Source organism: Megascapheus bottae, chromosome 13, assembly GCF_031878675.1.
Source record: "Megascapheus bottae isolate mThoBot1 chromosome 13, mThoBot2.hap1, whole genome shotgun sequence".
Lineage (NCBI taxonomy): Eukaryota > Metazoa > Chordata > Mammalia > Rodentia > Geomyidae > Megascapheus > Megascapheus bottae.
Window position 1 is genome coordinate 40,688,040 of NC_143521.1, and position 72,089 is coordinate 40,760,128.

Here is a 72,089-nt window from a genome sequence, read left to right on the forward strand (position 1 = left end):
GAATTGAACCTGGATCTTCTTGCATGCTAGGCAAGAACTCTACCACTTGGCCAAACTCCCAGCCTATCTCTCTCTCTATAACAATGTGTATATATCTATAGATGAATACCTGACGTCATGCTCTGTCTCCACCATGGAAGCTATGACCCCAAATATTTTTCTTTCATTTGTTTTTAGATAGGGTCTTGATCTTTTTGTCCAGGTCTATTTGCTTTATCCCTTTGATAAAATACTTCCAAATGTCAGAAGTGAACTATGAATAAAAGGGTTCAAGTATGTGTTGGTTTGTTACATCCATTAGAGTCCAAGTGACCACTAACAAACACTTTTGAAATTATATGGCAACTTTATATTGGAAAATCATGAATTTATCTTATTTTAGCAAAAATGAGTTACAATTCAGAAATTTTATTGTTAAAAGATGAAATCATAAATGTAATGTTTTTGAATATTCTCATGTATGAAAGTGGTTTGTATACAGTTAACTCTTTGTAAACACTAATTTTCCTTCCCTTTCTTGTTACTTACTTTGGATTATTGCAGGAAAAGGATGTTAACTTTGAAATTACAGCTGAGTTTTAATATTAAATACAGGTAGTGGCTCCTAAAATTGTAATCAATTATATTTTCTATTATCATTAATTATTTTGAAAATTGAATTGAGTGTGAGAAGAAACATACCTGCCATAACTTATGAATAGTGTCTGAAAAGGCTCATAGTTGTATTCAGTCTTTCTGTGAAATTTATTCATGCTTTCTTATACTCAACCAGTTAACAGATTTGTTCCTACTGCTATCATTAGATCTCACTACACTTGCTATTTCACTTTTCTATTTCAGAGCAGTTTTGAAAGGAACTCTGTATCTTGAGTTTTATAAATATTTAACCAGTTAAATCTGAAGCCAGGTATGAATAAAGGTAGTGTAATTTTGAGAAAAAAGATGAAATACCACAAAAACTGAAGCAATGCTTGGAGAATTTAGTAGGAAAATAAAGGGATTGACAGACAAACTTATTCCCTTTAGGAGCTAGTTTCCATGCCCTCCTAAAAGTTGAAAGAACACACACACACACACACACACACACACACACACAAATTCTTGTGAGGTTCTATTGAAATCATTTATTTATAGGTCTAGTATAATCACATTCTGTTTTATAAGTTTGGATCTGCATTAGGATTTTAGTAACAATAGACACATTTAAATATTTAGTAGATATCTGTTTTATTTTATTTAAAATACATGTTAGTTGTTTTAAGTTACTTATAAACTCCAAATTTCACTTCTTTCAGGAAAAAAAGAAAATGACTCATCACAAAGTTGCACAGTTTAGTAATTATAAAAACAGTGAAAGATATGTTATCACATATTAAATGCAATGAGTGATTCTGAGTGCTGGAGATTCAAGGACTCCTAAAATCATCCTCCTAAATTTGGTCTTATCACCCACATTTTATGTTTGATGCAAGTATTATTTGCAGGGCCAGAAGCAAAGCCTAGTGCTTGCCTAGCATGCATGCTCTGGGTTTGATTCCTTGGTACCACACACACAGGAAAAGCTGAGTATTGCTGTGGCTCAAATGGTAGACCACTAACCTTGATAAAGCCCAAATACAGTGCCCAGATCCTGAGTTCAATCCCTAGGACTGGCAAAATAAAAAAGTATTATTTATTTTTTATTTTTTACTTTTTTTCATATATTTTAATTGCAATTAATAGAAGGGTTACATTATATTCACCAGATAGAAGGTGCATTACTTCACAAACATTGATACCCTTTCTCATGTCATGGTCCTCATTTCCTTCCCCCATCCCAGCCCCTTATCTTGTTCCCCCCTCCTCTATCTTTTTTTCAAATAACCAAATATGTATATATACAATATATCAGATAACAGGATGAAATACTGTAATAATATGAGATAACCAAGGGATAGCAAAAGAGATGAGAGATAACATAGTACATTAAAGACAACAATCATTCATTATATGGCTTTTGTTTCTATATCCTGGAGGTCCTTTCATTTAGCGTCATACTATATGGCCTTATGTACCTAGGTTTTGTTCTATTGTAAATCTCTGCTAGGAGATCCCAACGTTTCTACTGATTATGACAAATGAGGGAAACCTTTAAGCCTAGGTTCCTTTGAGTCTGGCTTACTTCACTTCATATGATTTTTTCTAAGTCTTTCCATTTCCTTACAAATGGGGCGATGTCGTTCTTTCTGACAGCAGCATAGAATTCCATTGTGTATAAATACCACATCTTGTTGATCCACTCATCAACTGAGGAACATCTGGGTTGGTTCCATATCTTTGCTATGGTAAATAGTGCTGCAAACTTAATTTAAAAAACCAAAGGTGGGGGTGAAATGAGAGATTTCACACTTAAAAAAGTATTATTTATAAAAGCAATCTGATTTGTCAGCTTCACAAATTGACAAGTGACAGAGACAGGACTTGAATCCAAATGCATCCTATTTTAAATCCCATCCTCCCAACCATGCCATCAAATAGAAATAATAACGATTAATACGTCGTGCAGTAGGCAACTCTAGAGTGGATCCCATGAAAGTGCATGCCTAGTCGCACGATCAAGATGTTGATTCTAAACAGCAGAGTACACAGAGGTGAAGGGTATTTGCAAATGTAGATAAGAGTTCAAATCAGACTTTCTTTTCCTTCTGGAGGAAATGAGTGGCCATTTGGGAATGTCAACATGGCAAGGAACTGTGGGTAGATTCTAGAATCTACTACAGCCTTATTCATTGCAGGGAGACAATAAGGGGATGAATTCAGCCAACATTTCCAATAAGCTTGGGAATGAATTTTTCTAGAGTCCAGCACCCAGGGGAAAATGTAGACTAAGTGACATACTGATTTCACTAAAAACCCTAAATGGAGAACCAACTAAGGAGACTAAGTTTCCTGAACTGTGAAAACTCTGATTATAAATGAATGCTGTTGTTTTATGCCTCAATAGTTAGTTATGTGTTATGGAGCCAAGTGTCATACATATGATGGCTGTATCTATACCCTATGGATTAGAAGGAGCTTTTACATACCATTTTTATGTTTGAGTTGATGTACTTAAGTTCAACATTCTCTCAAAAGAAATTTTAAACATCTGAAATCAAAGGAGAATTACCAGTGAGAATCACTACACACTATGTTGAAAATGAACTATACAACTTGGTGGGGGGAGGCTGGAAGGAAAAATTGGGGAAAAAATGAGAGAAGAGGTGACAATTTACACAAAGAAATGTACTCCTTACTTGGCTTATATAACTATAAGGAAGTTGTACATCGCCTTTACAATAAGTTTTTAAAAATGGTGGAGAAGTTGACTAGGGAGAACTAGGGATTGTGAGTGTACTGAACTGTTCCATATGAACTAGCAATAGTCGATAATAGAATTTCACTTTTGTCAAAATCCATAAAATGTACATCACCCACAGTGACCCTTAATGTAAACTAGGGACAGTGACTGATAATGCTATTCAGTAATAGCTGCTCAGTCACAAGAACAAGCCAGTCTGGAGTCTAATGTTACTAGTTTAGTAAAGAATTGATTTGGGATATGGGTGTTGAGAGGATCTCCATATCTCTTTTCTCAGGTTTGCTGTGAACCTAAAACTGGTCTGAATTGCCAAGTTCATGTAGATGAAAATAAAGACAGTGGATTCCTCACTCAACGTTTACAGCAGCTTTTCAAATATCTCAGTCTATATTATTGAAGTTAGAAATAGTGCTAGGGATGAATTAACAAGTTTTAATCCCTTTGAACAACGAGTGGAAAGCTGAACAAAATGAATGCTATTTTGTTATTTTAAAACATGTCTTGACTGAGGGGTGGGCCTAAGAAGCGGAGGAAGATGGACAGAGGAATGGCAGGTGAGTACAGACTTTATACAGATATGAAAATTGAACTAGGACACTTAAAGGGATGAGTAGGAGCAACACTGTTCGAATACATTTTACATATAAATAAACAGGGTGAATTAAAGTCCTTCTATATAACTAGAGATAATAAAAGTGGGAAAAAAAAGTAATACTAATTGGTATCAATCTAAGTATCCAAGAAGGGAAAAATACATGTGATATATCCAGAATGAAATATTTTTGCTCCCAATGTTTGCAGCAAAAGAATAGAAGCAGATTAGTGAAATAAGTCAGATTCAGAAAAATACATGCAATATTTTTTTCTGTTACATAAATAAGCTAAAAAAAGGTCTGTCCCAAAGTACTACAGGTATTACAAGTGTAGAAGAAAAAAATGTTTACACACACATACACACACACACACACAATTGGTACATAAAATGCAGTCAGATGAAATTATGTGTGATACATTTAAAAGTGTTATTTCCCTCATTCTTCAGCCTTCTTTGTACATTCCTTGTGCTTATGTGCTCATCAGAGTCACAATCTCTCTTTATGTCTGTATCTCACACCTCCATTTCTAGCTACTTTACCTTATTTCTGATTTGTCTTCCCTTCCAAAATACAATTTCCATTCAAAGCAGCAAATTTATCCTTTTTTTCTCCCTCCATCCCTCCCTTTTTGTCTTCCTGACTCTTTTTCTCCCTCCTTCCTTCCTTCTTTCTTTATCTCCTTCATGTCCTCTTTCACTCTCTCCCTTTATTTGGTTGTTTTATACTGTTGATCTTTTTTTCTAGTAAACACTATCTTAAATTCTATATTGAGGCAGGCTAGCTTCCTTGGACTCAGACTGAGTGACCATCTTGCCTTTTTGATGCATACTGTAGAGAAAGGGAGAAAAACATTGTTGTATTCATCAGCATTTAATATCCCCTAAATGCTCAAAATAGCAGGTTGAATATATGTTTATTTTTTCTTAAGCTGTAAGATGAGAAATTGCTTCTATCTCACTTAAAAAATGCATCTAATGTTATAACCCACTATTGACATTTTGTATATATTTTGGTCTTGAAAATTCCTTTATGGGAAACTCATTAGTGTTTAGAATGTAATGTTATCGTATACTTCATTATATTTTCCAGTTCATTGTTTTTGAAATTTCAAAGATTATTTTCCAATGTAATGAAAATCTAATATTTCAACTGTAAGATATATTGAAAGGAAAGATATTTATTTGTTGTTCCTGTTAATTCAAATAGAATGACATGCAAAAAATCAGAAGAATCAATTTATATCATAATCTGTTATGATTATACCTATTTTTAACCTGTATATTAATAAGCATATCCCAGAGGTAAACTATTATGGGTAGATTCTTTTTATTTTATTTTATTTTTGCCAATTCTGGAACTTGAACTCAGGGACTGGGCACTGTCATTCTGTTTTCTCAAGGCTTCCACTCTACCACTTGAGCCACAGCACCACTTCCAGCTTTTTCTGCGTTTGTGGCACCGAGGAATTGAACCCGGGGCCTCCTCCATGCTAAGTAAGCACTCTGCCACTAGGCCATGCTCGGACTCACATAGATTCTTTTGTGCTATGATAGGATTTGATGTACTTTTCTACCTTTCTAAAATTTTAATATTCTTTAGATCTAAGGTGACATGGAACCTTTTTAAACTTAACTATACAGAGAATAAATAAAATGCTTTAAGTAAGCTTGTCTTTATGGTGCCCATTAGTCTACAACTATTTATATTTTGCTGGAATATTTGACTTTCTTTCAAAGGATCTTAAACGGAAGCTACCTTGAAGTTTTTCCATCTCATAAGTTCATAATTAATTAGATTTACTACTGAGATTTAGTATAGGTACTTTATTTGCATAACCATCTGCTATGTGTGCATAAACACCGCACAGGATCTATAACTTACAGAAACCAACGTGCAACATTTACAGTTATTTCTATGGAGGCTTACCTCCATTTATTTGCATGCTGTTTTCATTTGAAACATCATTGGTGATTTAATTCCACTTTCTAATCAATCTTGTGATTTAAATATGATAGAGCTCTTTTTTCTTACTTCGCACTTATGCCTCCCTTACAGGCTCTTCAATTTTTCTTGGGAATAATAGTAAATGCCCATCCTCTGTTCATGTGGCTGCTGGCAAACATTACCATTTTAGCTTAGAATATTTAAAATTTACATATTTTGATGCATCTGTTTAATATCCCTGTGGAACTTTCTAGTAAATATGTACTTATTTAACTGTGAGGTTACAGGAAAGCTATATTATGGATATTATACTTGATAAATGGTATTAAATTATCTGAAAAGGATAGAAAAGGATAAAGAAAGAACAAGACTGAGAGAACAAGAAAGAGATATAGAAAGAAGGAAGCAAGAAGGGAGAAAGGGAGAGAAAGAGAGAGGAAGGGAGGGAGAGAAGAAGAAAACATGGATGTGCCCATTAGTAGGTGCATGTTTGTTGGGGTTTTTAGTCCTTGGTCCCTCCCGACCTGCAGGAGGGAAAGAAAGAACTTGCCCCAACGTGGACAAGCCGAGAAAGGAGAGGGCCGATTGACCACCTGCACCCAGATCTCCCTCGCCGGAGGACAATCAGACGCATCAGGGAGACCCATCAAGGCATGAACTCATTTATTGAGGAAGTACATTCAGCTAATATAGGGAGCCTATCAGCACAAATGTGGGCAGGGCAGGGGAGGTCCACGTGTTTATTCTCTCTATAGGTAAAGAAGGGGAATCATCTACTGTCCACAGCCACACCTTCCAACTGGGTGTCAGGCGCCATCTCAGCCAGGTGAGGTCCCAAGACCAGGACGTGAGCGATGGGCCATAAGTTGGGCCTCCTTTTCTACAGCATAGGTTTCCATTCCCCTGATGTGACGTGCTCCACACGTTGTCTATATCTTTGCTACATGTTTTCAATCCACATGTTTTCTATATCTTTTATTTTAGGACAATGACTAACACAACTACCTGGAGTAAAATTTACAAGGGAATTTATATATATGTAATATATTTCCTATCCAAACTTCTCATCACCAATCAAATAGTAATGAAGAAGAAATTTAAAAAAGAAAGCAAGTCACTGAAACTTTGTGTAATGCCATTTGCATTTTTTTTTAATTTGGCCAGTCCTTGAGCTTGAACTCAGGGCCCGGGCACTATCCTTGGACATTTTTTGCTCAAGGTTAGTGCTCTGCCACCACTTCAGCCACAGCACAATTTCAGGCTTTTTCTGTGCATGTGATACCGAGGAATTGAACCCAGGGCTTCATGTATGCTACTAGACCAGCACTCTATCACTAGGCTATGCTCCCAGCCCCTACCATTTGTCTTTAACTCCATTCATTTGTGTTTTTTCAATCCACTAATTTATATGTATAAATATATAAAAAAGCATCAATATATAACATGTGTAATGGTGTTTTTCTTATTGGTCTAGTGTGGATTTTTCAATTACTACTATAAAATAGTAGCACAATTGCTTTTTGAAAGTATTAAATATCTCATGCCTGTTCTCCAACATTTCTCTTCTGTAAGGTTATTATGTTCATTATAAAACTTTTTTAGTCATATTTCTATGAATTTCACTTCTACTTGACAACATGTAAACACCTTCCAGGAATCTAGTTCATGAATAATCTGCAGACTATTCTGATTCACTCTTTCCAAGTAGAAACATTTACTGCTTCATTTGAGTCACCATTGAACAGAGGAACAAAATATCCAAAATAATACACTAAATGTCTGTTTCCTGTTTTTTATATTTCCTACTTCTAAATTTTTATATCTGTCATAATTTATTTTTTCAACAAATGCCTTCCAACTAAGTGTCTGGCTTGTAATTTCTAATACCGATGAAATATTAGGAATAGGACAGATAATTCTGTCTTCAATGATTGTTTTAATAAGAGGAGACTAGCAAAACACAATGTAAAAAAAATATTCTGAACTTTGTGTCTCACATTTTATACTGTTCTCTCTTCTCATTGTTTTCATCTACTTACTATTAAGGCTCTTCTGTACGTTTTCATATCTTTTACCTTCTGGATCTCTTACTCAAAAGAAATCACCATTGTTCTAGTATGTTAAAATTGTATTTTTCAACTTTCTCTTTGGTATCTTGTGTCCTCTCTCTTGTCCTTTTCTTTTGTACCTGTAACTACTCACTTCCATTTTTATTTACTTTTAATGTAGCTCTATCTTCTGGAACTTGTTGGCTCCACCAGAACCTTAAAGTACTTTGGAATCCTGGGTTGGTTTGCTGCTTCTTAAGCTTCTCAGGTCTTCACTTATATTAACACAAGTATTGCATTATCAATAATTGCCTTCCTTCCTTTACTCCCTTCTTCCTTCCCCCTTCTTCCTCTCCCCCTCATTCTCCTTACTTCCCTACCTCCCTCTTCCTCCTTCCCTCTCTTTCTTCCTTCTTATCTTTCTTTTTATCTAAAAGTCAATCTTTCTGGAATAAAGAAAAGAAAGAGAAATTGGCTCAGATGACTGTAGGAGTTGGCAAGTTTCAAATCTGCAGATCAAAACTCTGTAAGGTAGAAGAGCAAGGTGGAACTGCTGATGGTATCTGGTAATTCAGGATGTCTGCAGCAGAAAGTCTTCCTCTTTAGAAAAACTCAGGCTTAGCCATGTGAGGTGGCTCTCTTTGTAATCCTAGCTACTCAAGAGGCTGAGATCTGAGGATCAAGGTTTAAAGCCAGCCCAGGCACAAAAGGACCTGAAACTCTTATCTCCAATTAACCACTAGAAAATGGGAAGTGGGGCTTGGCTCAAGGGTGGGGTGGTAGCCTTGATCTGAAGAGCTCAGGGACAATGCCCAGGCCCAGGGGTAGGGTGGTAGCCTTGAGCTGAAGAGCTCAGGGACAGTGCCCAGGCCCAGGGGTAGGGTGGTAGCCTTGAGCTGAAGAGCTCAGAGACAGTGCCCAGGCCAGAATTCAAGCCCCAAGACCCACCAAAAAGAAAAAAAAAAATCACAGGCTTTTCTCCCCAAGTCCTTCAGCTGATAGAATGGGATCTTACCACATTAAGAAGTATTATTTGTTTTACTTCTAGTTTTCAGATGTAGATATTAAAAAGTATTTTAAAGATACTTTTGCGGCAACATCTAAACTAGTACCATGGCTTAGCCAGGTTTATTCAAAATTACTCAGTACAATGGTTTATGATCAACTTGTCATAATTCAGAGAAATGCATTTATAAGCATGCTATTTACATATCTTTTATTTCTAAACATGGAGTTTCTAGGAAAAGTTGTTATGTGTTAAATATGAAAGATGCCTAGTGCTGGTGGCTCATTAATGTAATTACAAATATACTTAGAAGGCTGAGATCTGAGGATTCTGGTTTGAAGCCAGCCCAGGCAGGGAAGTCCATAAAACTTTTACTACAATACACTATCCCCTGTCATTACAAAAAAGAAAGAATGGCCTGAAGTGTAGCCTAGTGGTAGAGTGCTGTCCTAACATACATGAAGCTCTGGGTTTGAGTCCTCGGTACTACGTACACAGAAAAAGCCGGAAATTTCACTGTGGCTCAAGTGGCAGGTCACTAGCCTTTACTTTAATTAGCAGTAGTAGGACTTGAACTCATGGCCTTCTGTTTACTAGGCAAGGGCTATATACTACCTGAGCTCTACTTCTAGTACTAAAGATTTTCAGTAAATTATCTCTGAACTCCTCTGAAGATATTTATTCATTTAAGTCACTGTGCAGCCCAGTATATAATAATTGAATGCCTTCTATTTTTTAGGCACTTAGAAAGTAATCATATAATTAAGCAATTGTACTCAAGGAGCTTCAGGCTAGTAAAGGAAAAGAAAAGTCATAGAATTACAAGTAATGTGCAATGTGCTCTCAAAATTCAGTACAAAATATGATGGATGTGTGCAGTAAGTGTTTTCATGGAATTTGGGATCACTCAAGCAAAGATATGAAATTGGAAATTATCCTACAAAGCTCAAGGTGTGGCATTTCAAAAGTAAAACGGTGACAACCACGTTTCAATAAACTTAGAAGTTGGGAATTACATTTTGTCCTTGGGTTATCTATGCATAATTTTATATATTTAAAGCATGAAGGATGAGGTGAGTCATGGAAGTGAATGGGACTTGAGAGCTCATTCCTTTTCATGCTTGATGATAAGAATGTTTCACAAGCACAGAAGTTATTATGCTTAATTATTATACTTAAATTTCTGATACATCCTGTTAAGAGTGGGTTTAGGATTTTAGAGTAAAGAAACAAAGTAATTGGGGAGAAAACAATGCCAGAAACAAATTGAAAGGAAAGATAGTAGCTAGACAACTAATAATCTTGGAAATGATAGGTAATGCTCAAATAATGATCTTATCTACATGGAATTTTAACTTTACTGTAGCTAACGTAGATTTCAAGCAGAAATTCCTATAATTAATTTGAATTTTAGAAAAATCACTATTACAATGTTATGAGAGTTAGGTTGGGTAGATAGTAGGGTTACCAACGTTAGGCAATAATAATTAATTGTATTTGGCAGGCAACATATTGCTTCTGGTAAGTATTAAATATATCCTATCAATTAGTAAAGAGAGGCCCAGAAACTCAGAAGGAATGTAAGTATTTTGTTGCTGCTTCCACTACATTTTCCACATTTTAAAAGTCATCATGTATGCCCCTTTCATTACATTGCAATTGTGTGAAGAATTCAGGAAATAGCACTTCTTTATTTCAGGTTTTGAGCCAGTTTGGAACTGTAATAAGAATCAGTAGTGAGAGAGGTATCAGCTCTATCATGGATGAAGAAGCAAAGGAAAGCAGTGGTTAATGCTCAGCCTCTGTTTATAGAAGGCATAGTGAAAAGAAAGTACAGGGTACATTGATCATGAATTTACCCTACCCATGTTATGTTCCTATGCCACATTTCTTCTGGGAAGATACAAGTTATGAACAGAATTATCTCCAGATTTTATTTTTCCTTATAAGAGTCAACAATTGACTGGTAGTGAAGTGTTGATGGCTGTCACATACGAGAAAAGATATGGCTCCAAATTCCTGATGAATTCTCCAAGTACCAATGACATTCTTTAGGTGTTTCTCACCTTAGATTGTTCATTGGTGCAGTAGATTGATAAACATACTCTCAAAAAAATCTCAGACATGAATCAGACTGTTTTTATGTTAAATTTATTTAAGGGCTATTATATTTCCAAGACTATTTGTCATCTTTCACATTTTTCAATGAGTTTGTCAGCTACATTACCCAATAGGATGAATTAGAAGTTCTCAAGTGAAACTAAGTAATGCCATAAAAGAATTCTTAACACTAGCTCATCAATCCAATAGTAAAGTATTAGGCATTTTGAGATGCCCAAACTTTTATTAACCAGCTTCCAATGATTAAATTTCAAAGACAAATGAAACCTTAAATATTTGATTTCTTATAAAATCAATCTTACATACTGAGACAAATGTGAAAGAATTGATTTTTTGCAAAGTCTATTGCCCCGAGTCAAATGTCTAATATCCAAAATCATCAACATTTTCACATAAGTCTTTCCTTCGTACTTTTAAAAATTAGTTTTTTGAGAAATTATGCAAGAGAATTCTCAATGACAGGATAGGGTTGGTGAATTATAAGTTTTATTTATCTATTTTTATTTGGCAAAATCAAAATTGCTGTGCATGTATATGAAGATACTGGAAGTGTTTAAGGGTATAGTTTGACTTAATTTCTATAATAATATGGTAACTCTAAGTTTTCAGAAATGAAACAGATGAACATAATATGCAATTACTGGAGGAAGAGGGGTTGTTAGAGTATTTGCTTAGCTAAGACAGGCTCAGTCACAAAGGTGGCATCAGAGACTGACAGTCTGCGATGTCAGGATCTGTCAGATGACTGTGGAATCATAAGAGCCACACCATCTGGCAGGAGGTCCGGTCTCCACTTCTGATTTTTTCCTGGATTGTGAGAAAGTTGTAAACTGACTGTGTGAGGGAATGGCAAAAGGTATGGAATATAGGTAACAAGCATAGGAGTCTGGGAAACTGTTATCCTGTTCCCAATTCATTCATGGGCCTCCATGAAGAGTCTGTGTTTCTCAGTAATAAAAGCAGCTTTAGAGACTTGTTTACAAAATCTTCTTGCCCCCCCAACAGCATCTTTTTTATTATGTAATTAATTCACCCCCAGCCAGACTTGGTCTTCATCATACTAGATGCCTCTAAAGCAAGTGTGTATATATGCAGAAACACATAGAGGGGCTCAATGCTCCCAATGGTACTGGGACAGGGATTAAGTGATAGAAAGTATTGCTAAATACTGTTAAACACTGGTAAACATGTTAACAACTTGAGTTTGTTGTTGAACTTTCTGCAAGTCATTATTATCAGCACACTGTAAATTTTGTGTGTGTGAATAATAAAGCATATCAACTAGGCCTTTGAATGGCAACGCACAGATCATTTCTTTATGCCTGAAGTCTTGTGACCAAGTGTAAACTGAGCAGTCAGTGGCCAGGATGTCTTTATCACAGATTGCAGGTTCTGGACACTTTCCAGTCATTTTGAGATCATTCAGTGGACCAGTATAAGTGAAGCCAGGACATCTGTTTCATGATTCATACTCAAGTGACAACTGCTCCAGACAACCTGCAAGCATATGGTAAGGCCGCATCCCAAGCTCAACCAGTCTTGGTGAATTATAGATGAGCCTGGAATTATTCTTTCTTGAATTGTGAGGAGGGACACCGATGTGTAACTCAGTAAGAAGATAGGGATTGGCTGAGCCAGAAGCAGTGCTGTGACTGGTGCAAGTAAACCTTCCAGTTTCAGGCCACACTCGTGTCTTACATGCTCCCATCCTGACTATACAACAGGGATGCAAAGAGCACTTGATGAGCCAGCTAGACAAGCACCTGAGCTGAGCCATAAGGTTGCAACAGCAGAGAAAACAAACACTTCTTCTGATAGTATTTCCTTGCCTACTTAATAATCTGTGCACTAGGCTGATAACATAAGAGAGACCATGGCATAGGTGGTACTAGCAGCAGTGGAGTTAGAATAGGCAGAGGGTGGGAGGAGAGAAAGAAAAAGACAGAGACAGAGACAGAGACAGGGAGGGGGAGAATCAAATGATTGTCCAGGATTCATGTGGGTGGAGAGAGGAGACTGCAGAGGGAAGAAAGTTGTAAATGAAAGAATGCAATAAACCAGGTGTGGTGGCTCAGACCTGTAATTCTAGCTATTTAGGAGGCTGAGACCTGAGGAGTGCCATTCAAAGCCAGCCTAGACACTAGATTAAGTGAGACTCTTATCTCCAATTAACCACGAGAAAACTGGAAGTGGCATTATAGCTCAAGGGGTAGGGCAGTAGCTGTGAGCTGAAGAGCCCAGGGTACAGCAATAGCTTTGAGATGAAGAGCTCAGGGACAGCATCTAGGCCCAGAGTTCAAGCCCCATGACAAAAAAAATGCAATAAACAGGATATATATTTTTAGGATGAGCACAAAGAGCAAGGATGCCTAGAAATATCTGAATATATCTGGTAATAATTTTGGGAGAATACCAAGTGAGCTCTTGAACAGTTTCTCTGGAGACAGGTTAGGTTTGAAGCTGGGATTTTCCTGTTGCAAGCTGTGAAATCTGCTTTATTTCTCTGAGCTGCAATTTTCTGTCTTCGAACAGAGAAGTAGAGACTTTCTCTCAAGGGGAAAATTGTACATGAAATAAAATAATACATTTAAAATGCCTAGAGCAGTTCCTAATATATAAGTACTCACTGTATGACTAGAGTCAATAATATTTTTCCCTTTTTTATTTTCTTTAATTTCTAATTAATTCATTCAAGCAGAGCCCTTTCACATAGATAAATGTGATATGTCTCTATGTCTTTCCTTTCCTTTTTCATCCTGGAGGAGACCAACGTGCCAGACTATTTTTTCAGACACTACTAGATGGTTAAAAGAATGGATGGAAAATGTGCCTCAAGGACCCTGAATGTAGAGAAGAAGGGATACTTTCTTAGGTCTTAATGAGAGATAGACTCATTAGTTACCTTGTGAAATAAAAGAGAAGATGAACAGATGCCATCCTACTTGGGAAAGCTTATTAAGATGTGTTACTAAGAAATATGCATGATGTAGGAAGACATGGTGTTTTGTTTATTTGATTAGGTTGCTGTGGGAAATCTCCATGTTTTGTAAGCTTGCCTCCTAAACAGTGGTGCAATGGAGAGAGTAGATTAGAATCCCTGGGATTTAATTTTTGATAACTTTCAGTTGCTTAAAAATTGAAGAAAGTTGCAGTTTTTCCTCCCCTCCACCCCAAACTAATTATCTGAGAAATATGGTTCAGCTAACTTTCTGACTTTCTTCTCACTAATGTGAAGTCAACACTTAATGGAGCAGTCTTCCTATATTTTATCAACTGAGCTGTTTTCTCCTTAGTTTCAGTTCAATCCTCAAGTACCTCTTCTGTTAATAATTTCAAATAAATAGATCTCTGGAAATGATGGAGACAACATGTTCAATGAGAATACATGTAGAATATAGATCTAAATCAAATGTATGTATGAAGAGACATTTTAAATAGTTTTGTTTTTCAAAATCAAGTATATATGTTGGCACACAACATATCATGGCACACAAATGTCTTGCTTAATACTTATTATAGGCCTTCTATTTTGTATTATTTTTATTCAGGGTAAGAAATAGAACTGGTCCATCTGCTCCAAAATCTGCCCTATGTAAGGGCATTTCAAGATATAATCAAGCACACACACAATGCCCATGATTGTCAAGTATGTATTGTTTCCAGACATGTTCAGAATTCATAGTGATAACTTTTGTTTTATATTTAGTATAAGGGCAGAAATTTAATATTTTATTTCAAATCTTCATTTCTTTCTCAAGAATTCTTGTTCTGGTTTCATCACAGGGAGGCAAAGCTGGTTCAACTTACGCAAAACAATTAATATAATTCAACACATCAACAGGAGCAGGGACAAAAATCACATGATTGTCTCCATAGATGCAGAAAAGGCATTTGACAAGATCCAACACCCTTTATGCTAAAAGCTCTGGTGAAACTAGGAATTCATGGAACATTCCTCAATATAATAAAGGCTGTGTATGACAAACCCACAGCTAGTATTATACTTAACGGCAAAAAGCTAAAGCCATTCCCTCTAAAATCAGGAACGAGACAAGGATGCCCACTCTCTCCACTCCTCTTTAACCCAGTATTAGAATTCCTAGCCAGTGCAATAAGGCAAGAAGCAAGCATAAAGGGGATCCAAATAGGGAAAGAGGAAGTAAAACTTTCCCTCTTTGCAGGTGACATGATCCTGTATTTAAAGAATCCTATAGACTGTACTCCCAAGCTCCGTGAGCTGATTCAAAACTTTGGAAGGGTAGCAGGGTATAATATTAACCCTCAAAAATCAACTGCCTTCCTCTACGCCAACAGTGAGAGGAATGAGGCAACAATCAGGAAAGCAACTCCTTTTGCAATAGCCTCAAAGAAAATAATGTACCTAGGAATTACCTTAACAAAGAATGTAAAGGACCTTTTTGATGAAAACTTTAAAACCCTGAAAAAGGAAATTAAAGCAGAACTGAGGAAATGGAAAAACCTCCCATGCTCCTGGATTGGAAGAATCAACATCGTGAAAATGACAATCTTGCCAAGGGCTATCTACAAATTCACGCAATACCCATCAATATCCCAATGTCATTCTTTAAAAAGAAATAGAAGAGGCAATCCAAAATTTCATATGGAATAATAAAAGACCCCATATAGCAAAATCACTTCTTAGCAGAAAGAACAGCACAGGAGGAATTTCAATACCAAACTTTAGACTCTATCACAGGGCTATAATTATCAAAACAGCTTGGTACTGGCACAAGAACAGGCCTGAAGACCAATGAAATAGAACTGAAGACCCAGATATTAAACCACAGACCCATGGTCACCTAATCTTTGAGAAGGGAGCCAAAAAAATCGAATGGAAGAAAGATAGCCTCTTCAACAAGTGGTGCTGGCAGAACTGGTTAAGCACCTGCAGAAAACTAAAGTTGGATCCTTCTTTGTCACCCTGCACTAGAATTAACTCCAAATGGATCAAAGACCTGGAGGTAATAGCTGATACACTGAAAATTTTACTTGTTCAACTACTATGGAAAGCTGTATGGCAGTTCCTCAAAAGACTAAACATAGAACTCCCTTATGACCCAGCAATTCCACTACTTGGCATTTGCCCAATCATCCAGAAACAAGGACATACTAAATCCACCAGCACAACAATGTTCATTGCAGCACTATTTACCATAGCAAAGATATGGAACCAACCTAGGTGTCCCTCAGTTGATGAGTGGATCAACAAGATGTGGTATTTGTACACAATGGAATTCTATGCTGCTGTCTGAAAGAATGACATCGCCCCATTTGTTAGGAAATGGAAAGACTTAGAAAAAATCATATTAAGTGAAGTAAGCCAGACTCAAAGGAACTTAGGCTCAATGGTTTCCCTCATTTGTCAAATTCAGTAGAAACCTTGGGCTCTCCTAGCAGAGATTTGCAATAGAGCAAAACCCTGATACAAAAGGCCATATAGTAGGGTGCTAAATGAAAGGATCTCTAGGATATAGAAACATAAGCCATATAATGAATGATTGTTGTTCTTAAGGTCCTATGTTATCTCTCATCTCTTTTGCTGTCCCTTGGTTATCTCATATTGTTACAGTATCTCACTTCGTTACCTGATATATTAGATATATTTGTATTTGGTTATTTGAAATTGGATAGGGAATGGGGGAAAACAAGATGAGGGCTGGAGGTGGGGGGAAGGAATTGGGTACCAAGACATGTGAAAGGATATCAATGTATGGGAATTAATGCACCATCTATATGGCAAATATCATGTAACCTTTCTATTAATTACAATAATAAATATATGAAAAAAAGAATTCTTGTTCTAAGAACTACATAAAAAATTTAATTATACATAGATTGGAATCCAGTTTATGCACTGAGAAGTCAAAATAATATTGGAAATTTTAATATGTTCAATGTAATCACTGAGAAGAGGTAAAAAAAGTTGTTTGCTTTCTCCAGTCTACCTTCTATCATTTTCAGACATGTAAAATGTTAACATCACCTCAATTTTTAGGTCTCTAACCCCTCACTTAACATTAATTGTACAAGTATATATATTTGTTGCATTTACCACCATTGCTTTTATCAACATCTTTTGCTATATATTGGTGATATGAAAATTCATTAGCAAAATTCATTTAGCAAAATACCCAGCAATGGTTTCCTAGAAGAAATCCTATATTTCTGTGTGAGGATTAAAATTGCCTCTACCCTTTGTACTTTGAAATTAGTTTATAATTCTTATTTTTCCTTTTGGTGCTTGTCATGGGGCTTGCACTAAGGACCTGGATACTTGAGATTTTGTGCTCAAGGTTTGCTCTCTAACATTTGAGCTTTAAAACTCATATTATTTTCTTTCTTGTAATGTTTTCATAAAAGTTTAGAAATGAAAAGTTTTCTTTTATAATTTCAGAAAATATATCTTCACATTTTTCTCCATGACTTTAGTTTTTTGTAGAATTTATATTTTCTTTTTCATATGTTCTTTGTGTATTATGAACATTTAACGCTTCATGTTATTTAAACCATTCTTCATTTTTTTGTTTTATTATTCCAGAACCAGTCTTATTTTATTTTATGATCATTTTATATTTGGCATTCTTACTACATGCTCATTTTGACACAGGACGTTGTAGTGTTTATTTGTTTCTTGATCACTTATGTCTAACCCATTTTATAGGGTAGGAATGTTACTCCTTTAGCTCTCCCTTGACATTAATTTTATATGATTTATGGGATGAGAGATGGCGTTGGTCTTGATTCCTACACAGAACACTGGTGGAGAGTAGCTTTGTTTTAGTGTCCTTTGCCAACATGCTGTGTTGATAGTGGAAGAGAGCTAGTTTTGACAGTGCCAGTTCTATCAAGAGCGCTGCTGCTTTTCCTGTGGAATAGACTTGCAAAGCAGCAGCTTGCTCAGTGGTCTTAGAAAGGGCACAATTTATCAAGACAGAGGCGAGTATTCAGAAGCCTTTCAGCATTAATAAGGCCACAAGAGCCGTATGCAGTTGGACTGTTCTAGCAGGCTTGAGATGAGAATTTTCTTATTGTAGATGATGTCAACAGGGAGGAAGAAATTCTTTTTTTTTTTTCACAAAATCCTTCCATATTAGCATATGTCAGGCATCAGCTAAAAGTAATTGGTAATCAAATTCATATCTCTAATCTTCTTTACACCAAAGCAATGACCAGTAGCTTGTGAGATCCTAAGTGATTTTTGAAAGTACTGACATAACTCTAGTTGTGACAGAACTTGAGGTGAATGCCAAAATTTATGATATATGTCTCTCAGGTCTCACTTCCATGTTTACATACCTAACCCTCTACCCTAAATCATTTTGAAATTGCTTAGAATACCTATGCAAGGAAAATATCATGTGAGTAGTTGTAGTTTTATTGTTTAGAGACAAGTGGTAAATAAAAAACCCATAGAAGTTCTGAATAGACATAGCCAATGTAGGCCCAATGGCATAAAACATTGGTGAATCAAGAGGTGAACACTTCTCAAGTGACTGCTAGATTAAAACCGTCTGTGAAATGATGGGAGGATGCATCAGCTCATGCCTACCTGCTAACTCCTTCATCCATTCAGTGGAATGCTTGAGTCATAGAGAATTCAAGCTCCTTTAAGGACATTTTTCTGATTTTTAGAAATATTATGATATAATATATTGTAGAATCTACATGTTTAGAACCTGTAGAGCCTGGTGAGATTGCGATTATAATCTCAGCATCTACATGGGAGGCCAGGGCATGCGGATAACAAGTTTGAAGTTAGCCAAGTGACACCTTATTCAAAAAAAAAAACGTAAAAATAACTGTGTGAGTATGTGAATGTATACATATAAACTATATAATCTGTATGCATAGAACATGTGTATATATACTTGTGTATATATGTACATGTGTGCATATATTTATATGCATTATATTTATTATATGTATTATATTTACTATATATTAAATATACTATATATGTTATACACAAGTTATATATACTATATGTTGTATAGTATATATACTATACATAACATATATAGTATATTATAGTATATTTATACATATTACATATAATAGGTACGTGTATATATTACGTATAATTTATACAATATATTATGAATTGTATTGTCTTTATATGGTCTCTCCAATTTGCCTGTGAAATAAAAGACTGGGAAGAAAAATCCCTCAGCTGAGCTTTAAATACAAGCCCTAAAGCCCAGATATCATTTCTAGTCAACATTTACAGCTCAGGATTAGCATATGCTTTGTAAGTTTTCCTGGTTGCCATGCGGTAAGTGTATTCTTCAGTGTTTTCAATATTATTCAGTTTCACCACAACCCCAAAGTCATAAGAACAACAGACTGTTCATGCTTGTAAAATCTGTACTGAAACCAAAAACAATTCTTTCTATATTTTAAATCCGTGAGCTCTCTAATTTGGATATTATTTGTGTTATATGATAGGTTAATATTTAGACATTTATTAGTAAGAGTTAATATTCAAGTTTCTTAAATATGAAGCTGTTAAATATTCATTGCTGCATCATCAGTGACCACAAATAAAATCAAATCCAGGATGAAAATAAAAACCCAAAACAAAAAAAAATTACCATGGATATATGTGGTGCGTGTGTGTGTGTGTGTGTGTGAAGGGAGTATATTATATATAATATATAAAATAATTTGTATGAATTATATGTATGTTTGTATTATAATTATATAAATTACATTTGTATATATATAACTTGTATACAAATATTGGTTCTTGAACAAATTAATTTTGAGTTTTAAATAGTAATTTAAAATTTATAAAACTATAAATAATTTTTATACATTAATAATACACAAGAATAATTTGTTCTCTGGTATTTTCTGTGAAGTAACATACTATGTGGTAGAGAGAAGAAGAATGTAAAGCATTGGCTGACTTGGCCTGTTTAATTGATGAAACATTGTTACATTTGTAGTACATTTGTAATACAGAAAATATAACATTTTCCATAAGTCATAGATTCTGAGGCTGTTTTAGCAAGTGAAAGAGCATTTTCCATAGATAAAACTTGTCTTAGCATGTATAATTAGTCTCTAATCAGGAAGGGCAATTATTCGCTTATTTTATACAAAGAATAGACTATTCATGTCACTTTTTTCAAAAGCTATCATCACTTCCCAACAGAGAAAATGAATGGACTATAAAGAGTTTCTTAAATTCCTGTCATTACAATTATGAATTATCAGTAGATACAAATAGCAACTTGCAAAAGATTTATTTATTTGTGGCCTTTAGTATCAGGTATATTTTGATATGTCTATAGTAAAAGAACTTAATCTTAAAGGAACTCTCACTCTACATGTACATTTATGCATGCATACATGCATAAACATATATCACAGAACACTGTCAGATTGAAACCTTGAATTTCCATTCTATTTAGACTTTATTTTAAATCTCTTTGAACAACCAAATGGCTTACCACACCATTTTTCCATATAATATGCCACAGAAACAATCCTGTGTATTCCCATTTCTGGTTCATAAAGTATTTCAGGGCTCAATTTCTCATCTCATGGTCACCAACCCTCCACATGAAACACTTCTTTCATTAACTCTCATTTAGGCTTCTGACTGAAGTATCAATCTATAAACTTTCTAGCTCTACTTGAATACATCATAGGTATATCAATACGTTGAAGGGAAACATACACTAGAACATACACTTCTGTGCAGATTTCAGATTTTTCTTTGTTGTTTGCATGTATTTCCCATATTAGTTAAAGCTAAAATCTCTTCAATTGTATGAACTTGCCAAAGTTACCATAACTATAACTCAAACTTTATTAGTTGCTCTTGCAACTAATTCATAACCTAGCATGAGTTCTCTCAATCTATACTGCTAACCTCCTTGGATAGGAAGTATCTTTACCTGAACAATGCCATTAATTTCTTACCAGTTCTTATCTTCTCTTTCCCTCTATTCTCCTTTTGCTACCATGAAGCAAAAGTAATCATTGTCTGTTTCCCAAAAGATAATCTAATGTCTTAGTATGTAATATGACAATGTGCTATTATGTGAGTAAACTGAGTTCATACTAAAGTCAGGAGTGTTCTTAAAAATGATTTCCTTATATTCTTGAAAAGTTCACAAAGAAAGATGGTAAAATCCATGAGAAGAAGAACATGAACATTAAAGTTAGGGAACTGTGGAATCCCTGGGCTATCAGAAGTTGGAGAAGTAAGAATGCCTGAGGCTTTAGAGAACATTGTCAAAAAATTGAGTTCAGATTTCTTTCCCCTAGGACTATACACAAATAGATTTTCATTATTTTATAACAATAGTTTTTCATGCTTTTATGGTAGTCTTTAAAAACTATTACATGTGTAAATCAGAGTTTGTTAATCCTCTGCTTAAAATCAATCACTGACTTCTTAGTTGCATAGCTGCCTTAATTGCACTTGTTTCCACTTGTTCAGGAATTGATGGGGTCAAATCAGATAAATTCATCCTTCTGTCAGGGCTGGTGGTTCATCCTAGTTATCTAGAAAACTGAGATCTGAGCATCATAGTTTGAAACCAGCCAGGCAGAAAGTCTGTGAGATACTTATCTACAGTAAATCATCAAAACTTGGTAGTGAAGCTAGTCTTGAGCAGCATAGCTTAAGGCAGAGACTGGACTCTGAGTTCGATCCCCAGGACACACACACACACACACACACACACACACACACACACACACACACACACAAATACATCCCTCATTAAAGTGATTAATGAGAAAATCAAGAAAAAATCAAGCTTTCCTTATGATTGATGCTGATATTTCTGGTTATTTATTCATGTCTTATTTACCTAAATTGGTGTAATATTTTATAGACTCTAAACTTCTTTGCCTCTTATTGTGAAATTAAATACTACTCTGATGCATTTCTATCCCATATACTATCTAGAACTTGACTGTATTAAAGTGTCTGTTAAAATTCACATCAAAAATTGAAAAATTTAAATCAGGATTAGATTAATTGTACTACTATGTACAAATAGTAATTTAATTTGAAATAGGAAGAAATAACAAGTGTGCATTTCTATGTTATATCTTAATATAAATTCCTTTAGATGTTTATATTAGACATTATTTTTATATCATCAGTTAAAGCTTGCATACATAGTATGTTTTTATGTGTGAATACTTGGGCAACAGCCAGTTAAAATTCAAAGATTTCATGCATGCTTCAGTGTGTGTGTCTCTGAAGGAATGTTGCCAATAGGTGTTCAGTTGCCTCTAACATGTATTATTAGCAATTCAGCCCCTTTCATGCAGACAGCATGGGTTTGAATCCCAGCTCTGCTGAGTGTGAATTATGTAGCTATGGATAATTTGTGTCATTTCCCAGTGCCTTTTGTTGGCTGCACTTAAGATTTTTAACCCTTCAAACGGTTGAATAAAATGATCCATTTTCTTTGAATCATTAAGACTCTGACTGACACAATGAATATACTTATGTGCCATTTCATGTACATTCTTTGTTATTTACATATTGTCCTAGGTTAGTAGGTAATTGTTTTATTCTGAGCATTGACTTGAACTTAACTAGGAACTTTGATAGTATACTCTGAAGTATTTCAGATATGTTATTGGCAGAATTAAGACTTAGACAAAAATGTTGGTTTCTATTTCTTCAATAAAGGTAGCCATCACTATTCATTTTTTCTCAGGCGTCATTGGAATGGTGTTTGCTATTTCTCTATGTTATCAATGGCTACCCATGACACTGCACATACTGTGGAAAGAATTGCTACTGAGAATGTCCCAGAGGCACAACACTCAGCCAAAAAAGGTTCTTCCTCCTGTTAGCCTGAGGAATGTGCATCTAAGCCATTGCCAGGAAAGATTAACTGCTGCAGGTACAACAGCTGCTGCTTCAAACAATGATAATCTTTGATATCTGCGTTCATTCTGTTTCCAGGCGGAATTGGCTGGCTTGTTAAGAAGTCGGGTTGCTAGTTCAAAAAGTTGAGTCTTCTGTACATTTTGTTCATTGTGTTTTGACACACAATTGGCCCAGTTGTTTTGGGAAAGCCCCCAAGGGAAGATTTTTACAAAATAGTTTCATAACCTTTTTCAAGGAGACAAATATACCTACCATTTTACTCCCTTTGGTACATGAAAGAAGCCATTCTAGAAACCTGGGTATAAAACTTTTGCTTTAAAGTGCATTGAAGCAAATAATATGTAGCTCAATTATTCAATCATGGACTTGAAAAAGAGAATCTTTTCTTTTGGGTTTAACATTTTCATTTTAAAGGGGGTATGTGGCCATTACATAAAAAAAAATTCCCACATTTGTTTCTGTGTAAGAAGATTTTGTGTTCCTGAAATACGGCAGGGAAATTGCTTTCTCAAGCATGCTCTGGAGAAAATGAATCAGAATTTGCTACAGAATAGTTGAAGGTGAGCATTACAGTGTTTTAAGCATTTACAGATCATAAAACCAAGACACATTTTATGTTTATATTTGTATGTGTATTTTCAATAGTAATATACAGATACTACATGTAGTTACGTGCTGTTAACTATTAATTGTTGAGTGAAGACTGGAACATGTTTTATGTTGGACTTAGAAACAATTATCTATACAGAAATCTACCTCTTGAGGGGCTAGGAGTGTGGCCTAGGTGGTAGAGGGCTTGCCTGGAATTCATGAAAGCCCTTGATTGGATTCCTCATTACCATATACATAGAAAAAGCTGGAAGTGGTGCTGTGGCATAAGTGGGTATGTCTTGAGAAAGCTCAAGAATACTGCCCAGGCCCTGAGTTAAAGCCCCAGGAGTGGGGGTGGGGTGGGGAGGAAATCTACCTCATAAATACTGAAAGGTTATAAACTCTTTTTGTTTACAATAGCAATTTGGTGTTGGGAGCCAGAGTGGAATCAAACTGTACCTTGACTTGCATCAGACGATGGCTATATTGTCTTATTGCTTTCTGGCCCTATTCTATGTAAATGACCTGAGAATTACCATATGAATGTAACACCTGGAGGTTCCCTGGGAGAGGAGGAGGGAAGAAGGGGGAGGGGAAAATAAACGCGGCAGTCTAGTCAGTCTTTGCCTGGACTGCGGACATCCCGGACCCGGTGTGTCTGTCTCTCTTCTTTTTCTTCCTAGTCCTTGTCCCCTATTTCAGGAACCCCAATCTGCGAACCCTGGTTTGCTGCCGGTTGGCCCCGGCATCTGGCGCCCGAACAGGGACCCTGAAAATCTGGGACGAAGGTGAAGGACCCCTCCCTGTGGTGAGTAACACATCGTAGGACTATTAAGAGAGTATAGTCAGGAGTAAAAATTATGGGTCAAGCTAATAGCCATGGGTTATTTCTACCGATCTTAACAGGCCTATTTGAAGCCCACGGAACGTGGGTGGAAGAGGGGGTGCTTCAGAGCTTCCTACAGTTTCTCAAGGAGGCATGCCCGAGGTCTATAGAGGAGGAATTCCAAAAAGCCTGGCAGCGGATAGGAAAAAGAATTCAAGATTATTATGATGTATATGGCCCCGAAAAGACCCCAGTAGAGGCTACTACTGTATGGAATTTAGTAAGTAAATACATAGATCCTCTACATGAAGATGCTGAACTTAATCTTGAATTAAGGGAACTTTATGAGTTAAAGGACCCTTCTGAAGAACCTGAGGCTGAGCCATATGCTGCAGCCCAAGAGAGTCTAAGTGAGATTTTGAAAAGGGAACAACAACCAGTAGATATTGAGTATCAGAATTCAGGTTTGAATATCAAGGAGGAAAGTTATGATGAGTCAATGGAGGGCCGAATGGCTATGATGGAGAAGAAGTTAGAAGAAATCCTACATTTTCTATCGAAAATGGGGACAGAGCAGAGAGCCCCCCCAGAAGTAGGAAAGAAATATGACCCTCAGGCCACTATGGTGTCTGATTCTAAACCTTACCCCTCACACCCACCGCCTCCGGCTGCAGCCTTACGGCCTCAATCCCTTTCTCAACCTTTAGGCAAGCCTAAAGGCCCTAGCAACAAGTCCCTTTTAACAGGCACTACAACCAGGCACAGTGAATCGCAATTAAACCTGACTCAGGCTGCTAGAGAGAGGGAAGGTATTTCAGGGCCTCGATGCTTCCCTAGTTTAGTTGATCATGATGAACAAGTATACCATCAACCTGTTCCTGTCAAACTATTACAGGATTTAAAAAATGCCTGCTCCCAATATGGGCCAACTGCCCCTTTTACTCAAGTAATATTGGAGGCCGCGTGTGCTGGTATTGCATGCCCAAATGACTGGAAGCGGCTTGCCAGAGCATGCCTTAGTGCGGGAGAGTACTTATTATGGGAGACAGAGTTCACTGCACAGTGTCGGGCTAAAATTGAAACAAATAGGTCTAAGAACCTGCCTTACACTGTTGATCAGTTGTTAGGAGAGGGAACCTATAAAAACACCAAAGATCAATTGGGTTATGCAAAGGAGGCCTATTTACAAATAAATGCTGCGGCGAGAGAGGCTTGGAAAAAGTTACGCAATTCCAATCGTACAAAAAATCTAGTAGAAGTTAAACAGGGACCAAATGAGCCTTATCTAGAATTTTTGTCTCGATTAATGGAGACTGCAGACCGCCTAGTACAAGATGAGAATGCAAGGGAGATTATAGTTAGACACATAGCCTATGAAAATGCCAACGCCGCCTGTCAGGCAGCTATCAGACCCCATAGGAATAAGGGAGGAATCACGGACTTTATTTCACTGTGTGCTGATATTGGACCCTCCCATGTACAAGGCCTTACTTTAGCCGTCGCTCCTCAAGGAAAGACTGTTAGTGAGTCTCTAAAATATAGAGGTCAGCGGCATTCTCGGGATGCTAGACCCCCAGGGCGTTGCTTCTCTTGTGGACAAATAGGACATTGGATGACGCAATGCCCACGCCAGGCCAGGCAAAAGAGAGAAAAATCACCTGGCACATGTCCACGCTGTGGTAAAGGGAAGCACTGGGCTAAAGATTGCAGGTCAAGAACAGATCGCAATGGCCGCCCGCTTTCGGGAAACTGGAGGAGGGGCCAGCCCCTGGCCCCGCAAAACCATGGGGCAGTCCCTCCCTCTTCTCGGCCACAAGTGCATCTTCTAACAACCCCCCAAGATCAGTCTCCGGCCTCCTCCGTGCCACCCCAGGAAGTGCAGGATTGGACCTCTGTTCCTCCACCTGCTCAGTATTGACCCCAGAGATGGGGACACAAGCTCTCCCCACGGGGGTCTTCGGCCCCCTTCCCCCGGGAGTGGCTGGATTGCTGTTAGGGCGAAGTAGCTCAGCCCTTAAAGGGATACAGATTACACCTGGCAAAATTGACCAGGATTTTACTGGAGAAATCAAAGTTATGGCCTCTGCCCCGAAACACGTGGTATCGATCCCAGCCGGTCAAAAATTAGCACAATTAATACTTGTGCCTTTACCTCCCGGGGAGACTGCTAATTCCCCATGTGGACAGAGAGGATTTAGATCTTCTGATATCTATTGGGTACAAAGCATAAAACAAGAGAGGCCTGAGATGACTATATTTATACAAGAAAAGCCCTTTAAAGGAATATTAGACACTGGAGCAGATGTGTCTGTGATATCTAAAAAACATTGGCCAGCCCAATGGCCCCTGACAACCTCTATGACTTCCCTACAGGGGGTTGGGCAAGCAACTGACCCACAGCAGAGCAGTGCGATCCTTGTTTGGAGAGATGAGGAAGGGCACTCTGGTCATTTTCAGCCATTTGTCTTGGATCATCTGCCAATTAATTTATGGGGTCGTGATATCATGGAAAAAATGGGAGTGTATATGTTTAGTCCTAGTGCTGCGGTCACTAAGCAGTTACTTGATCAAGGCCTCCTCCCCTTTAGGGGACTAGGCCGAGCAGCACAGGGGGAGCTAGAGCCACTCCAACCCCAGTCTCACCCTACGAGACAAGGATTGGGGTATCCCTTGACGGGAGCTGTCGTTTGCCCTCCCCCTCATGCTGATCCCATAAATTGGCTCTCTGAACAACCGGTATGGGTTGAACAGTGGCCTCTTTCACTAGAAAAGATCATTGCAGTACAGCAGCTGGTACAGGAACAGCTGGACTTGGGGCATGTGGCCCCTTCTAACTCTCCATGGAATTCTCCAATTTTTGTTATAAAGAAAAAGTCAGGTAAATGGAGGCTGTTACAGGATTTGAGAAAAATAAATGCCACAATGGAACTGATGGGGGCCCTACAGCCTGGCTTGCCTTCACCCATGGCAATCCCAAAGGATACTTATAAGATTATTATAGATTTGAAGGATTGTTTCTATACTATACCCCTGGCGCCTCAAGACTGTAAGCGCTTTGCCTTCAGTGTCCCCTCTGTTAATTTTAAAGAACCCATGAAGCGATATCACTGGCTTGTGCTCCCACAGGGCATGGCAAATAGCCCAACTTTATGTCAAAGTTTTGTAGCTAGAGCCATTTCTTCCACTCGTGAAAAATTTTCTTCTGTTTATATTGTTCATTATATGGATGACATCTTGTTGGCTTGTTCTGACCCTATCGTCGTACGACAAGCCTTTGGACAACTAAAGCAAGATCTGAGCCTCTTTGGCCTTATAATAGCAGCTGAAAAGGTTCAGGAACACCCCCCTTTTACATATCTAGGCCATATATTAGGCCCACACTATTTTAAAAGCCAAAAAATACAATTAAAAACTTCCCACTTAAGAACTCTTCATGATTTTCAGCAATTCTTAGGAGATATAAATTGGCTTCGGCCTTATCTAAAGCTCTCCACAGGAGAGTTAAAACCCCTTTTTGATCTCTTAAAAGGAGATACCAACCCTACATCCTTGCGTGAATTAAATCCTGACGCCAGGAGGGCCATCCAAATTGTAGAAAAGGCAATTTCCCAGCAACAAGTGACCTATTGTGACTATTCTAAACCATGGGGAGTTTATATTTTAGCTACTTCTCACTCCCCAACTGCTGTATTGTGGCAGGATGGCCCACTTTTATGGCTTTATCTACCATCAACACCCGGCAAAGTGCTGACCCCCTACTACGAATTGGTAGCTAATCTGATACACATGTGCCGAGTGGATTCCCGTAAATATTTAGGTCAGGAACCTCATTTTATCTGTGTCCCATATAATTTACAACAACAAGATTGGCTATTCGCCCATTGCGATTCTTGGGCCATTGCTTGGGCCAATTATACAGGAAAAATTTTGCATCACTACCCGTCTAACAAACTTCTCCAATTTGCTGCGTGTCATACGTTTCTATTTCCTTCCATAGTACAGGCCTCGCCTTTATCTTCTGCCGCTTTGGTATTTACAGATGGATCCTCAAATGGAACGGCTGCTCTGACCATTAATGGGAAAACTCAATCTTGGGTTACAGGTTTTTCCTCCGCCCAAGAGGTGGAATTAGAGGCTGTTTTACAAGCACTCGTCCTGTTACAAGACGAGCCCTTTAACTTATACTCAGACAGTCAATATGTAATTCGTGCTCTTCAAGTCATAGAAACTGTTCCCTTTATTGGAACTACTAACTCCAATATTCAGACCCAATTTCGCCAAATACAAACTTTGCTTTGTTCTCGCAACCACCCCTGTTTTTTTGGCTTTGTTCGAGCTCACACTAATCTTCCTGGCCCTTTAAGTGAGGGCAATGCAGTTACTGACACCGCCACCAGAGTTTACTTAACTCAGGTTGAACTTGCTAAGCAGTCACATGCCATCCATCATCAAAACAGTCGAGCCTTGCGCCGACAGTTTAAATTATCTAGAGAAGCCGCGCGGCAAATAGTTAAGACTTGCTCCAACTGTGTCCCTTTTTCACCAGCCCCCCATTTAGGCATAAATCCACGAGGACTGCTTTCTAATCACATTTGGCAGATGGATGTCACGCATGTTCCATCATTTGGCCGATTAAAATATGTTCATGTTACTGTAGATACTGATTCTAATTTTATCTTGGCCACCCCCCTTGCTGGGGAAGCCACTAAACATTGTATCTCTCACTGCATTCGATGCTTTGCTGAGATGGGGATTCCCTCGCAAATAAAAACAGATAATGGCCCTGGCTATGCAAGCCGAGCATTTCAATCCTTCTGCCATTCCTATAATATCACTCATATTACAGGCATTCCTTACAATCCTCAAGGTCAAGGCATCGTGGAGAGAGCTAATGGATTATTAAAACATCAAATTGCTAAAATACAGAAAGGAGAGTCATATCCCGCTACCCCTGTGAATATACTTAATCATGCTTTATTTGTTTTAAATTTTTTGAATTTGGATTCAAATAATTTATCTGCTGCTCAGCGATTCTGGGAAAAAAGAGCGCAGCGTCCTTTTGCCTTAGTAAAATGGAAGGATCCCCTAACTGGTGCTTGGCATGGACCCGATCCTGTTCTAACCTGGGGTCGAGGGCATGTATGTGTTTTTTCACAAGGAGAAAATGACGCCCGCTGGCTGCCTGAACGCTTCGTTCGGATCGTGGAGAGTGACAGTGGCCATCCAAGCAGTGACTCACTGGGCCTACACCCCCAACCCTCCAGTGGTGCATCCTGCGACGTGGGAAGGACCTGAGTTATTTGTGCATGTCAATCGGGACTGCTACTGATCCACTTGTTCCACACATTCATATGAGCTGTGTTTCTCCTCCTTTTACTATTATGTAGGGACCTTTTAACATATTTATTGACTCTACACAATTTAATATGTGACATTATTTTGTCTTTACCAGCCCTCTTCTTAATAACCTTTTTTGTAAAAGATGCCCAGGTGAAAAGCAAAGGCCTCCAGAGGTAAGTAGAAGTCGGCCGACCCCCTTGTATGTCTGCGTTGTATTTTATTTTATTTTATTTTATTTTATTTTTGTTTGTTTGTTTGAAAAGGTGCACTGTGGGCCTAAAACAGAGGCCTGGGTGGTCAAGGGACGCCTTGACCCCCCCTCCCCTTCTGAGTTTCTTGTCAATAACAAGGCATACCTGAGAGTCCCACCAGCAAGACATGTCTAAATCTAAAAATAACTGTTTGGTGAAAACATTCATTTGAGCTCATGTTTTTTGTGTTAAGTGTATCTGATTGAGTCCAATTTTCTTGTTATATGTCAATGTCTGATTATTTAAAAGTCTCCGTTTGTCTTGTTCGTGTTACATATTTTTCCTTGTCCAGTTTTGTCTTTAAAATTGGTACCATTTCTAAGTATGGATCCTTATGGTTTTTCTGTGCGTACTCAAGCACACATCCTTGTTATTTATTTGAACATTTCTGGGCCTGGTATGGCCCCTCCCAATCCGCTGCAGCTGAGGTGAGCAGAGGCCAGACAAAGCAGCTGCAGGCTTCGTTCAGTTTCCTTTTTCCTACAACCTGCTGAAGTGACAGTCTAGAGACACTTGGTGACAGGACACAGACTTGTCTTAGTTCTCCTAGGTTTAAGACTCCCACCCAACTTTCATCTGCAAAAAGTAATATGTCTGATATCAGAAACAAACTCTGGAAGAATAAATTTCAGCTAAGTTGCCTTGTTAGAAAGCTTTGTTTAAAAACAAAAACAACAACAACAACAACAAAAAACCTGGTTGTCACCTCCAAGAATAAGCTTTGCAAAAACAACAACAACAAAAACAACAAAAAACAACAACAACAAAAAAACCCTCATGGTACTAAAATTTCCGGAAAATGAACGGCCGATATTAATTTTGCGCGCTTTAAGATCTTTGAGTATGAATGTGTGTACGAATGGGTGTGAGTGAACATGTTCAAGGTTAAATTGTCAGCATGCTGTATAAAACAATGGTTGAGCTCATTTGAAACACAAAAGCAATTGGGTAAATCTAAGTCTAAACTTCAAGAAAATTAGTAGGTTTGAATGTTTCCTATGTCTCAAAGGATTATTGCATTGTCTTAAAGAAAAACTGGTAAATATTTTTCTAGATCCTGAAATCTGCATTTTATTGCAAGGCATACAACTGTTTACATTGTAAACATTGTATCCTGTTTAGCACAGAGATGTTAGGGAATTTGGGATTTATTACTTTAAGTTAAAGTTTGGAAACATGTATTAGAGATTTAAATGTGAAATTGTTCATTAACGTCAGAAATTTTGCCTGTCTGTCTTTTCTTGCAAATCTGATGGTAAAATGTGGATAATGTGATTAGTATTTTAAAGGAATGTTTAAAGGTTTATCTCCATGCTATTGGGTGTATTAAAAAAAAAAAAAAAAAAAAAAGCCCTTTTCTAAAAGGCAAGAGGAGTGACTTGAGCCCTAGGGGGCCTGAAGGCAGAAGGAGTTCTTTGTGCCTTAAAGGTTTTTCAATTGCAAATAAAGGCTAAGGTGTTGATTGTTTAAGCCAGTATCAGCAAAAGTTTTAAGAACATTGGAAATGGGTTTCTAAACAATATTTGAAAGTGAAATTGTCTTAAATGTTTAAAGAAAGAGAAAAAAGGAAAATCAGGACTACCAAAGTAATTGCTTAATTGCTATTTCAGCTTACTCTTGTAAGTTACTTTATAGCAATCTCCAGAAGGCCCATGGAGAAGGACAGCAGATCCTCATTCAGATGTAAGTTTGGCCCTCACCAAGTTCCAGGTAAGATCATGCTTAGAGACTATTTCTGTATTGACCACCTTGTTGCTTCTAATTGGAGTAAAGTGTCCTTTTGTAGACTCATTGATCTGAAAGCCACAGTTTTGAGCCTGCCCGGGCAAAGCAAAGTCCCTGTGAGACTGTGGTGTCTAATCTGCCAGCAGGATGCTGGGACAGAGTTGCTTTGGAGCTCGAAGTGGCAGAGTGCTAGCTCTGAGCTGAAAAGCTGGGGGGAAGCACTCAAGCACCAAGCTCGGGACTCACAGTGGCAGGGCGCTAGCCTTGAGCTGGAGAGCTGAGAGACAGCGCCCAGACCCTGAGTTCAAATCCAGCAACCAACAAAGTGAAATGCCAATGGGATGTTTATCCCTGTGTGGAGAGACACTACCGGGACAGGAAAGCCTCTGCTTGGATGGCAGAGTTGGTGTCAGATCTTAGAGTCACTTGTGCTTGGCCATTCAAATTAATCAGAGCCGGGAGGTCATAGAATAGTTTGTAAGCATGCCTTACTAATGCCCGTGCCTTTCATAACTGGGCAGGAACTTGTCAATCTTCTGTGATAGTGGGTAGTTTAAAGTCCTAATTGAGCGAATTTTTTTTATTTTTGACACCAGCCACAAATTCAGGAAAAGTTTGTGGATCTGAAGCTTGTGTCTCTATTAATCTGTTTAGATCTGACAACTGAAGCATTGTTAAGGTTGCAGAAATTTAGTTCCCCAGACAATCAAGAAAAAGCCTTTGCAAATGGGTGCTAGGTAGGCTGCGTTGTTGTGGCCAAGGATGGTTTGTGCAGTTGTTGAATGTCAAGTATGATTTCTAGTTTGGAGTAGATTGTTGTTCCTGGTGTCTAATCCTTGCAACCCCTTGATAAAACAGGCTAGGCTTCTTAAGGTCCCTGGTCAAGCGTGGAGACGGCGCCCCTGAGTCAGCTTGAAGAAGTCACGGAAGTTGAATCTCCGCCCATCAAATCCCCGTTGGACCAAGGGACCAAAGTCATTTTTGGAAAATGTGACAGGATAAATTAGGGGTATAGAAAAGAGTAAAAATTGCACTTGTGTTTCTTTTAAAATAAAAAACGGGGGACATGTTGGGAGCCAGAGTGGAATCAAACTGTACCTTGACTTGCATCAGACGATGGCTATATTGTCTTATTGCTTTCTGGCCCTATTCTATGTAAATGACCTGAGAATTACCATATGAATGTAACACCTGGAGGTTCCCTGGGAGAGGAGGAGGGAAGAAGGGGGAGGGGAAAATAAACGCGGCAGTCTAGTCAGTCTTTGCCTGGACTGCGGACATCCCGGACCCGGTGTGTCTGTCTCTCTTCTTTTTCTTCCTAGTCCTTGTCCCCTATTTCAGGAACCCCAATCTGCGAACCCTGGTTTGCTGCCGGTTGGCCCCGGCAATTTGGCAACTAACTTGTATTTTTTTCCTCTGGGTTAGATCATGTCCCATTAAGCCAGATTTTGTTTGTTCTAATGTGGTTCCATTAATTACAATAAAACATGATAAAATAAATAAATAAATAAATAAATAAATAAATAAATAAAAATTTAAAAAAGAGTTAAGGTCACCAACAAAGAAGGTTACTAAAAAGAGAGGCAGAGATGGCATGGGAGGGTAAAGAAAGAAAAATAAAGGAATTAAATGATTTGAAAGTAAACGGCACTATATTGATCTTCCAAATATTTAAGATGAACCACTTGGAAAAGGTTAGGTTAAGGGACAAAATGCCTTTTATTTTGGTAAAATCTATTGAAGTTCCTCTTTTCCATATTCAGAGAAGGCTGTCATTCTCCACCTCAGAAGATTTTCTTGCAAATTTTAATTGGTCGTTGTGCGTCAGATGCAGAAGCATCTGGAAATGCTGGTGCAGATGGACTGTGAACACTATCTCCAAGCAATCCAATGTCAAGTCACATGGCTTGATTAGCTCATCACAAAACGTGCCCATGGTTTTTGTGTTCTTTTGAAAATAAAGATGCCTTTTGTACCTATTCATGCTTTGTCACATGAATCCATGTTATATCATTAATTGATTTGTAGGGCTGTTGAACCAGATAGGTATGGAAATATGTACATTTGATTTTTTTAAATTTTGAGCAATTGCTTTAAACACTTGTAGAACTAACAGATCACCTTCTTATGCCATAAATGAGAAATCAGAATTACAGAAAACCTTGTTTTGTTTTTGTTCATTGGAGATGATATAACTTTTCTTTTGAACTCCTCACTATCTTAGTCTTTGTGAGACTAAGATTTGTGAGATATAAGATTTCTTTCCGCATATTATTTTCATGCACAGACTTTATTGGGAAAGAGTGTTTTGACCTTCTGCTGACTTGGCATGCCCCACTTGAAGAGCAGTGAATTCCTTAGATGAGGAAATATATTTACGCACTTCTCATGACTTTACTCACTGAGTTTAAGATGCCTTTCTTGAAATAGTACTGCTATTTCTGATCACCTCAACAAAGAATTTCCATTGTAAAGAGTTATTTTATGGACCTCTATGGACTACCTTTTGGTAGTTTGATGAAAAATAAGCACAAAATATAAATTTAGCAAACCATTTTACATTTTTATCAGCATATTGAAAATCTCCCAGAAATGTCTCAGTGAGCATTTTTATCCTCACTACTTGCCATGTTTGATCTTTTTGATATGTTTATGTAGTATTTGGGTACAAGTAAGTTTAACTAATTAGTTCAATTGCAGTAGAGCTATGTCAGTTCTTATTTTATCACCTGAAGCATAAAGGCTAATTATGTTTAGCTTATCTCGATAGCTGCAAGCAGCATAATTGGTCATAAAGTTATATAGCCCTTTCCAAACCTCAAAATGATATTTGACTCGAGTGCCCTGCATCACTGAATTTCATTAGCAGATACAATTTTCCTTTTGGAAACAAATTAATCCTCTCGGAAGCTTGTACATACAACAATTTACATTTCTTGTTTTTAACCAGAATAGATAAGTTGAGGTAGAAGATTAAAAGATCTGGATTTGTTTTTCTCATAGGATAATATGATTTATTTTTTTAATCTCAATAGACTCCACTCATATAAAAACATGACTTTTAATTCAAGTTAGTGTTCAAAATGACTATATCACAGTTTGTCTATATTATAGTATTTCTGACAACTGTTTTAGAAGATAATCATGTGGCATTCTTCTTAAAGGAAGAATGGAAGATATTATGTGAATACTCTACAGGTTTCTGCTGTAATGCCTTTATCTCCTACACACCACACCCAACCCTCAATAGCTGCTTTACTACTTGCTTTTCAGTATATCTCCTAAAGTTGTATTTTGAACCCTACCTTCTTCCTTACATCTCTGGAAGTTTATAGTAATCAGTTACACCTCCTTTACATAATTAACATCTCTTTTCCAGCCACTTTGTTTTCATCAATATTTTCTCATATTGCATTTGCCTCTCAAAATTTTTAAACTGAATATTTTTCCCCAAGAGAACTCTACCTACCTTTAGAAACATCATAGTTCTCTTTTAAAAGTAGAACAATAGAGCCCTCCTGCTGGCAGGCTTCTGATATTGTCCTGTGACTCCTCTAGCACTCATTCCACTATGATGCTATCTGATTAGTGGATCAACCCAGGAGAAGTTTCACCAGAGACCAAAAAGAAAAGGCTGTTTGACCTAAGGCTTTCCCCCTTCCAAACTATGAGCTAAGAAATCCATTGTTATTACTTTTTTAATAAAGTGAGTAAACTGGTATTATAGCCACAAAATACAGACTAAGATATCTTCCTCTCTTATGATAACATGTAAGTCCAATTAGTGAATTCCCCTGTCATTTCTCTCTCTTTTTTCTTCCATCTGTCTATCTTTCAAATATCATTCCTTATAGAATACCAGATATCAAATATCTCAACTGATGACACAAATAGTTGGTTATTTTATCACCAAAGTAGAAGACAAAAGGATACGGGTATTCTTTCTAATCCTCTAGCTGAAACCACAGAATATTATACTGTAAAATAGGCAAATTTGAATTCCATCTCAATCATGTTGTCTTTGTATATGTTACATTAACTTTATAGTATATTTGTGATGAATTAAGAACAATGGTGAAGTGCATGTATCTGGCATACCTAAAACAAAGCCCTAAATAAATATGAGCTATTACTTTTATCGTCACCCCAGAACCTACTAGACTCAAGGCACATCTGTTAATTCTTCATGATGCTGTGTAAATGCTGACTTTTAATATGAATGGGAAGCAGTGGGCATGCACAGATACTTGTGCAATTTTTAATATTATGCTTCTAATTAGTGTTTTTGGAAGCTGCTAAAAATAAGTAGTCATTAATGTCTGAGTGCAGTCAAGTTTTAGTTCCCTAGATTTACTGATTTAATAAATGAAACTGAAAGTACTATAGAGATTTGGCCAAGGTTTGCTTCTTCAAGTTCCTTCCAATTTCCTCATTTATTTTTGATTTATCATAGTCTGAGATTTCACACCTCTCTACTTACAAAATTAAATTAAATTGCTTAGGTGGCACTTATTGTCCTATCCCAGACTCCTTGCCCAGTGGGTTTGTGATATTATTACTTCTTCAGCTGTGTGCTTCCCATTAAAAACAAAAAAAAGTTTTAATTAAAGTTTAAATTAAAGAAATAATTTATAAAATATGTATTTTTACTGTTTTATCTCTTTCCTACAATTTCTAAGTTATAAAAAATTTCAGGAATGCTTAATAACCTAAATAAACTGACCTATAAAAACAGGTGATAAAAGTCTTACATTATTTTATTTGTGGAGATCATTGATTAAAGTACAAAACTTTTTATTTGGGACAAAATTTATGAGAAACTTCATAAAGAAACAAGAGGAAATAAGCCAGTGGTCAATTTCTCACATCTACAATCCTGGCTACCCAAGAGACTGAAATATGAACATTGCAATAAAGAGTCAGTTTGGGCACTGATAACCAAGAGACTTATCTCCAATTAGCTAGCAAAAAGCTGCCAGTGGAAGCAGGACTTAAGTGGTAAGAGTGTTAGCTATGATGGGAAATGACTCCAGAGATTTAAAAGGCCCTGTGTTCAAGCCTCTTTTTGAATACAATAAACTTTGAATTTATTTTCTAGAATGAGTTTATCCTAATTTTTCTCATTATCTTTATTTTCCAAGTAAAAAATGATCCTCAGAAAATGTGAAATTGGTCTCTAACTATCTCATAGGAAAGGTTGGTTTGTTAAGTAGAAGGACGATTTGACAAAGGTGCGTACATTTTAACTCCTGGTTTACGCTTCTGAATATGTTAATTTTAAAGGACAAAAGGGAAACTAACAGAAGGGAAAAACAAAATAATGTGCCTAATAGAAAGATTGTCCAGTATTATTAAAGTGGGACCCACTTTGTTTGATGGGACTCATTTAAGACAGAGTTCAAGAAGGCAAAATAGGTCAGAAAGATGGCACAGTGGAAGGAGTAAACAGGCAGATAGTAGTATATCAGCTTCAGAAAAGCACAAGGAGCAAGCTTCCTTCCGCTTCGAAAATGGAAGAGAGCTGTCCTATAGACACCCATTTCCTGAATGAGGTACTGACATCCTGGGCTTAGCTCAATGACCCGATGTTGGTCTTCTAGCATTAAAAACATCAAACAACAGCAATGATAAACACACATACTCACAGAAAAAAAAATTGATTGGTTTGATACATTAAAAGAGATTGTGGTAGTTTTGAATTTTGTCACTTAAAGTAGCAGAGAAATTAATATGCTTAGAATTCACAATTTTTCATTCTAAATATTGTGAGAATTTTTTAAAAAAACATTTCTTTTATAAAAATTAAAATCATGTAATCGTAATCATTATTTTTCCTCATGAAAACTGGAGCCATAATTCAATCTTTCCTTCAATTAGAAGGCAAATAGTCAAACTTAGAAACATTGATTTTGAATAGTTAATAGGCAATTCAATATATTTTTTTATTATTCATTGCTTTCAGACTTATTTTAACTTTATTTTCATTTTATTTTTTATTATTGAGGTAATGTGTAGAGGGTGAGGTAACACATATAAGGGGATATTTTTAACTCAGAAACACATTCATACTAAAAATGTTATCTATACTAAAAATATACATATGCCTATGTACTTGAATATTGAAACAACTAATTGTTTTTTTTAAAGCTACCTAAAGTCTAATATGATATATTTATTGATATCTACATTTTATTTTTAGATATCTGGGTTTTCTCATTGAAAATTCTTTTTTTTATTGTAATTAGTAAAAGGGTTACATGATATTTGCCAGATAGCAGGTGCATTAATTCACATACATTGATACCCTTTCACATGTCTTGGTACCCGTTTCCCTCCCCCCCCCCCCACACCCCCCACCCGTCTTGGTTTTCCCCCCTTCCCTATCAAATTTCAAATATCCAAATACAAATAAATTCAATATATCAGATAACAAAGTGAGATACTATACCAATATGAGATAACCAAGGGACAGCAAAGGAGATGAGAGACAACATAGTACATTAAGGACAACAATCTTTCTTTAAATCAATACAGGTCTATTCCAATGATATATTTTGGACAGGTTTGGGTGCTTTGAATATTGTGGGATTCCATACACAAAAGGGCTGGGAAGCTCTCTTAAAATTCTAAACATTCACACAGTGAGACTAATGGAGGATATTCCTAGGAAAGGATCACAAGAGCTCAATGGCTATTGCATATGATCATACAAACAAGAAAAAGGATTTTTAACTTACTTTTTATGGTCTTTTACCTGTTTCCCCCTTTGTGTTGCTGTTTTCTTTATTTCTTTTGTTTTGTTTTGTTGTTATTCTTTTTTCCATATATTTTTATTGTAATTAATAGAAGGGTTACATTATATTCACCAGATAGAAGGTGCATTACTTCACAAACATTGATACCCTTTCTCTTGTCTTTCCCTCCCTCAACCCCAGCCCCTCATCTTGTTTTCCCCTATTCCCTATCCGATTTCAAATAACCAAATAAACATATATACAATATATCAGAAGGCAAGTTGAAATATTGTAACAATAAGAGATAACTAAGGGACAGCAAGAGAGATGAGAGATAACATAGTACCTTAAGGACAACAATCACTCATTATATGGCTTTTGTTTCTATATCCTGGAGGTTCTTTCATTTAGTGTCATACTATATGGCCTTATGTATCTAGGTATGTTCTCTTGTAAATCTCTGCTAGGAAAGCCCAAGGTTTCTACTGATTATGACAAATGAGGGAGACTATTGGGCCTATGTTCCTTTGAGTCTGGCTTACTTCACTTAATATGATTTCTTCTAAGTCTTTCCATTTCCTTACAAATGGGGCGATGTTGTTTTTTCTGACAGCAGCATAGAGTTCCATTGTGTATAAATACCACATCTTGTTGATGCACTCATCAATTGAGGGACATCTGGGTTGGTTCCACATCTTTGCTATGGTAAATAGTGCTGCAATGAACATCATTGTGCTAATAGATTTAGTATGTCCTTGTTTCTGGATGATTGGGTAAATGCCAAGTTGTGGAACTTCTGGCAAGCATGAAGGGGATCCAAATAGGAAAGGAGGAAGTGAAACTTTCCCTCTTTGCAGATGACATGATTCTGTATTTCAAGAACCCTATAGACTCCACTCCCCAGCTGCTTGAGCTGATTCAAAACTTTGGCAAGGTAGCAGGATATACAATTAACCCTCAAAAATCAACTGCCTTCCTCTCCGCTAACAATGAGAGGAACGAGGCAACAATATGGGAAGCAACTCCTTTTTGCAACAGCCGTAAAGAAAATAAAGTACCTAGGAATTAACTAAGAATGTAAAAGAATTTTGATGAAAACTTTGAAACCCTGAATAAGGAAATTAAAGCAGAACTGAGGAAATGGAAAAACCCCCCATGCTCCTGGATTGGAAGAATCAACTTCGTGAAAATGACAATCTTGCCAAGGGCTATCTACAAATTCAATACAATACCCATCAATATCCCAATGTCTATCTTTAAAGAAATAGAAGAAGCAATCCAAAATTTCATATGGAATAATAAAAGACCCCGCATAGCAAAAACAATTCTTAGCAGAAAGAACAGTGCAGGAGGAATTTCAATACCAAACTTCAGGCTCTATTACAAAGCTATAGTGACCAAAACAGATTGGTATTGGCACAATAACAGGCCTGAAGACCAATGGTATAGAATTGAGGACCCAGGTATTAACCCACAGACCTATGGCCACCTAATTTTTGATAAGAGAGCCATAAAAATAGAATGGAAGAAAGACAGCCTCTTCAAAAAGTGGTGCTAGCAGCATGGTTAAGCACCTGCAGGCAACTAATGTTGGATCCTTCTTTGTCATCCTGCACTGGGATTAACTCTAAATGAATCAAATACCTTGAGGTAAAAGCAGATACACTGAAAACTTTACAAGAAGGAATAGGAGATACACTAGGTCTCCTTGGCACCGGTCAAAACTTTCTTAATAAGGACCAATAAACACAACAAATCAGTGAAAGTCTGGATACGTGAAACTGCATTAAACTGCAGAGCTTCTGTATGGCAAAGGAAATAACTAGCAAATTAACTGGAAAGCCTTGAAGATCTTCACTAACCATACAATGGACAAAGGCCTCATATCTAAAACATATCAACAGCTCAAAAAATTGAATCACTCTAAAACTCATCTCCAAAGAAACAACCATCCAGTTAAAAGATGGGCCAAAGACTTAAAGAGAGTCTTCTCTTAAGAAGAAATAAGAATGACCTAGAGACACATGAAGAAATGCTCAACATCTCTGGCTATAAAAGTAATGCAAATCAAAACAACTCTAAGATTCCACCTCACTCCAGTTAGAATGGCCAGGATCAAGAAATCTAATAACAACAGATATTGGCGGGGATGTGGCCAGGAGTGATCACTACTAAACTGTTGGTGGGAGTGCAAACTTGTTTCAACCACTATGGAAAGCAGTATGGCAGTTCCTCCAATGACTAAACACAGAGCTCCCCTATGACCCAGCAATTCCACTACTTGGCATTTACCCAATCTTCCAGAAACAAGGACATACTAAATCTATTACCACAACGATGTTTTCTTTATTTACATACCTTTTGTTTTGTATGCAAATTTATTGAATTTAGGAAGGGTAAAGGTAAGCACAGGAATGTCAGACAAACGGTAAACTAATTTAGTAGTATTCTCACTTTATCCTATGTTGAAAATGAACTATACTCTCCTTAATGTTATCTCCCATCTCTTGTGCTGTCCCTTGGTTACCTTATATTGTTACAGTATTTCTCCTTGGTATCTGATACATTGGATATATGTGTATTTGGTTATTTGAAATCAAATAGGGAAGAGGGGAAAACAAAATAGGGGGCGGGACTGGGGGCAAGGAAATGGGGACCAAGACATGAGAAAGCATATCAATGCATGTGAAGTAATGTACCTTCTATCTGGTGAATATAATGTAACCCTTCTATTAATTACAATAAAAAATATATGAGAAAAATGAAGGAAGGAAAAGCCTGTGAGAAAACAAGGAAAGACATGACACTGTTCAAAATAAATGTACTCACTACTTGACTTATTTAACTGTAACCTTGATATACACCACTTTTACAATAAAATTTGAAACAACAACAGGAAAGAAATTCCTCACTGTAAAGGAAACAAATCTATAAGCATTGTTTTATACTGGCTTAAAAATTTGTGTAAAGTAGTGGATTTTTATGTATGGTGCATTCAAGTGCATATCATTGGAAGGGCTGGGTACGGCTGCAGAACTCAAGGGAAAAAGGGTGAAAAGGTGTAGCAGGAGAGATCACCAGATAATGATAGAAAGTAAACTCTACGAATTTTGAGATGAGAGGGAGGGACTGGGCTAGAAATATGGAACATAAGACACTGTACAAAAGTAAATATACTCATTACCTAAATTCTGTAATCGTAACCCTCTTTACATCTCTTCCATAATAACAATAGGGTATATTAAAGGTTCTTTTTTCCAGTCCTGGGGCTTGAATTCAGGGCCTGATCCTTGTCCTTGGGCTTTCTTAAGGCTAGCACTCTACCACTTGAGCCACAGAACAATTTCCTGATTTTTTTATGTTTGTGGTACTGAGGATTCAAACCCAAGTCTTTGTGAATGCTAGGCAAGCACTCTACCTCTAGACCAAACTCCTGAACCCTAAATTAATGTTTTGTTTTGTTTTGTGTTAAAAACTCTTGCAAACAAAAAACTGTGTCCATACAGCATGAGGCTAAGCAAAATGAACTCCAGTATTTGGAAACAAGAGGTTTATCTTTGTGATTGTTGTTTTTAATGTACTGTGTGAAGCTGTTTCTTTTTTCTTCTTTTTTCCTTAAGGTTTCTCTCATGCTGTTAATGTATTTGACTTTGGTACTTGGCATATTGTATATACATTTATTTTTTTATTTTTTAAAAAGTAAGGTATAGTGAAAAACAAGATGGGTGTGAGGGGGTGGGGGAAGAGAAAGGAGATGAAAAGCATGAGAAGCGGTAATAATGTTCAAGAAATAATGTACCCATTACCTGACTAATGTAACTCCAACCCCTCTGTACATCACCCAACAATAAAATAAAATTTAAAAAATGAAAAAATAAGTAAAAAATGAAAATAAAAAAGAATATAAGGAATGTAAAATAGGTTCTTTCAAAGTTGAATGAATATGGTGAAGGATGCTGAGTATGTTCAAAATATGCCAAGTTCAAATGTAAAAATGGAACATTGAAGGAAAATGGTAGAAAAAATGTAAGGTAAATCCTAGTTTTAGAAAGTATATTGTATGAAAAAGCATGTATAACCTTGCAAATAACTTTATAGATAAGGTGTTACATTATTTGTTTTCCAATACTATTAATGAAGAAGTAAAATGGCTAGCCTGGGAGATATTGAATAGCATGCAAATTGTTAAATCAACATAGTTGTGTTTTTGCAAATGAATTGAGGTCAGGTTAAGTGACAAAACACACAGTGTTTAATGGGCAACTGTAGATATTAAAGCTGTGTTTCAAAATAGTACAAATGTTATTTGTGGATAAAGAATAAGTGTTTATATTACAAGATATATATTAAGTAGAAATTTTAAATATAGTGACATCTTGAATGTCCTCACTATGTTAAATTTTTTAAGAAAGTAGTAAATAAGTGTCTAAGTAGTCATTCATACTTCCAGGACTTTGAGTTAGGATGGAAAATTTGTAACTAGACTGTGAATTAAAGAGTATATTTTGATTTTTAGATAATGTGTCTATTTTTACCAATTACTTATCATCTGTGATAAAAGGGTGAAAATAGAATCAGAGAAAGTTAAGACTTCAAGGAGAATTTTGTAGACCTAGGAGACCTTCCATAATTGAAACTTTTGGTTAGGAAGAAATGATCTGAAATTGATCTTTCTGGTAATAAAATTGACTGCCATTTTAAATGCCTGAATGAATTTTGGATCTTGGAGAATAGAAAGTTTGGTTTCTGAATTTGCATATCTCTCCATAGGCATATTTACTCATGAATTCTGAATATATGCTTTGTTATATGATCTGCTAAATAATTGTGACCTTGATATAGCATGATTACAAATATGCCTTACTTTTAATGGATGCAAAATTCCCAAAAGAATTGAAACTTACAATGTTGATAATAAATTTTGTGGCTTATAGGCTCATGTCTAAGCTGTAGTCATCATTAAGTTATAGCATCATATTAAAGTAGCAGAAGTCAGAAAATAGAAAAAAGGAGGACAGCAAGAAGAACCTTCTGTTCCTGTTTCCCTCAACTCAGAATTTAAGAGATCTCTTTTGTGTATAACACACATCACCAACATTCTTTTTATTCTTTAAATGTTTTAAACATTGGGCCAGGAGTTTGGCCAAGTAGTAGAGTGCTTGCCTAGCATGCACGCAGGCCCGGGTTCAATTCCTCAGTACCACATACATAGAAAAAAGCTGGAAGGCTCAAGTGGTAGAGCTCCTGCCTTGAGAAAGTCCAAGGACAGTGCTTAGGCCTTGAGCTCAAGCCCAGAACTGGCAAAAATAAATAGATAAATATTTTAAACATGGATGGAATATTTTTTCCACAAAAGGAGCTATATCACATTAACATAGCATGGAAAATAGAAGTTATGTAACTGGGTGAAACAAAACACTTCCTTTTACTATCAAAGGATTAGATACTTTGTATGTTTCCTTCTAAATAACAGACAAGGATCATATATAAACAAGATTCACAAAATAAAAAGATTAAAACTTCAGGATTATGTGATATCTGTATTTAACAATATAGAGCACAAATGATTATTATGAAGCCTTTTCAATATTAACTGATTTTATTTAATATTCAGAGTATTAAACATACTTACAAAATAATATGTCCCACAGAAATTACTCTGTATACTTAGTGGGATGGAAGAAGATATTGGGGAGATATTTATGAAATGGAGCAGTTTCATTTATACTAGATGAATAACTTCTGCAATTCTAACGTACATAGTTATTGTAGTCAAGATGACTATAGTATGAAATTTACTACTATGATAGGCCTTAAATATTCTTACTTAAAACAATAAAACGTAACTGTGAGATGTAATGACCATGCCACATTTTGGACATTAGTAATCACTGCACAATGAATACCTTAACTATGCCACTAAATATATATAGTATAGATATCCAAGCTTTTGTCCTTGTTGTTGTTGTTGTTGTTGGTCATGGGGCTTGAACTCACAACCTGGATACTATCCCTGAGTTATTTTGATCAAGGATAGTGATATACAGTCATTGTGAGTCACAGCTCCACAGATATGCAAATTTTAGATATCAGCCACACCTCAATAAAACTGCAAATATAATTTAAAAGTAAAAGTATATTTGGGAACTATATAAACATTTCAGTCTTAACTTGTTTAAGCAATGTTTATAAAAATGCTTCACATCATCGACATGAAATAATAACAAGAACAAATTTAAAATTATTTTATTTTTTATTTTTGGAAGGTGCCTTTAAATTTAGTGCATCTTGTAAAACAGTAGTATAGTTTACTATTTTAGTTTTTTTTTAATTCACATTGGCCTGGATACCACTTTAGATTCTTTAGTTTTTCCTAAAAGTTAATATTATATATTAAGCTATGAATAGGAATATGCAGTCTATTAGACAGATATCAAATAAGAAAAAGGTTTTTTTTCTCTATTTTCTACTAGTTTTAATATAATTGTGTTAAGGTAATTTTTTCATCAGATTATGAGAATGCCATTTGAACTAGTCCACAGTGTAGTAGATTGGTCTGTGTAGATTCAAAAATCATCTGGACAAAAAGCAATACTATAAAGCAATATCAGAAGATTTATGACTATTATTCAAGAGGCATAGTCATGGTTAATATTCCTTTTAAGCATTTATATATGTGAATAATATGATATGATGTGTGAAGAGGAATGTCTTGTGTCTAATGGAACACCTTGATTCAGTAATAAGAAAGTGTTAAGTGCTCTTGAATAATGTCTTTATAGATCTGTTTACCAAAATTTTTAGAGCAAAAGAACTTAGTAATTCCACAGATCAAAGAAAAAGTCTATGCCTAAAATCCTATCATTAAATACTTTGTCATGGTTGGTCCATGTGACCAAATGGAAATTTCTTGGACTATAAGGCACAGACAAATGCACTCTGTAATTTTTATGGTGTACTTTCATCTACTTTATAATCAAGCTTGCTAGAATAGCAGGACTTGAAATTCTGCTATATATTTGATGCAAGAACATAGATCTTGAAGATGTATTTCTGGAGGCAATGAAAATTGAAAGAAGGGATATATATGACTAAAAATTTAATTTGAATATCCTAGATCATCTGGTGTTTGGGTTTCCAAACAAGCAGAATTTTGATTTGAAATTTATTATAGATGAGTATGCCTATTGCTGAATGCTTGCATTTATTTATTTTTGTCAGTTGTGGGACTAGAACTCCAGGTTTGGACATTGTCTCTGAGCTCTTCAACTCAAGGCTATTGCCCTACCCTTTGAACCACAGTGCCACTTCCCTGAATGCTTTTAGTGTCCATTTGTCTGAAATAGTTTTTTTCCAACTTATCACACTAAGCCAAAGATATCTTGTTATTTTCTCAAGATTTGTTTTGTGGATGTGGCAATAGATATTGCTTTTCATACCCCTTTTCAGCCTGTGTCTTTTGATTGAAAAATTATGATCATTGTAATTAAGTGTTAAAAGAATATTTGTTATTACATTGAATACTTATTTGAAATCAAATGATTTTGTACATAAAGCTTAATTATATATAAAAAAGCAGAAGGTGTAATACATACTTCCATCTTTTATTAAATACATTTTTTATGCTTTTTTTAATCTATTCATCTGGTGTGATTTTTTTTATCCACTGATTTTCTGTTTAAATTAATCTCTTTTGGGTGTAGGAAATATTTTTAGCAACTTCTTTAGGACTAGTTTTGAAATATGTATGCTAGGTGTAAGTAATGCTATCTTGTCCTCACAGCCATCTTGCTGTTTTACTGGACAATGGGGACTTTTAATCCAGGTCTTAAAGGTGAAATATGTCAGCTTTTGAACTTCAGATGTGTTATGTGGTTTAGCTCTAGGAAAGTCTTGCTGCAGGGAATTCTTGCCCTAATCTCATCTTGTTTCATCTAGTTTGCTTTGCTGTTTTTTCTTCTTTTTCTTTCTTTTTTTTTTTTGCCAGTCAGGGCTTTAACTCAGGGCCAAGCACCATCTTTGGACTTTTCTCAAGGCTAGGGCTCTACCACATGAACCACAGCACCACTTCCAGCTTTTACTATGTATGTGGTACAGAAGAATCAAACATGGTTCTTCATGCATACTCGGCAAGCACTCTACCACTGGGCCCAATCATCTCCTTGAATAGTCATGTTTTGTGTCTCTTCAGGTGTCATTTCTTGGGATGGTGACATCTTTCTCCTCCTCCTCCCTTCACTATCGTTTCCTTTTGGGCTTTGTGCAGGACTTTGAATATCTGTATATGTCGTAATTCGTCTTTGCGCTCTCCGAGGCATCTAGAACTGTTGTTGTAGTTCTCTCTGTGGTCGGTAGGTGGCGGTCTTTACTTTGTTTGGCTGAGAGTCTTTCTGTGACCCTTGGTGCTGTCTTGCTGGAGGCTCCCAGCAGGAGGGCGACCTGCTTATGTTTGGGTTAGTCAAATGCTGGCTTGCAGACTCCCGCGCACCCCCACCCATTGTTGGAAGGCAGGGTCTGAGCGCCCCTCAGTCTCCAGTTTCCATGGCCTGGGAGAGGAGGCTGTTGGGCAGTTGGGAGCAGGGACACCTCTGCCCCCTTTGATGGGGTGCTGGGTCTTAGCGCGACCCGTCTATCAGTCTCAGGTCAATGGCCTGGGGGAAGAGCGTCCTCAGGGTTTAGCTGTGAGTTGTTTTGTGGTGTTGGAGGGTCCTGCTGGCTAGCATAGCTGGAGGTTGGGTCTTCTGCTGCCGCTTTAGCGGCTTGGAGTCGGCGGGAAGGGTGGGGAGAAGTCCTTGTGTTTGGGATTCTTTGGAATGTTGGATCTAATCTTTATCTGGATTTCTTTTCCAGTTTGTGTACTTCTCCATTGCTTCTTGAATTTGTAGTTGTGGGTTTCATAAGGTAATGGGCTCGTGGGATTCCCTGATTCTCTTTTTGTGGGAGAGAGCTAGGCTGGGTCCCTATTGTCTCGACGCCATCTTCTGACCTCCTCGTAACTTTCCATTTTTAAGCTGTAAATTGATTATCATAATTCTGTATATTTATGTGATACAAAAGAAGAAAGCAAGGAATAATTATGTGAAGGAAACTGACATGCTTATCATGTCAACTTTCATTTTTGTGAGATTAGAACTCTATGCTTAGTGAGTATGGGAAATACAATATATATTATTATTTACTCTATTAACTGTGATTATGATTGATGTTACTATTTGACTCCATATTGACTTTCCTGATTGAATAAACCATTTTATTGCTAATGGGATTATGATTATGAGAATCACATAAAGGTAATACTAAATTTACAGTAAAATTCCATTCATAAGAGATCTCCAAATATACAAGGAATTCTGGTTGTAAACCAGAAACATAATCAGTCTTCCCTTTGGACTTCCACGAATCTCATAACTTTTCAGAGCCTAAGAGATTTTATAAAATACAGAGGAGCTAGCATACCCCACATGGGTAATATCAAAGTTGGTTTAATGGAAGGTCTGCTGTGGAGATAACTAAAGCAGCAACAGTGAAATTAGCATAAGAGAACAGGTCAAGCATATGAAAACAGTACCACAGTTCTGTAAAATTTATGAAATCATGAATAAGGGGATCGCCTACTGAAATTTCACCCAATTATGGAATCAAATGTTCTGTTATATCCATGGGGCATTTAATCCCAGATCTTTGTTTCTTCCTTTGTGTCAGTAGATGTTCAACATTTGGGCTTGAATATCTATTTTTTTTAAAAAAAACAAAAGCCCTAAAAGAGATTTTATCTTATTCTATTTCCCAGAGCCATATCACAAAAATATCTAGACAATTTTTAATTATAAAATATTAATTATTTTTATTTTTGTTTGGAGGTTTTTCCAGGGTAAAAGCAAGACAATCATTAAACTTAAGATATAATTCCTAAGTAAATGTAATCAAATTATTGCCAGGAGTTTGACTGGGAATGGGCTAATGATCACATGAAAAGAAATTAAGAAGAAATGTGGGATGGAAAATCTGAAGTGTATCCTGAGGCTACTTTTCCACATCTCTAATCTATTTTCATCTTTTTGCCTCTAGCTGCACAATTTTAAGGGAGAGCTTTAGTTCATAAAAAGCTATTACTAAACTTTAAAAAAAATCATTTCGCACTTATGCTGGAGGGGTAAATACAGCAATATATTTAAATAAAACAATGAGATGATAAGCATTAGAGTAAAAATATATATACATTATGCATTCATGTAAAGGCTTTGAGGGTATTATGGTAAATCGCAAATCTAAAAAAGTTAATTAGAATATTATAGATAGAAAGTGTAAGTAAGTATACAAATACAACAAATGCATATTTAAATTCAATAGACCATGATAGTTCTCAAATTTGTTTTTTAAGTAATGATTGTATTTTATGGTTCTGCAGCAAGTTTTACCTTTGAAATCTGAAGAATGATGGAAATTTGAATCATTCTCTTTTTATATTTTAAAAATCAATTCACACATAATTTGAATCATAGTCGTGAATTTCTGTGCCCTGCTCACTTCTTGAGATATGATCTCATATTTTTTTTTTTGCCTAGGCTTGATTTCAAATTAGATCCTCTAAGTGTTAGTTGGTAACAGTACAAGTATGATTTAGTAAACCCAGTTCTAAATATGAATTTTATAGGGAAAGTAAGTGTAACTTACTCTGCCTAACATTAATTTTTCATTTTTAAAAATAACATTTTCTTGCTGGGCACTATTAGCTCACTTCTACAATCATAGCTGCTCAAGAGACTGAGATATGAGGACTGTGGTTTTTAATAAGCTGAAGCAGAAACGTTCATAAGACTTATCTCTAATAATCATCAAAAAACTTGAATCAGAAATGTGGCTTAAGTAGAAAAGCACAAGCTTTGAGTATTAAATCAAGCAAGAGTTCAAGCTCCAATACTGGTATGAACACAATGGTACTCTCATTAATTTAGTACATGGCTGATACTAACTACAGAAATCATGTTTTTTGGTATATAATAGGCATTACAACAGAGAGACAACGACAGAAACAGAGACAGAGGCAGAGGCAGATTCAGAGACAGAGATACAGTACAGAATAACGTCAATTATTCCGTAAGAAAGTGTTTTGAATGGGTTTAGAAATGAAATTGCTCAAAAATAGGTGTCCCTATTGGGTACCAGTGTCTGAAATGAACAACCCTAACTACTCAGGAAGCTGAGTCCTAGAGAATTAGAGCTTGAAGCTATTTGAATAAGGAAAAATAATGAGGATCCACCACCAAATTAAGGCCCCCAAATTGGATGATAGGCCATGCTTAAGTCATGTGTCAAATTCCAGAAAACAATCTGTAAACTTACAAGGTCCTTGAATTGAAGTTATCATTCCATAAATAAATCTTAACCCCAGATCTTCATTAAGATATAGTTCACTAAGTTACATTTGTAGCTATTAAAGTTACAAATATAAGAAACTATCATTGTAATATACTATCTAAATTTTTCTTGAAGTAAAATACCATGGCAATGTTCTCAAATAAAAGCTTTTTTATTAAAAAAAAAAAGGAGTTCCAAGCATGGTGACATAGTTAAGTAGGACACTTGCCTATCATGTGCCTGAAAAAAGTAAAACGAGTAAACCTAAAAAGTAGGAACATATCCAGGAGATTTTTAATTTAGCCTCATCCTATATGGCTTTGCACTATTGTAATCCTCTGCTAGGAGAGTCTTAGGTTTGTATTAATTATTACAAATGAGGGAAACCATTGAGCCTATGTTCTTTTGAGTCTGGCTTACTTAACTTAATATGATTTTTTCCAGGTCTTTCCATTTCCTTACAAATGGGGCAATGTCGTTCTTTCTAATGGCAGCATAGAATTCCATGGTTTATAAATTCCACATCTTGTTGATCTATTCATCTACTGAGGGTCATCTGGGTGGGTTCCATATCTTCACTATGGCAAATAGTGCTGTAATGAACATTGTTGTGCTAGTGGATTTAGTATATCCTTGTTTATGGATGATTGGGTAAATGCCAAGTGGTGGAATTGCTGGGTCATAGGGGAGTTCTATGTTTAGTCTCTTGAGGAACTGCCATATTGCTTTCTATAGTGTTTGAATGAGTTTACACTCCCACCAACAGTGTAGTAGGGATCTCTCTGGCCACATACCCGTCAGCATCTGTTGTTACTAGATCTCTTGATCCTTGCCATTCTAATTGGGGTGAGATGGAATCTGAAAGTTGTTTTGATTTGCATTTCTTTTATGGCCAGAGATGTCAGGTATTTTCATCATGTATGATTGTTTTTCTTAATGTACTATGTTATTTGTCTCATCAATAAAATGGAACTCTAATAATTATTGATAACATGAATTCTGTAACTGCATGTCACCTGTACTACTCACAAGCAAGTAGGGAGTATTGAACAATGAATGACCCTGCTTATGCTAAACTTTGGATAGTGCCTTCACTTTAAACAATGAATAGAATAGACAAATATAATGCATTTTAGGTCTAGAATAACTTATTTGTCATCTTGTTCTCAAATACAGGCTTCATTAATGTTAAATTTCCAGTAATATAACGTGTATTTATATTCATAGTGATTTTTTTGCTTTTATCAGTTTTCAGGATACTACTGACTCCTCTTCACTTTGACCTAAACAAAGACCATACATATGAAATAAACTATTGAAAACTGAAAAATACTTAGTTGATATTGTATCTAACCATAAGATATTAGGTACAATAATTTAGGATGTCCAAGGGACTCTGTCAGAACTATTCTGTTTTGCCACTATTTCAGAATAGCATGGTGTGAATCACTGTTACATTTATCTTTGGTATTATTTCAGTAAGGTGTAATTTTACTTCTGATCTTCAGGACTGTAAGGGAAATATCACATAATGCAAAGAGCAAGGGCCAATGAAGATCCCGAATTTCCATTTTTTATTTGAAAATATGGAATTGAAAAGGGAAAAGAAGATGATTAGGAGGGCATGGGGGGGTGAGAAAGGGAGACAAAAACATGAGAAGGGGCATCAAGGATTGGGAAATAATGTACCCATTACCTAACAAATATAACTGCAACCACTTTATACATTTTCCCTACAAGAAAATTTTTAAAAATGGATGGAAATAAGCGAGAGATATCTTATCTCCATATTTATGATCATTGTGTTTCATCTGAGGCTACCAGCCTCTGTCAGCACTAAGTGCAATTTAGATTAAAAATAAGTGTGACTCCAAAACTAATCTCCAAAGAAACAACCATTCAATTAAAAGATGGGCTAAAAATTTAAAGATTAGGTGGTTTAATAGCTGGGTCCTCAGTTCTGTTCCATTGGTCTTCAGGACAAAGACTTAAAGAGAGTCTTTTCTGAAGAAGAAATAAAAATGGCCATAGACACATGAAGAAATGCTCAACATCTCTGGCCATAAAAGAATTGCAAATCAAAACAACTCTAAGATTCTACCTCACTCTAGTTAGAATGGCCAGGATCAAGAAATCTGATAACAACAGATGCTGGAGGGGATGTGGCCAGGAGGGATCACTACTACACTGTTGGTGGGAGTGTAAACTCGTTCAACCACTATGGAAAGCGGTATGGAAGTTCCTCAAAAGACTAAACATAGAGCTCCACTATGACCCAGCAATTCCACCACTTGGCATTTACCCACTAGTCCAGAAACAAGGACATACTAAATGCAGTAGCACAACGATGTTCATTGCCATACTATTTACCATAGCATAGATATGGAACCAACCCAGATTTCCTTCAGTTGATGAGTGGTTCAACAAGATGTGGTATTTATACACAATGAAATTCTATGCTGCTGTCAGAAAGAACAACATTGCCCCATTTGTAAGGAAATGGAAAGACTTAGAAAGAATCATATTAAGTGAAGTAAGCCAGACTCAAAGGAACATTTGCTCAATGGTTTCCCTCATTAGTAATAATTAATACAAATCTAGGATTCTCCTAGCAGAGGATTACAATAACTCAAACCCTGGATGCATAAGACCATGTAGGATGAGGCCAAATTAATGAACCTCAAGGGCATGGAAACAAGAGCTTAATTATGAGTGACTGTTGTCCTTAATGTACTATGTTTTTTTCTCTTCTACTGTGCTGCCCTTTGGTCAATTTCATATTGTTACAGTATTTGACTTTGTTACCTGGTATATTATATATATGTTTACTTGTTTATTTAAAATAGTAGGGGAAAAAGATTAGGGGAGGGGGACGGGAGAGGGAAATGGGACAAAAACATGAGAAGGGATACTAATGTGTGAGTAATAATGCACCTTCTATCTAGTGAATATAACTGTAGCATGTCTATACTTTAAAAGAAAAGAAAAGAAAAAAGAAGTCGTGATATTTATACACAATATCAGAAAGAATGCTGCCATCAGAAAGAATGGCATTGTCCCATTTGTAATGAAATGGAATGACCTGGGAAAAAAACATATTGTGTGAAATAAGCCAGATCCAAAGAAACATAATCTCTATGGTTTCACTCATCTCTAATAATTATTACACATCTAGGGTTCTCCTAGCAGATGGTTGCAATAGCTCAAAAACTATATTCATATGGCCATAAAGGATGAGGCTAAGCTAAATGAACTCTAGGATATGGAAGCAAGAAATTTATCTTTGTGATTATTGTTGTTACTATACCATGTTATACTATACCAAGTTATTTCTTTTCTTTCTCTTTTTTCTTTCTTTTCTCCTTATGGGTTATCCCTTCTTATTAGGGTATCTGACTTGGGTACCAGATGTATTGTATATATGTTGGTTTATTTGAAATAAAGAAGAGAAGGGGAAAATGGAGAGGATGGAAATTGGGAGAAAAATATGAGGAGTATCAGTATTCAAGAAATAATGTACCTATTACCTGATGTATATAACTGACCTCTCTCTCTATTTCTCCGACAGTAAAATATAGCTATATATATATATATATATATATATGAAAAAAACAAAGGATGGCCCTTTGGAATTAAAATTGCCATAGACATTTATCAAACATCTGCAGAGCCAGATAGGTAGAACCAGCCTTGTACTTTCATCTGGTAATTCTGATAATTAATTCTGTGTAAATAGAATACATTTTCATGGTTTTACACAATGATCTCTATAAGGAAAAGTGCTCAGACAGAATCTCCCTATGTTTTATTTTTCATTATTTTTATTAGCTCAGATGTGAATTATACCTTAAACACTCAATGTAATGAATTGCGTTGTTTTCCAAATAACTATAACAGGAAAAAAGCCTGTTACAATTATTTATGACTGCTATGTTCTCATATTTCTCATTAATGCATTTTCCACCAGAGACTCTTTCACAATGTATCTTTCTCCATTTTGAATGGCATAAGTTTTTCAAATGCACAGCCATATTGATTGCATTATATGAACATAAAATGGTAAATCCATAGAAAATTAGGTGCAAGAGAGCTTTTCTCCTGACTTGAGTTACACATAAGCATAAATAAGATGACTTTTCAGGATGGAATTTCACCAGTTTCTCTATATTTACATTATAATAATTGCATCGGATTTATCCACAAAATGTGCTTGAATGTCTCCAAGATATTTAAGAAACAAACTCAGCTTTCCCACACATTAGAAGATCAATATATTTGTCTCCTGTTTTTTATACCTTCATTAAACTGATGGTTCAGATAACTTGCATATATTTGAATTCAAAATATTTATAAGAAACATATATTAAATCCTATTCTAGATATAAGGATTCTTTCAGGTGATAGGGTTAAATAATATAATTTCCAAATATTATAAAATTTTAATATAAGTACTCTGTAATATAAATATTATATACTACAAATATAAAATTGATATATACATATATAAATATATGAGAAGGTTATGATGGAACTCAGAAAATATATTCAAAAGGTAAACGTTGGAAAGGAAGAGATTAAGAAAGAATGTTGTATATAGGGAAGTGTAATCCAAACATTTTATGCCTGTTGTAGATGTCAAAATGAAACCATCTTTGTTATTAATCTCTGCTAGTAAAATAGACAAAATGCTAACTTTATATTCTTTGTATCTTTAGTAAAAGCAAAAATCAAACAAAAATTAGCAGATAAAGCATGTACATGATTAGGAACACATCTTGATAGAGGATTTTCAGTACATTTTAATAAGAAATACTTTCTCACGGTCTAAAATACACCTCTTTTAAAATACAAATTCTTACTTTTAGACGATAGTACCATTCCATTCTTACTTTCATTTGCAGGTCGGTAGTATATCTGGAAATTTATTACTTGGCTTTAAATTTCTGTGCTTCGCATTCCAGAGAATATAAATCCTATGAAAACATATATTTAGTTGCTTTGTTCACTATTGAATTACAAAAGCCTAGAACAGAGGTTGGCATAAAATAAGAATGAGCAAAGTTATTCTAACACAGTGAATTAATGAGGCCCTTAATTACAATAAAATATATGAAAAAATATAAATAAAATCAAATGAGAACAAAAATGGATTATCATTCATTTCTGGAGGTCAGATTCAGATTTTGTAATAGGCTTCATTGAAGGTTAAAATGATAAATAAGAGCAGGACTGCGTTTTGTGACCTGAAAAAGTATCCTTTTCCAGTCATTTTCAAATCTTAAAGGCTGCCTATGCTCTTTGATAACCATCTCTGTTCTCAAAGCTACTTACAGTTGGTTTATTAGTCATTTAAATCTTTTTTTTATGGCTATCCATTTTTCACTTCATTTTCTAGCATCTTCCTTTTTGTAAACATCTGTGTGAATGTTTTAAGTGATCTAGATATTCTCATTTACAGCCAGGGAATAAGCCATTTTCAACAATATGTAGTATTAGTATTAGTTTACTGTTGCCATCTGGGGGGCATATTTGTGGGTTCTAAGGATTAAGATCTGAGATCTTTCAGGTATTAATTATTCTGACAATCACAGTTTCCACTCACTTGTAAAATATTTAGTCACATTGAGTTGTTTCCATATCTGTAGATGCAGATTACCTCAATTTTGTTGGGCTATTGTCTGCAACATTTTGATTAGGTGTTTAGAATATTATTAATACATCACAAAATGTAATTCTACCTATAAGTGTGCCCTTTTGTACCTAACTTTCTATACTGGATATTTAGCTTCTATCTATTCTTTTTAAATGACTATGCATTAATAACATCTACTTAAGTTTCCTTGAACACAATGATATTTAGGCTTTCAAAATGAGACAGTAAACATAATTTCAGCATGTTATTTCAAAAAGTCAGCTCTTGCTGTATATACTAGATTAAACACATTTGAAGACATTGTAAGGAAAGATGAACATAGATTTTAGGGTAAATGAATAATGAGACTATAGTCGTAAGATGATCTCTCTGTATCATATATTGCCTTTTCTACCTATAATATATCTATATTACAAATACAAAAAATAGAAAATCCTCAAAAGTTTTGAAGATTTGGCCTGGAGTTTGGCCTAGTGGTAGAATGCTTGCCTAGCATTCCTTGGTTTGATACCTTGGTACCACATACATAGAAAAAGCTGAAAGTGGTGCTGTGGCTCAAGTGGTAGAGATCTATCCTTGAGAAAGCCCAAGAACAGTGCTCAGACCCTGAGTTAATTCTCCAGGACTGCCAAAAAATAAATATATATATATATACATATATCTAAATATATATATAGAAGATTTGAAATCTAGTAAAGTTTTGAGACCCTATTTTGAATTCATTTAAACAATAGGTCTAAAGATGCTTTGAAAGTATTTACTAGATTCAAAGGGGCCATCACACGAGTAGACAAAATTTGCTTTCTAATGTATAAAATCTGTTTTTTTAATAAAAAGCTGTATGTTTATTAAAATAAATTCTAGTTTTTTTCTTTTTTAACTAAATCAGAGGGAATAATTTGAATAGTATAACTTCTGTGAACTGAGGCCATTTTGTCACAGGTCTCTTGCTTTTCAATTAACAAGCATCACCTGTTTTCTTACATCATCACTTCAACTATGAAAAAATAAAAGCAGATAATAGTTTTGAGCTAAATCTTTAAAGGCAGGGGTAATATTACAAAGTTTTGTGGGGTTTTTATTCTTCTAATGAGCTAGTTCTGTGATGTCTGAACTCCTTGAATAGTACAGATTTACCTGCCCTGAACAGGAACTTGGACTTAATTAAGATAGGTATATTTACCAAATTTGTAAGGGAAATTACTGTTTAAGTCTATTTTTTGTTATAACGTTTGGTTATTTGGACAGAATGTAGGTGGAAATACTTGAGAACAAAGAGGAAATGAAAAGAGAAAGTAAAATGGACTTTCAGACAACATCTCACCACTATCCATCCCTACTGCAATGATGAATAATGTTATGATGATGGCTACTAGCAACACCAGAAATGAGAAGGGGAAAAACAAAGGTTAGCTTTTGTTATTCTTTTGACATTCCTGGGTTAGCACTCAGGACCTTAAAGTTGTTAGTAGGCTTTTTACTACTTGCACTTTCCCCTCAGCCCTTTTCACTTTTTGTTTTTCAAAGGTTCATGTGTTTTTATTCAGCTGGTAAAGATCCAGGATCCTCTTACCTAGGATTTCCTCATATGTGGAATTGTAGACATATGTCATCATGCCTGATTTTTTAATACTCAGCATATCATTCTGTCATCCATCAGCTACCTATAGTTTAGGAAAGCCTAGGTTAATTTCTAATATCAATTTCACAGATAAAGACTAAAAGAATTTCAGAAACAATTCCAAAAATAAGCAGGAAAGTGAAACAGAGCTTTTGAACACGTGTAAAATTCACTATCTAGTAACCAAATAAATAAAATTCCTCGGTGTACTCATCCAAACTCATCACATCTCACTGTCTGTCAGGGATTTTTCATAGTGGCTTTGTGTATTAAGAAAAGACAGGGCCAGATGTCCACTTAAGCTGTTTAAAACTAAAATGCCAAGCAAGAGCATTCATGTGGTTTGTCCTTGGGTTGTGCATTTTCTTTCTCACATATCAAATTATGCATTTGTTTGAGAGCATCATGGTGTTTATTAATTATCCCTCCTGAATTCTCATTTTCAGCAAATGGCACCTTTCACAGTGGGGCCATGTCAGACAGGAGTTTTGACTAGGGAACAAATGTCAGTGTGGTGAGGAGCCTGCTGAGTGTTTAATAACTACAAATGAAGTGTGCTGTTACTGTTACAAAGCATCGTTCCATCACCCAGTAGGTTTCTTTTGTAAGTAAAGATGAAATGACTTGGACAATCTGTACTGAATCCCTCAGTCATCACTGTAAAAAACAAATGTAGGCAAGGCAAAACTCCTTCACATAAAATGAGTGACAGGAAAGATCAAATGTGCCATTATCTGACAAAAAAAGAAAAGAAAATTAAACAATTTCAATTTAATTCCTCACTACGCAATGTCAGCATTTTGAAAAAAAGTCAACCATACTTATAAAGAAGTTTTGAACCTTAGTCATTTTCTGTGGATGATAGAGCAGAGAAGGGGAGGTTAGTACACAGGTTAGTACACAGGTTTGAATATTCTCTCTAATTTATACTGAATTTAAAATGTTACTGTGATGGTCTCAGGAAGTGGGAACTTTAAGAGATGATTGGGTCTCAAAGAACATGCCTCAAAAATGGATTAGTTACTTAGGTGACAAGAAATTGAAAGATCTCAGTTGGAAGCCAGCCCAAGTTCATGGAACTCTTATCTCCAATTAGCCAGCAGAAATCTGGAAGTGGAGCTGTGGCTCAAGTAGTAGAGCTCTATCCTTGAGCAAGAAAGCTAAAGAACAGTGTTCAGGTTCTGTATTTAAGCCTCAGTGGAAGCACAAAATAAAGAATGAATTAATGTTCTGTTATGAGACCTCATAACAGCTATCACAAGAATGGGATTTTCTTAAGGAAAAACAAAAATGTATAAACATTAATTCTCAGTGATTTTAATGTACTCTAAAGTCTCCCATATATACAAGATACAAATAAGATTACCACACTTTATAAAAACAAAGATAGTATGTTATCACTATACTAAATCAATCCTTTCTTTTTCTCTTAGCAAATTAATCTGCTGTTTCAACACTTTCTAAATGGTGGTTGGCAAAGTTATATTCCTTAGAAATAACTGTGAATGATCAGGCAAATCTAAATTAAATGTGAAATTTTCAGGAACATATTATTTGATTTTTATTAGTTTGTCAGTTCTGGAGCTTGAACTCTGGGCATGAGCACTGTCCCTGAGCTCTTCAGCTCAAGGCTACTGCCCTACACCTTGAACCACAGCGCCACTTCTGCTTTTCTAGCTTTTCTTAGTGGTTAATTGCAGATAAAAGTCTCATAGACTTTTTAGTGACAGGTCTGGCTTTCAACCACAATCCTCAGATCAAGCCTCCTTACTAGCTAGGGTTATAGGTGTGAACCACCACACCTGTCTCAGGAACAGTTTATTTTTTGTTATTTTTTCAAATATTTTTTAATTAAAGAATTTATTAATGTAGATTTTTACATCATATTTTAAATGACAAGTTTAACAAACAAGTGTTCAAGGAGGGAATCTCTATTTACAATCACTGGGACTTAGTATTTAGAACTTAATCAAAATTAGGCTAAGGGTTTGTATGTCATAGAAACATATTAATTTATGAAATAAAACAGTATGTCTATAGAGTCATAGGTTTTTATGTCTATATAGTTATGTTTATATTTCCATTACCATGTCCATAGCTTTGGGTATGCAGTTATTGAGTCCTCACTCTTGTACTCTTTGGATTTAGTAGCCACATATTAAGGATACCATGCGCCTTTTGTTCCTTAGGTCTTGACTTGTCTCACTCAATATGATTTGCGCTAGATTCATCCACTTTCCTGCGAATGCCATTATTTTATCTTGTCTATTGGCTATGTAGAATTCCATTGTGTATATATACCACATTTTCTGTATCCATTCATCTGCAGTAGGGCATCTGGATTGTTTCCATCGCATGGCTATTGTGAATAGTGCAGAGATGAACATAGCTGAGCAGGTGTCCTTATAATATCCTAGGTCATGATGTTCAGGATAGATGACCAGAAGTTGTATGGTGGAATCGTAGGGAAGGTCGATTTTCAGTTCGTTAAGAAAGCTCCACAGTGCTTTCTAGAGTGGCTGAACTAGTCTACATTCCCACCAGCAGTGTAGTATTGTTCCTTTTTCTCCACAAACCCGCCAGCAACTGTCATTGTCTGAGTTCAAAATCTTGGCCATTCTTGTTGGGGTAAGGTGGTATCTTAGGGTTGTTTTTATTTGCATTTCCTTTATGACCACAGATGATGAACATTTTCTCATATGCTTTTCTGCCATTTTAATCTCTTCTTCTGCTAGGTCTCTCTTTAGTTCCCTTGCCCATTTAGTGAATGGTTTATTGGGTTTTCGGGGGATTGGTTTCTTGGGTTCCCTGTAGATACTGGATATTAAGCATTTGTCAGATGTATTGTTGGTGAATATCTTTTCCCAGTTGGTTGGCTGTCTCTCTACTTTTGCAACTATGTTTTTATCTGTACAGAAACTTTTTATTTCTAGGTAGTCCCATTTGTAGAGTCTCTTTCCAATCTGTTGTGACCCTGAGATTCTGTTCAGGAATCTGTTGCCTGTGGCTATGAGTTCCAGTGTCTCTCCTACTTTATCATGCAGCACTTTCACGGTTTCCGGTCTGACGTTGAGGGCTTTGATCCACTTTGAGTTAAAGCTAGGGTCAATTTTTAATTTTCTGCATGTGGCTGCCCAGTTTTGCCAGCACCAATAATTGAATAGACTGTGTTTGTTCCATTGTATATCTTTGGCTCCTTTGTCAAATACAAGTTGCCTATAGGTAAGTGGTTCTATTTCTGGGTCTTCTGTTCTGTTCCACTGATCTTCTGGTCTGTTTTCGTGCCAAAACCAAGCAGTTTTTGTTACTATGGCTCTATAGTAGAGTTTGAAGTCTGGTATTGTAATACCACCAGCATTGCTCTTTTTGCCTAGAATTGTTTTGGCTATTCTAGGTCTTTTTTGATCTATATGAATCTTTGGATTATATCTTCTATTTCCGTAAAGAAAGTCTTTGGGATATTGATGCGGATTGCATTGAATTTGTATATCAATTTTGGCAGTATAGCCATTTTCACTACGTTGGTTCTCCCTAGCCATGAACATGGGATGTCTTTCCATTTCCTAGTGTCCTCTTTAATTTCTTTCATTAGGCTTTTATAATTTTCATTTAATAATTCCTTCACATCTTTGGTTAAGTAAATTCCTAAGTATTTTATTCTTTTGGGGCTATTGCGAATAGGATCATTTTCTTGATTTGGCCTTCTGTTTGTGTATTGTTGGTGTACAAGAAGGCTACTGACTTCTGAAGGTTGATTTTGTATCCTGCCACTTTGCTAAAGTGGTTTATTAATTCTAGAAGTTTGGGAGTGGAGTTTGTTGGGTCACTCAAGTAGAGGATCATGTCATCTGCGAATAGGGATAGTTTAATTTCTTCTTTCCCTGTGTGGATCCCTTTGATGTCCTTTTCTTGCCTTATTGCTCTGGTTAAGGTTTCCAGCACTATGTTGAAGAGAAGTGGAGAGAGTGGGCATCCCTGTCTAGTTCCTGATTTTAAGGTGAATGGTTCCAGTCTTTCTCCATTTAGTATAATACTGGCTGTAGGTTTTTCATATATGGCTTTCATTATTTTGAGGAACCATTCCTATTATCCCTATTTTTTCTAGTGCTTTCAACATGAATGGATGTTATATTTTGTCAAATGCCTTCTCCGTGTCCAGAGAAATTATCATATGATTCTTATCCTTAACTCTATTGATATGACGTATTACATTGATTTATTTGCAAATGTTAATGAAGCCCACTTGATCATAGTGTATGATTTTTTAAAATTTGTTTCTGGATTCTGTTGGCTAATATTTTATTGAGGAGTTTTGTGTCTGTATTCATTAGAGAGATAGGTCTGTAATTTTCTTTTTTTGTTGGGTCTTTCCCTGGTTTGGGGATGAGAGTAACATTAGCTTCATAAAATGAGTTTGGTATTGCTCCTTCTGTTTCTATTTTTCGAAAGAGTTTCAAGAGTATAGGTGTTATTTCATCTTTAAATGTGATTGTTCCTGTGGGGTCTCTAATCTTATTTACTTGAGTCTCCCCTTTCCTTTTTTTGATTAATCTTGCCAAGGGTCTGTCTATTTTGTTGACTCTTTTCAAAGAACCAACTTTTTGATTTATCAATTTTGTGTATAGTAGATCTTATTTGAATCTCTGATATTTCTGATTTTATTCTTGTTATTTCTGTCCTTCTAGTTGTTTTAGAATTAACTTTTTCTTGCTCCTCTAGGTGTTTCAGTTTGTTTTTAAGGTTATTTACGTGCTCTTCTTCTGTCTTTTTAATATGCACTCCTAGTGTGATAAATTTGCCTCTTAAAACTGCCTTTGTTGTGTCCCATAAGTTCCTTTGTGATGTTTCTTGATTGTCATTACATTCAAGGAAGTTTTTAATTTCATTTCTGATCTGATCTGTTAACCAGGAGTTATTCAGAAGTGTGTTGTTCAGTTTCCAAGTGATTGAATGTTTTTTGACTTTGACTGCATTGTTCAGAATTAGTCTGACTCCACTGTGGTCTGATAGAATGAATGGGATTATATCAGACCTCTTGTATGTGCTTAAATTTTCTGTATGAACTATTATATGATCTATTTTGGAGTGTGTTCCATGTGCTGCTGAGAAAAATGTAAAAAGTTTCGCCATTAGGTGGAAGACTCTGTGTATATCTGTTAAGTCCAGCTGGACTATGGTGTCATTTAAGTCAATAGTATCTTTGCTGAATTTTTGTAGTCGATAGTGTCTTTGCTTAATTTTTGTTGCATTGACCTGTCATTTGTTGAGAGTGGTTTATTGAGGTCTCCCAATATGATTGTGTTTGAGTCTATCTTGTTCTGTAATTCTAAGAGAGTTTGTTTGATGAATTTGGGTACTCCCGTGTTGGGGGAGTAAATGTTTATAACTGTAATATTATGGGCATGTATTGTACCCTATACTAATATATAATGGCTGTCTCTATCTTTATGTACTGATTTTACTGAGAAGTTAATTTTGTCGGAGATTAAGATTGCTACTCCTGCTTTTTTGCATGGTGCATTGGAGTGGAAAATTCATTTCGATCCTTTCACTTGGAATTTGTTTCTGCCTTTGGCAGTGAGCTGGGTCTCTTGGAGGCAATATATGGATCGGTGGTGTTTCTTAATCCAGTCTGCTGCTCTATGTCTTTTCATTGGATTGTTCAGCCTGTTCACATTTAGGGACATTATGGAGAAGTGGTCAGTGTCCATTGTCGTTATTTAGTTTTACTTCTAAGTTTCTTTCTCTCTCTTTCTTCCCCTTTTGTGTTTAGTGAATTATAGATGTTTGCATCTTGATGGGGGTTCTTGATCTACAGTTTGTTCTCAATTAATTAGTATTTTTTTTGCCAGTCCTGGGCTTGAGCTCAGAGCCTGAGTACTGCACTTGGACTTTCTCAAGGCTAGAGCTCCACCACTTGGGCCTCAGCATCCCTTTTGGCTTTTTTTTTCTATGTATGTGGTACCAGGAATCGAACCCGGGTCTTTGTGCATGCTAGGCAAGCACTTTAACCACTAGGCCAAACTCCTGGCCCAAATTAGTATTTTTTGTAACGCTGGTTTAGTGTGCATGTATTCATAAAGCTTCTCTTTGGAGTGAAATATTCTTGTTTCTCTCTCAAATGTAAATGCTAGTTTTGCTGGATATATCAGTCTGCGTTGGCAGTTGTTGGTCTTCAGGACATCAATGATGTTTTTTCAAGCTTTTCTTGCATTTCGGGTTTGCGTGGAGAGATCTGCTGTAATTCATTTTTTTTTCCCATTGTAGTATAGCTCTTTCTTTGTTTTTGCAACATTTAAGATCAATTCCTTGGTCTAGTGTCTTTACTATGATATGTCTAGATGAGTTCCTTCTACGATCTTACCTGTTTGGAGTCCTGAAACCTTCCCTTTTGAAGTTGGGGAAGTTCTCTGCTATGATTTTGGTGAATAAATGTTTCATATCTTTGTCCTGGAATTCGGCCCCTCCTCAATCCCTATTATACGAAGATTAGACCTCTTTGCTACATCTGCCAGTTCCTGGAGCTCTCTCTGGTGGATTCTGACTGATTTTTCCAAGGTGGCAATTCTCTGTTCCAGCTCCTGTGGTTTATCTTCCGTTCCTGATGTTCTATTCTTCATCTCAGTCAATCTGCTGCTTAATGCCTCCATTTTTGCTTGAAGTGTGGACACTGAGCTGATCATGTCTGCTGTGAGGGTATTAATCTTTTCTTCCATTTCTCTTTTGAATTCGAAGAGCTCTTTGGTGATTTCCTGCTTATGTTCCTGGAATTGTTTTTGGAATTCTGTTTTAATCTCTTTAGTCATGTCCACAATCATCTCCTTGAATAGGGTCATGTTTCCTGTCTCTTCAGGTGCCATTTCTTGGGATGGTGACATCTCTTTTGCCCCTTCACTCTTGTTTCCTTTTGGGCTTTGTGTGGGACTTTGATTATTTATGTATGTCGTCATTCATCTTTGCGCTCTCCTGGGCATCGAGAACTATTGTTGTAGTTCGCATTGTGGTCTGTAGGTGGTGGTCTTCACTTGGATTGGGACCGGTGGTTCTGGGAATCTGTGTATACCTGTGGTTCTCTGCCAAATTGATTGCTCTGCTGACTAGGTCAGAGTTTGAAGTTTTTGCAGGTGTTCTGGCCTGTTCCCAGAGGCTCTGTGCTGCTGCACAACTAGCTCTCAGCCCAACCAATGGCCTCACAGTGGGCTGTGGGATGAACCTGTGAGCTTCAGTCTCAGCGCACTGGGCGGAAGGTTGGTTTTCCTGTGCCACTTCTAGGGGTGGGCCCTTGGCCAAGGGTCTGGGGTTTGGGAGTTTCCAGGGGCTCTCAGCAGGACCAGCAGGTGTCTGCTCTGTTCCCATGGGTGGGGCCCAGCCGAGGACTTGGGCTCCAAGGGCAGAGCCGCACCTTTCTCATTCTCAGAAGGCGAGCTTGGCTGCTGGTAGGCCCTTCAGATCCCTGCTGTGTTCCCTCTGCTTTGTCAGAGAGTCTGTGACTGGGGGGGGGGGCTTGGTGCTGTCTTGCTCAGAATTCCCAACTGGAGGGTGCCCTGCTCAAGATTTGAGGGGGACAGATGCTGGCTCCTATTTTCCTGCACACCCCACCTGCTGTTGTAAGGCAGGGTCTCAGCGCTCCCACTCTCCAGACCCAGTGGCCTGGGAGAGGAACCTGTTGGGCAGGTGGTAGCAGGGACACATCCGCCCCCTTTGATGTGGTGCTGGGTCTTAGTGCCCGGCTGCCTGTCAGTCTCCAGGCAATGTCCTGGGGAGGGGGATGTTGAGGGAAGAGACGGGATTCTAAATTCCTTGCCCCCCAGCCCTTGCCAGTCTTTCATGGGCAGGGTGGAGGGGTCTGAGTTAAGTTCTATTGCTTGGCACCAGCTCTGCTTTCCCCGATGGGTTTGGTGACCCGCTGCACTGCTCACTCCTCTGGGTTTCGTCTGTGGGTGTTCCACGGTGGTGGGGAGTCTTTCACTCCCTCGGGTCTCTTCCGCCGCCTGTGTTCTGCATCTGGGTTCTACTGCTTCTGCGGCTCGCTGACCCGGTCCTATGCTGGTTTGTGCAGCGGTCGGGGCTGCCCGGCCCTGTGCCCTCGTGTTCCGAATTCTTTGAGAAAGTTGGATGTGAGCTTTATGTGGATTTCTTTTCCGGTTTCAGTCTGTCTCCGTTGCTTTTTGAGTTTGTTGTTGTGGATTTCTTAAGGTAATTGGCTCGTGGGATTCCCTGGTTCTCTCTTTTTGTGAGAGAGAGCTAGGCAGCGTCCCTATTGTCTCTGTGCCATCTTCTGCTCTCTTTTTCAAATATTTTTATTGTAATTAATAGAAGAGTTACATTATAGTTACCAGATAAAAGGTGCATTACTTCACATACATTGATACCCTTTCTCATGTCATGGTTCCCCTTTCCTTCCCACCACAAACCCCGGGGCTCATGTTGTTTTCCCCCCTTCCCTATCCAATTTCAAATAACCCATCAAGCATATATACAATATATCACATAACAAGGTAAAATACTGTAACAAAAGAACAAGGAACAGCAAAAGAGACGAGAGACAACATAGTAAATTATGGAAAACAATCACTCATTATATGGCTTTTGTTTCTATATCCTGGAGATCCTTTCATTTAGCATCATATTATCTGGCCTTATGTATCTAGGTTTTGTTCTATTGTCAATTTCTGCTAGGAGAGTCCAAGGTTTCTACCGATTATGACAAATGAGGGAAACCACTGAGCCTATATTCTGACGAATCTGGCTTACTTCACTTAATATGATTTTTTCTAAGTCTTTCCATTTCCTAACAAATGGGGCAATGCTGTTCTTTCGGATAGCAGCATAGAATTCCATTGTGTGTAAATACCACATCTTCTTGATCCACTCATCAACTGAGAGGAATCGGTTGGTTCCATATCTTTGCTATGGTAAATAGTGCGGCAATGAACATCGTTGTGCTACTGCATTTAATATGTGCTTGTTTCTAGAAGATTGGGTAAATGCCAAGTGGTGTAATTGCTGGGTCATAGTGGAGCTCTATGTTTAGTCTTTTGAGGAACTTCCATACCGCTTTCCATAATGGTTGAACGAGTTTACACTCCCACCAACAGTGTAGTAGTGATCCCTTCTGGCCACATCCCCTCCAGCATCTGTTGTTATCAGATTTCTTGATCCTGGCCATTCTAACTAGAGTGAGGTAGAATCTTAGAGTTGTTTTGATTTGCAATTCTTTTGTGGCCAGAGATGTTGAGCATTTCTTCATGTGTCTATGGCCATTTTTATTTCTTCTTCAGAAAAGACTCTCTTTAAGTCTTTGTCCTGAAGACCAATGGAACAGAACTGAGGACCCAGCTATTAAACCACCTAATCTTTGATAATAGAGCCAAAGCAATAGTATGGAAGAAAGACACCCTCTTCATCAAGTGGTGCTGGCAGAACTGGTTAAGCACTTGCAGAAAACTAAAGTTGGATCCTTCTTTGTCACCCTGCACTAGAATTAACTCCAAATGGATCAAAGACCTGGAGGTAAAAGCTGACACACTGAAAACTTTACCAGAAGGAACAGGAGATACACTAGGCCTCCTTGGCACAGGTCGAAACTTTCTTAATAAAGACTAAAAAACAAAACAAATCAGAGAATGTCTGTATAAGTGGGACTGCACTAAACTGCAGAGCTTCTGTATGGCAAAGGACATAGCTAGCAAATTACAAAGTGGGAGAAGATCTTCATTAACCATGCAATGGACAAAGGCCTCATATCTAAAATATATCGACAGCTCCAAAAAATTGAAACCTTCCAAAACTAATCTTTAGGAAGAATTTATTAAAGATAAATTTAGATAACTAGTTTGATTAACACTATCACTAATCTTACATTAATACTATGAAATCAATACTATCCAAACATTTATTGAAAGTGATAAAATTGATATTCAAAAGGTTGAATTAGGGTCAAATATTCATTGAATCCATGAGATTATGATGCCATTGTTGCTCAGCTACAGGGAAATATCGACGATTATGAGCACATGAGATTTGTTAGCAGGTCCTATCCTGTTCCAGGCTGGAAGATAGTTCTTTAAAGATTATTCCATGTGGCATATAACATATGCATGGAGAAACTAAAGTGAAAGAATCGTTAGTGAAGCTAGAGTTATAGGCACAAGTCAAGAAGACTCGAGGGACCCAGGAGTTAGAGAGGAAGAGAGATGCAGTGAGTATCTTGGTTGAATACATGACGATTGTCATTGGGTCAACTACTACTGGTCTTTTATGGATTCTCTTTTGATGGAGCTTCTCTTGGTCTCTGAGTCTGCTGCCCCAGATGGTAAATAATCGTGTTAAAACTCTTAATCTTCTTGCCAATTCTTTCACTTTTATTCTAGGTATGAACATGAAGATAGATTGGAAGAATCAGCAGGTTTGGATATGAACTCTTCATTTTCTGCTTGCAAAATAACCAATTTTGCCTGATAATCTTCATGTCCTTTGTTTTTAAAATGGTGATATAATCACCTCTTAAAGGGTGGATTGAACCTACATAAAAACAATGTGCCTCTTTCCTAGCAATAAACAGTGCATGGCCACTATTTCAATGAGATTTCTTATTTACACTATTGAAGCTTTCCATTCATGTAGGTATTTTTCATCTCAGGTGACAGTAATATGCTGTTGTTCTGTTCTTTTACCAGACAAATCTCTTCCAAGTTCTAGCAGCTTTATGAAGCTCATGACAGCCATTACTATCTTGGTAAATTAATGAGTGACTGCAACATACAAATACCTAGACTTAAGCAACAGTGTTTCCAGGGGCAAAGAAATGACAGAAAATATCAGGTAATTTCACAACATAGACGTAGAAATAAGTACACTATTATAATGTTCTCTGTATGCTTTTCTCATTCAGCCTGGTTAATGTCCAATTTTTGTGTTTTTTCCAAATTATTGATTTTTTAAAAAGAAAGATGCTATTATGAATGAATATGTGTAAAAAAGTACATAAGCTTTTGCTAATTCCTAAGCCTAACAATGAGGGCAGTGTGATTAATGTAATTATCCTAACAAAAGCTTCTTTGGAGGAGCTACAAGATAGGACTTTCAAAGAGCCCATTAGGAGGTATAATCTCAATGAGCATCATTGTAAGAATATTATTTATACATGAAAAAATGGGAATAAATTAGCAAACTTCCTTTTGATAAATCCCATGCCATAATAAGCATATCAGACTTCCCTCTGAAGTAACTGCTTAAAAATTTTAGCTTTTTGTTTTAATGTGGCTGTATGCAAATTAGAGTCTTCCTTTGTTCACTTGTCACTGATTCCAGGAACTTACTCATTAGCATTAATGACTATGTTGGTTTGTGTTTTTTTTACCTATTTTGACAACAACTTATTAGAAAAAGAAGAGAAATGAGGTCAAAATCATTTACAACCAATAACATTTTAGTTGTCTTTGAATTTGAATGCATATTAAAATACAGCTGAAGCTATCCTTAAAATGTCACAAGAGCAATGCTATAATTCTTTACAGGTGGCATATCCTGATCCTGGATGCTTTTGTTTATTATAATATCACTGAAAAATAATGGAACTATTCAGGTGTGTCTAATATCTAGAAGTACTAAGCTTTTTGGCTTTGTTATATTTGTTACAAGTGTACTGCTACATATATATTGTTATAAAGGATTTTTATATGCAATTCCATTTCAGAAATTTTTTCATTTACAGTACATCCTCAGTTTTTTAAAGAAAACTGACAAAGCTTTTTGAAAAATGGTGTTGATTGTAATGATTTACCCTTTTAATTTTCAATCAGAAATGTAAACCTAATTATTTATCAATTGAAATTATCTATTTTTCTTATAAGTTTTATAGTAAGAATCATGTCTTATATATATATAAATTTATATGAACATGTCTATGAATATGGAAGACCTCTTTGTCTAGCTTTTTCTATGTCTAGTTTCCACAGATAGGCAAAAACATAAAATATTTGGCTTTTTGTGCTTGATTTATTTTTTTCAGCATAATCATCACAAGTTACATTCATTTTTGTTGAGATGACATTTGGTTTTTCTTTATGGCCATGTGACCCTAAGTCATATATATGCTGTGTGTGTAATATTTTCCTTATTCATCTTTCATATTCAAAAACATATATTCATCTTCAAAAACATGCTTAATAGTGAAATAATGTAGGGCTGCTCTTCTTAGGAACCTTAATATTTATTTCTATTTTAGTCACATTAGTTTATAGTACAACCAATAGCATATGAGAGTTTCTTTCCCCTATATGTTTGTCATTAATTGTTGGTTTCTTCATGATTGCCAATTTGATTGGGATGAGAAGAAATTATAGGGTAATTTTGATTTGCATTTCTTTTGTGATTAAATATCTTGACCATTTCTTCAAGTTTGTATTAGCTATTTGTATTTCCTCTTCTACAAAATACCCAGTTTTCTTGCCCATTTATTAAGCAGAATTTCTGTTCTTAGGCTGCTTATTATTTTTGAATTCCTGAATAAATTCCAAACATTAATGCTTTGTTGAATAGCTGGTGAAGTTTTTCTCCTGTTCTGAGAGTTTTTTGTTCTCCTGTTTCTTTCTCAGAAAGTTTTAATTTGATATAGTTCTAATGGCCAATTCTTGTTTCTTGTTTTCTGAAAAACTGGAGTCGTTAAAAAATTATGCTAAGGATGGGAACTTGGCCTAGTGGTAGAGTACTTGCCTAGCATGCACGAATATGCGTGTTCGATTCCTCCGTACCACATACATCGGAAAAAAAAAAGCTAGAAGTGGTGCTGGGGCTCACATGGTAGAGCTCTAGCCTTGAGAATTCCCAAGGACAATGCTTAGGCCCTGAACTCCAGCCCAGGACTAACTAACTAAATAAACAAATAAAATAAAAAATACTCTAAGCACTGGAGGCTTATATCTATAATCCTAGCTACCAGAAGATTGAGTTCTGAGCATCATCATTTGAAGCCAATCTTGTGCAGAAAAGTCTGTGTTACTCTTCAGTTTAAAAAGCTGGTTGTTCACTCCTGTTATCCTAGCTACTTAGGAGGCTTAGATGTTAGCATCGCAGTTCAAAGCCAACCCCTGCACTAAAGTCCATGAGTCTCTTTTTTTTAATTTTTTATTGTAATTAATAAAAGGGTTACATGATATTTGCCAGATAGAAGGTGCATTAATTCACATACATTGATACCCTTTCACATGTCTTGGTACCCATTACCCTCCCCCCCACCCCTCCACCCGTCTTGGTTTCCCCCCCTTCCTTATCAAATTTCAAATAACCAAATACAAATAAATTCAATATATCAGATCACAAAGTGAGATCCATGAGTCTCTTATCTCCAATTAACCACCAGAAAACCGGAATTGGTGCTATGGCTCAATGGGTAGGGTGGTAGCTTGAGCTGAAGAACTCAAGGACAGTAGCCCCGGCCCAGAGTTCAAGCTGCACAATGAACAACCACAACAACAGAAATAAATAATTTTTTTTAATTTAAGAAAGCTGGATTTGAGTGTGGCTTCAGTGGAAGAATGGAAAACATGACAGAAAACCCAAATCAAACCAAACAAAAAGACTAGTGAGAGCATGAGGTCCTGCATTTAAGGCCCCCATATACCAAAATAAACAATGAAAAAAATTATTTCTACCTACAGCATCCATAGTGTCTTCTGTGTGTTTTTGTATTTGATGTAAAGTGTACCTTCCACATGGAGTTTTTGATCTTTTGGGAGTTGGCTTTGTTCAGGGTGAGAGATAGGGGTGAAGTTGCAGTCTCTTTCATCTACTTAGACATTTTCCCTGTGCCATACTTTGAAGAGGTGATGTTTTCTCCAGGGTATGTATTCATGGCTCCTTTGTAAAAAATCAGGTGACTGAATCTGTGTGGTTTTATTATTTTTTTCTGCCACATTGGTTGTTGGGTCTGTTCGTTTGATTTTCCTTTCTTTTTTCAAAGTTGTTATATTTTTCCTTATATGATTTACTTATATTATTTTTTTCTTATAGTTCTCCCTATGACAATTGTTTCTGACAATAATAGGCATTATTACAAACAAAAATATTCAATAATCAGATTTTTCTTGACTTTTTTGTTTTAAAGTTGATACTCAAAGTCTGGAAAAGAAGAAACCAATGTTATATAGAGGTCCTCAATGGTCGAACACTTACAAATTCTTGATTCAGTCCCATGCCATACTAAATCAATTGCTTAAAATGACATTATTCTAGAGCAAGTAAATTTTAGTATCTAGATTGGGTCAATTTTAATTTGATTATGTGGGCAATGCCTTGAAATTATATAAAGGCCATGATGGTTTAAATATTATTTCTGAATTATAATGTTTTCAAAGAAAATGTAATTTATGTCTCGACATTGAAATAGCTAATCAAAGAGATTGTACTGATTGCAGGCTTTTGATCTATTAATTCACCAGATTACCTAGATACTTAAAAAGTATTTGACTAAATATATAATTATTGGTATGTTTCTAGGCATAGAATTGAAATACTAATTGTAGCTTTATGTGTACTATTTGCTATTGAGACAATTTCAATTTTTTAATATTTTCTATGTAGATAATTGAATAATTCATCTCACCACAAATTACTTTCATGAGTATTTTAATAGCATTATACATTAAATGCTGTGCATTAGTATGATATATAATTCATTACACAGCTGAGCTTTGGCACAATTCAGATTCACTCTGGAGTAATGAAACTTCATCATTAATAAGTTATCAAATTCTGAAGAGAGCACATTTTATTTTTGCTTTTCATTTAAATCCTTGCTTTTCATTTAAATCCTTTCAAAATACGGCCTATGATGCAGATGCTCCTTTATGCTAGTGTAGACCAGTTTTGTGATGTATCTGTAAATTGCTACCCCATGGCTCAAAGAGCAAAACAGAGATATACAGTGACAGTGTGGGCTACAAACATCCCAGAGTGCTGATTTCTGTTCCACATATCAGTTGGGATCTTAGGTTCTGAGTACCTGTGTTGTTGCAGAAAGTCTCAATTGCATGTAGAGTTGTG